We start from the raw sequence: 60,948 nt of genomic DNA on the forward strand, positions 1-60,948 counted from the left end.
GTTTAAAGAACTTTGCCAGAACGTTGACCAAAGTTCTGAAATTGTTGCCTGTTAGCAGTTAACAGCATATACTCATGTAAACATAAATAATGAACTCATTAATGCAATGGCTACATGATGCGATTATAATGATTATAAAATAATTAAACTTTTGTTGTTTTTATGTTGATTCAGAGTAGGTGTCATCTGATAATAACTGAACTGATCCATCAGTGCTGAAATTCAGTCAGGCCTATAAAATGTAGCTGTTTTAGCAATTAATGACTAATTTGTTCATCAAACCTCAAGAATTGCACTAATTGTCTAGGCTTAGATTGACATTTCCAATGACAGCTCCAACAATACATCATTCTTTGCTGGATTGGAATGCTAGAAGAATTCACTTTGGCTTTTAGGTGTCACATGATACCTATAAATACCCCACTATGTGGGTCAAACCCTTTGACTTAATTGAGGACCACAATCTCTGACCATAATTCACCTTTAGTTCACGCATCTTTAAAGACAAAACCTCTTAGCAGAATAAGCAGGTATGTCTTCTTCCCTCAGGTCTGAGATTAGATTAGAGCTAATCCCGCCTCTTTCTTCAGATCTTCATTCAGTCAGCTAGGTCAGAGGTAACTATCCAGTAAACCTTTCACATAACGTCAATCCAAAACTCTTTCTTGGAACCATTTTCCACTGGTTTCCAAACGTTGCTACGTAATCACAGTGCGTAAATACAAGGATATATGAGTTCTCAGGTCCTAAAAGAGTGTTTTTAATTAAACTAGCCTACGTTTGTAAATGAAACCATGGAGCCCCTAAAACTGAAGACCCTTTGACAGAACACCAGAGAGCGGTTGCTGTGGCTACTTCTGTATCAAACAGTAATAAAGTACCTTTCCATGGAAAAGCGCACCCGGCCTGTCTGCATGTGAATGAGTGCTTGTTAATTGCTCCCAGCCGTCACCACATTCAGAATCCTGGATTAGCTGACAGGCTCAGCTGGATGTGTAAATTGAAAGCTCAGCAACAGGTCGGATTGCATGTTCTGGTATTTACATACCTTTGGGACTGACAACAAACCTGTTCCTTAAAACTAGTTGTGGACTTCGGACTCTAAAACTTGAATACTGCAGTAAAGATATGCCAGTTGAATGCACTATATTGTATTTAGGCAATCCATCAGGCCTTATCTTCATCCTTCCTCTTGCTTTTCATTCAATCATGGACCCATTGTAGGTTCAGCCTAGAGAGTTTGAATCAAGCTGTTGTTTATAGAGGTCAGGTCCATCTCAGTCCAATGTTTATGTTTAGATAAAACTATTTTAACTAAAGTAGATGCTTTCCTGGGGGTTAGACTGCCGAATTCAAAAGATAACATAGACATTTATGCCTCTATGTAATGTACAAACCAGGCTGACATACAAAGAGTCTTTAAAACTTCAAGTGACCTTTTGAGTCCCACCACAAGACAAGATGAAACCTGTCCCAGAGTTAAACCGTGAACTGTGGGCCTCCTTTGTGTGGATTCTGGTACCAAATTACATTCTATTTAGTCTTTCTTTACTGTCTGGATATGTGAGGTTTGGCTGGAAGAAAGACTATGATTTCCATCTAGGGCTAGCGTACATGGATTGTTTGTGCAGAAAGCCCTGATCTCGGGCTTGGATCTTGCTTGCGTTTAGACTGAGAAGCTGAGGTCACTGTCTGTTTCAGCTTCTTTCAGATCTTTGTCTTTTGAGTTCACCTCTCGTATCTTGATCGTCTCAAAATAATAACTACTGGAGTATGAGCAAAATACTTCCTTTGGATGTCATGTGCCTGTTGTCATGCACTGTAGAGCTTTATAGTGCTTTACAGTGTTAGTTAATGACTTGGTAAAAATCGAGCGCCAAAGGATAAAGATATTTACAATATCACTTGTGCATGTGCATGAAGTAATACTAAAACTGAATAACTACAATCATCTTTGCAAAGTAGTTTTCAAAGTTACCTTGATTCATTGGTCTCTGGAAAGTATAATTAAAGAGCAAACGCTATACATGTAGCAATTTGTCATCACAGGTTTAGCCTTTTAATTTAGGACAATTACAGGACTGAAACTACTTTACGCTCTGACCTCCCAAACCACACCCTCCCAGTTGAGATCAGACATTAATGAGTGTAGTAAGGTGTGCACTTCCTGAGGTCATCCACATATACACAGAAAACCCTTTGTGTTTATGTATAAGAAATGGTTGAAAGTTGATTTACGAGACATTCCACACGCCCTCATGTAAATGCCGGCACATAAACGGAGCCTGTGTGCTGGGAACATGAGCCACGGCCCGAAGCAAAGGAATGTGGGTAATGTATAATGAAGACTACGACCCACAGCCGGAAAAACTACAGGTTGCAGTCACAGGTCATCTCTGTGTCCCTCCTGCCAAACCCTATTGTTCTGTAGCAGAGCAAAGTGGGCTTGGGAATGAGACATTTTCACACGCTTCTTGGAAACTGAATTATGGAAGTTACTTCCACTTTAGTTTATTAAGCATTTCAAGAAGTTTGTGTTGCATCAGCAATTAAAACATGTTTTTAAACTAATGTTAATTCAAACTGTTCTAATGAGAAAATATAAAAAATTTCTACATCTACAAACAATCATGCAATTTAAGGCCTGTTCACAACAACCACATTTGGAATTGTATGAAAATGAATAATTTTATTGAAAAAAGGCATGTACACTAGCAGTCAAACTACAGCAAAAACAGTACATTTTTTGAAATATTTTTACTATTGAAAATAACTGTTTTCTATTTTAATATATTTAAAATGTAATTTATCAATGTGATTTCAAAGCTGAATTTTAAGCATCATTACTACAGTCACATGATCCTTCAGAAATCATTCTAATATTTTGATTTGCTGCTCAAAAAAAACATTTATTATTATTATTATGTTGAAAACAGTAGAATTTGTTCAGGTTTCTTTGATTAATAGAAAGTTCAGAGGAACAACATTTATCTGAAATAGAAATCTTTTGTAACATTATAAATGTCTTTATCATCACTTTTGATCAATTTAAAGCATCCTTGCTAAATAAAAGTATAATTTTTTGTAATTTCTTTCCTAAAAAGAAAAAGTTTTTGACTGGTATTGTGTATAATGTTACAAAAGGTTTTTAGATAAATGCTGATCTTTGGATCTTTCTATTCATTAATGAATCCTTAAAAAAGTATCACAGGTTCCAAAAAACTATTTGAAGTATTAATATATAAGGTATATTATAATGCTTTCTGAAGGATCATGTGACACTGAAGACTGGAGTAATGATGCTGAAAATGTAGCTTTGATTACAGGAATAAATTAGATTTTAAAATATATTAAAATGAAAAAAATGTTATTTTAAGTAGTAAAAATATTTCTAAATGTTACTGTTTTTTTGGATCAAATAATTGCAAGCTTGATGAGCAGCAGATACTTATTTAAAAAGCATTAAAAATCTTACTGTTCAAAAACTTGATGCTCCACCCCTAAAACTAACCTTTGTAAACAGATCACAACGTTTAGTGTCCAGATCAACAGCCAATAATGTTCCATTTATTATAAGCATATCCAACGTTTTGACATCTGCTGTTTTAAATGCACAAGCTCTTTAATGCTCAGTAGATTCTGATTGGTTGACCTTCCTGAGTGATTCCAACAATATTGTTCTTCTATGTCATTACTGTTTTAGTTGTTGTGTGCAATTTCCTATTCTTATAGAATTAGAATGATTATTAAAACTTTATAGCCACCAATTTGCCAAAAGGTATAAAAGTTAAGAATTGCAATGAGATTTTGTTGGTTAATTTGACATAGAACTGACCTACCACTGATGCCTTTGGTTTGCACGATTTGGCCGGTCCTTTTCTGACAGGGTATTTTTAGGCCTTCTCCATGTTCTTGGGTTTAAATTAAGCACTGCCCTTCCACAAACTTCTTGAAAGCTGCAGTTTTGTGGGGCGTGGTTACCCCGTCCTTGATCTACTGCAGATGTTGCTTGGATTTCACTCTCCGGAGTCAGACGTTTTTCTCTTGACTGGGTGGGCTGTTATCGTATGTGATGCACTGTAAAATACCAAATATACATGTATAAAGTGGAAAATTGTTTGGAAACATAATACATTAAAACCTCAAAGCAGCTGTTAACACAGTAAAGATTGGAGTTCTTAGAAGCTGATATAAAACTGTTTGGCGCTAGTCACAGTAATGAATTTTGAGCAAATAATATGAGCCAAAGCTGAGGATCTGTCATGGGTTTACTGGAAAACTTCCTTAGGATATATCATAAATGCTGCGCCCTTCTTTATATATAACAGTGCTACAACATGTGTAGGCTTATTTTAGGCAACTTTCTAATTCTCCAGATATTTGTGATCTAGAGAAAAGTGGGACCCACCATCTTTGGATAAATTACAAAGAGTGCCTAACCTCAAAAATGATGGGTTTGCTTGTGGAGTACAGCCAAAACCAGACCTTAAGTCTAAAACAAAGTCATAAAAATGAGGCTTGTAATTTGTCATTGGTTAGTTGGATTAAATTTTCATTTTTCAACAATACTGGTTAACAGCTTCCACATGGAAGTTTGCACTTCATGACAGAATAATCAGATAACTTTAATCTTGATCACATAACCTGAAATGTGAGAAGTTGTAAAAGTGATTGGCAGCCCATTTCATCTGTGACCATGGTCACAGTTTCTTGTCCAAACATGTTAATTACATTCACATAGTTTAAATTGTCATTCTCACACTTGCCTAGGTTACCGAACCGAGTTGTAACGTTACCTTGCTATGATACTCGCATACAGAAGTCTATCATCAAGCTGTCTTCCACTTTTACTCAGTTGGTCCTCATGTTTGCATTGGTCCAAAGCTACACCCTTTCATATGGGCGTACTGCCTTGTATTAAATGCCCCAAACCTATATTTTTAGCTCAGATGGTAGGCCTGCACCAACTTGGAAAGTAGTCCATGCTATGTTTCAAAGAAGGAAAATAAGAAAGCTTGCTTCTGTATGTTGCATACTTATAGAGGTAAGTGAATTTACATTTTTTTAAGATTTCCAGTAGCAAGCAGATAAAATGATATTATTAAAGCAGACTATTATTATAAACTGAATGAGACCGAGACGCACTCGAAGCCGTTATAAAATTGCCGCCGCACTTAATTTGAATTCTGTATTAATACGTCATGCCTCTGCTGTAACGTTATTTTGAGTGGCAACGACGTGTACAGTTAGATTAATGAACTATTTTATTCGGCGGAAGAATTTTTTGTCCTTATTATTAATACTAATAAATTAAGATTTATCCATGAGCATTGGTTTATTTTATCAGATCATCTCTGCCGTTTATAAAAAAAAAAAATATATTGAAAATAACACAAATCAGGTACGCAGGTAGGGGACGCAACGCCAGCGGAGCCAGTGGATGAGGAACTTCTTCTCACTGTATGTGTGTGTATGTGTGTTTGTGGGTGTGTTCTTTCCAGCGAGCCGCTCCGATTTAGTCAGTTGAACTCAGTTTAGTTTGAAAAGTGTTTGGAAAGGTCTCTACCGGGCGCGTTTCCGTGGCGTTTTAAGTATTTAAAGCGTTTCCACGCTTCATATGTGTATTACTTATAGATATTACGTATTTAACCAGAAACGGAAAAGTATTCTTGGATTTTGCCGACTTTTTCGTCTTTTAAAGAGAAAGTAAAGCTAATGGTTACCGAGCGTCAGTGACTCGCGTTCACGTTTCGCAGCGTTGGTTCACTAACCCGTTTGACCTTATAATACAGTACTTTTTTGCGCGCATTAAAGACCTGTTTTTGGATGTGTCAGAGTTTCTCTTCAAATGTCGTGGACGAGCACCATGAGTAGTGGATACAGTAGTTTGGAAGAGGATTCAGAGGAATATTTTTTCACTGCCAGAACTTCCCTGTTCAAAAAGCCTTCGGTTAAACCCACGAACCTCAAGGTGAATATATTTACATAATATATTTATTTATTTACATTTGTTTGTTTATTATTTTGTTTGTTTGTTATGAAAGCCTTCGTGCCATATTTCTACAATGGCGCAAACGTTAACTGTATAGTATGGGTGTCCAGGTAGGATCAGCTGTTTTAATAAAACTTTTAGAGGTCATGATTCATAGTGTTTAAAACAATCATTAACAGAGTTTAATCATATGCATGAAATACTGTATATCTCATTGTTACTTAACTTAGCAGCTATCCCATCAGGCACGTCCTTGATATTTATGACCTTAAGATAATGCCTCTTTTGTGTCAAGACTTCATTAAGGAAACACTGAATGGACTGATTCTACACTTAAATTTGCTTAATTAGTCTGGTCACATTATTATCTTTTATATGCTGTGGGATGGATTTAGCACAGTATTGCTCACTCAACACTAGTTTGTTTTGTTTTGTTATGCTCATTATGGTGTTATTTGATTGTATGTGACTTCTGGTTTGTTTAAAAGCATTACGTCATGCCATCATGGCTTGGAAGTTGCATTGAAGTAGGCCATTCTCAGCTCATGAAAGCTGTTTTGTTCAGTAACTTTTTCAAGCTTCTGAACTGGCTGACATCAGCATGCCCATATCAAAGACAACTGCTCATAATTTCACAGTTTTATTGCCTGTCTCAGTCACTGGTAAAACTAACCAGTGTGACTGACCACATGTACTTTGAATATGGCCTCTACTCAGTCATGTGCGACAGTAAGGGGGGCTCAAAAAGAAAAGATTCACAGTACGACTGCCACATTTCTGTCAATTACCCGATTGTGAGAAAAATGTCAGCGGAGAGAAGTTTTCACAAAGTTAATGTTGTCGTGTGACTTCCATTTTCCAGAGGGAACTGTTGTGGATTGTTTTATTGGGTTTCAAGGCTCTGTTCCAAAATCTAGTGAGCTGCCTACATAGGCAATCCCAGGATGCACTGCTGCAAGCTCAGTCAGAGCATTCAAATTCAGTCCTTTCAAATTTTATTCTACTTCTATTTTAGAATGCCAAACTTCAGTAGAAAGCAAGGGAGCTCACTAGATGTTCTGAGTTTGTAGTCATGATGTATCAAATTCCAGACTTTTAGAATGTGCACGCTACACATGCCGCGTGTAATGACCATCCATTGTGTAAAGTAGCAGCTGTAGAAAGAGTTGCTCAAAAAGGAATGAGTCAGTTCCTTAAACCACCCAGCACATTGCTATAGCTCACTTCCTGTTACTTCATTCTGACAAAGAAGACCCCCATTCCAAACTATTTCATCATTGGCAAAGCTAACCCAAAATCTGTCTTTTCTTAGATGGGCACTTAAAAGTATGCTAAAGATACAAATAGAAACTTAGTATCTACAGAATATGTATGCAACATTTCAGCAGGGGAGATGTGCCCTGTACTTCATCTGTTTTGTCACCTCTAGCATGCCACAAATGCACTGACCCTGGGAAACAGCTGCTGGGGCAGGCATGCAAAACAGGATCATGGGAGTTTGTGTGGGACACGGCACTCAGAGAAACTTTGAGATATAATGGCTCAGTTTACTGAGTGAAAATCATTACCATTTATTTATTTTAACTTCAGTACAGGTTGCAGTTTAAACTTTTAGGCCTCACTAGGCTTTACTCACAGGTTTGGAACAACTTGAGGGTGAGTAAATTATGACAGAATTTTCATTTTGGGTAAACAATCCTTTTAAGCAGCTGTTTATCTTGATACTGGAAGAGAGAGTGTGAATTGTGTTGCTGAAACAGCTTTCCTGGCTTTCCAAGAGATTTGCTTTTCAGGACAGTACTGAAGAAAGACTAACGTTATCTACAGCCCGCAGGCTGTTTTTGTAACTCAGAACTTGATTGAGCGGAAATTAAATTAGCAATTGTATGCTCACTGACAAAATGGGGTGAATACAGAGAGCCAGACACTACTGTACCAGCAGATCATTGCAGTTGTGAGTGTTTTGTGGCAGCGTTGCACCATTTGGCGGCGAATGGTTTGTGCCTGACGTCATTGGCCTTGAATATTCACATGCTTTGCCAACGCTAGCACTGAATGCACAAAGAAACTTAGCTCTGAACTCTTGTGAAAGTTTCTCATCCATTGTTTAGCGATTTTCCAGGTTTATCCCGAGATTTCCGCTTGGCTTGTTTCAGCTGTCAGATACTGATCATAGAGTCTTTACGTCAATTCGTCATTAGGGATCAAGTGATTGGTCAAATTATGTGGATCGTTAATCACGTTGATGATGTGAATTTTGTCTGGTTGCTGCAGGAGTTCATGCACTCGCTGAGCATTAGATGAAGATTTTCATTTCAGCCACACTCAGAAAGATTAATCTAAATCTCGATGTTAACGCAAACCTTTGCTGACTCCAGTCTGCGTTTACACGATTCCTGCGTAGACGCCAGCTTGCTGTAAATCCAAACAGCAGCCAAGAGACGAATATGTGTGCCGGAGGCAATAATATTCATAGAACTGAAGCTAAATGTTTATTTCACATTACCCATATCTCTTCAAACTAACTAGAATGGACGTTTATAGACTGGTAAAACGTTTTCCACAGTTATGTAAATTTCTGGAACGGACCACCAAAAGCTTTAGCATTTAAAAGAAGGATTAATAGGCCACATTGCAAAGGTCTTGTGGGCAAAGAATGAGTGTTTATAATAAATCATCTTACCATTTATAGCAGATATTTAGATGTAACCAGATTTGGGTCTCATAAAACCTGTTAAAAACATGCCATTTTATTCCAAAATTAATTTAGGAAAATTATACTGTGCTGCAAAACAAGTAAATAAATACAATTTTGAATAATAATATTATTATTCATGTTATTGATAATAAAGGGCCATTATTTCATAACAATTAAGCACATTTTCTACTCAAAACAGAGAATACATCATTGTAGTATTTGTTGTACTGCCTTTGTGTTAAACTCAAAACAAATTACTCTAATAAGAATGATCATACTTTAGAGAATTAAAAAACTTAGTGTATGATGAGTAATCTTATAATAGTAATATAGTAAATAAAGTAATCTAGTAATGATAATTTGGCAGTAATTTGCTTAAATAATATTACAATGTAAATCATCTTTTTGGTCCTGTAAGTAGTTTAGTCTATTTATGCGAAATATATTTTTAATATTAGTATAATGTTATTTTAAGATTTTTCTCTTTTGATTATGGGGTGAAATCTGAGGCTAGTGGTGTCAGACCTTCACATGACGGAAATTGTTTAAAGAAGGTGCTGTTAAGTGTACATGCTGTTTATACTGCGACTGCAGAGCGAAAAACACAATTTTCTCCAGACGTAGCACGTTGAGCCACACGTTGCTCTGTTCATACCGTGCAAACACTTTTTGTGCTTCTGTTTTGTCTCATGAGTTCATGTTTTTGTGTTGTGCCCTTGTATCACAGAATGGAAAAAAATCCACTGTTGTTTATCTGGCATGGCTGAATAAATCACTGGAACAGGTTTCAGATACTGCACAAAACCGAAATTATTAAGAAATCAAAACTGTCTCACAAAGGTCTGAAGCAGTATTTTTGACCGTTTAGGGAAGCATCAGATTACAAGGCTGGGCTGCAGTAGGCAACTGTGTTTGTTTTCATCAGGCATCAAGCACACCTAACGAGAGCATTGCCACTTAATCTGATTAGTCCACAAAGTAGCATTGTGCGTCATGGAGCAGTATTTGATTATCATCCAGGTGTGTGTCTCCGGTCGCCTATTACAAGCTGCCTTTGATGAAAGAAACTTCCAAACAGCACCTACCTGAAGTCTACACCTAAATAGTTGCATGCTGTGTCACTGCATGAATTACCAACAATTAACCCTCAAGTCTAGTCAATCTGATTACCTTTTCCTTGAGCTTTGAATATGGGTCAGAAGTTAAGATTTACAGACATGCACATCCCACTCTCTCCCTTTGATTGTTCATGGTCACGGCTCTGTTAGACTCATGTGGATCCACATGCAGAGCATCTGGTTACAGTTTCTGAGAGAACTGTAATTATAGTAAAGAGGAAGATAAAACCAGATGAAGGTGGTTGTTTCGCTCGCAATGTTACGATCCATCGGCTGAATGTCACGCAAAACCTCAGCCTAGTCAGCAATTGACGTTGGGAGCACATGTCACGGTTTGGGAATTAATTGTTGAAGGTTGGAATCTATGCAAAAGTAAACGACAAATAAATGTGTTCTGTTTGACATTTGCCATTGAATTGGTCCCTCTGCTACAGTCTTTGTATTAACACAACATGTTGTGTGGTATTAAAATTATAATGGTTACTTATTTTCTTAAGATTTTTGTCCCATCTGCAGTTGTGCTAACAAAGTAGGTCATTTTTAATTTTAGAGAAACTCTGTGCTGTTCAAGATCTTCGTTTTTCCTTTTTAGTTAGAGATACGGATCCATCAGGAAATGCACTCAGACTCCAGAGCTTTCCTCGAGTGTTATCGCTTCCTGGATTTCATTAGATCTAACCATTGGCAGTTTTATTCAGGCACCTTAATCTGGTTAAATATTTGTTGCGGCTTCCATTATCTCTATCATTTCAAAACCTAACTGGCCTTTCATCTCTGTTGACATCAGTTTGTATATATAACTTTCATGTTAGTCCAGTTGTTTGAATGAAATCATTCGCTAGAAAAAAACATCTCTACCCACATCGCACACCCAAGCTGAGATAAGACGCAAAGTTTGGTGAATGTGAGTTTGAAACCGGATAAGTTCTCCCAAGTGCACAGGTCACATGGCCGCACCTGGCGTGTGTCATGTCTGATCTCAGCTGCTTTCATTCTACGTCTTTCTTTGAAATCATTCCTAAGCCATCACTTCTCTGGAATGACATCATCGCTGAGCACTCCGGCAAATGTATCCTATATCACTGGTAACAAAGATCCTTTTTATTCTTCTTATCCTCTTAGCTATATCAGGATCTTTTAGTGTAAGATTAACTGTTTTGTTTTGTTTTTTGTTGCTAGGTTGTGATAAGACGACTGTGCCAGATCTTGTACACTCTTAGTTGAAACCCTCCATACTGGGTTAATTTTTATCACAAGAAATCGTGTGCAGAGAGGACATCCTGTTAATCATAAATTTGAAGGACTGTGTTGTTTGCGCTCCAATTGCAAGTTAGCTGGACATGGCTCTGAAGGCCTAACAGAGGCATATTTGACATCATATGCCTCCCCCTTTGGCATATATTTATCTTGATATTTTCTGGTTCGTAATATCATATTTCAGCTTTGTGTGGCAGCTCATCAATCAAAAGCAACAGATGAGCACTAACCATGAAGTTCGAAAAGCTTTTTCCTCTTTCTTTCTCACAGTTCCCCACTGCCGTGGTGAGTGGGCAGATTTCGTAAGAATTATGACCTGCGACATCATACAGTGAGGTTATATTTCATTGGTCTTTGAGCTCAGTGAAGGCACTGTACTCCCATCTGGCCTGACAGGTTTGTTATGATCAGTAGGGCCGCCGCGGTGAGTCAGACAGCTCCACTTCCTCTCCTTGTGAATCAACCCCAGATCATATTCAACTTGGTACTGTGCAGGAATGACGAGTCCTTTTGGTTTGTGAAGGGCTCAAGTTCCTCACTTTCTTAAGAAGTCTTTTTTTTCTGAGAAAAGCAACAGAGTTTTTTTTTACAGTATAGAGTTGTCTTCAGTTGCAAGCAAAACAAACCACACCCTGTTTTTATGGTTCAGCTCCTATCTTGTGTTATCAGTAATCTTTGAAGCTTTCCTATAAATCCTAAGTCAGAGGCACCTTCTTAGAAATATTGGGAGTACCTACACATATTATGGTCTAGGATGACCTTTTTTTGCTGTCAGTCACCAGTTACGATCCCAGCAGAGCTTTATGACGTCAGGATGGATATTGCTAGAAGGCGTCGGTCAAGATTTCCAATGAAAGCAGCTTGTAAAGAGTCCTTGAGGGGCTCTTGTGTTATTGTTGGCCTGTCTGAAGGGGACGGCAACACTGGAGATGAAAGAACTTTTCCATGTTTCTCACACACCTAATGCTGTTTAAGCATGCCTGGCTTGCATAAGATACCTTACTTTTTGTTGTTTCCTTGGTGTTCCTAGCAGACATAAACAGTGTTATGAAACTCTAATTTGTAGGAAGTTTAGGAGAGCATTGAGGGTTAAGGACAATGTATGATGGGCGTATCTAGGCTTATGCGTGCATTCCCTTGTGAGGTGATGTTATAGTGCTCATAATGAAAGATCCCATGAGTCATAGAATAGCATAGATAGATAACCTCATAAATTATGCTGGTTGCGAAAGTACCAAAATACTGCCTGTGAGCTTCTCAACAGGCTATTTTCAGTTCCAGTGTACAACATGGATGCCATTGTGGTGGAGTTGTCAAAAAGTACCAGATTCAGTACTTTCGGTACTGAAATTTTAAAAACTTCCATTTCCCGCTCACATTTTCTAAACACCACTGATTGGCTACAGTTTTTACATGCTCAACAGTAGGGCTGTCGCGATAACCGCAATATCGCAATACCGCGCTATTGACGTGCATAACCGCAGAGGAATGCAACAACCGCAGCAACCGCGATATTTGCCTGTTTTCTTTTTTCCTAAGGATTTGCCCTTCTCACTTAATGCCTGTGTGCTGAATATTAAATTAGTAATAAGTTAGTAATGATAACATAATGTGTTTATTATGAGGCTCAGTAGATATGCACTTAACATGCCTAAATAGACAGCGAATGAGAGAGAGAGATCGACTGAGCATGTGCGAGTACCTGCGTCTGTCTTTCAGATCGAGTCGGGTATGTATGTGAAACTAGCTTGTCATGTCCAAGGAAAGTGAAATCTCTGTCTTAACATCGATGCTCTGCTGGTCAGCTGAGCCTTTAAAAGTGGCGATTAAAGTTAAAATGATTTCAACATCGTGTTTCATTACGTCTCTCTTTGAATAAATAAGCGTTTTTGAACGTGCAGTTGAATGAACGGATTAAAGACTTACTCAAAGATAGTCTCTTGCCTCCATCTTGTGGCGTAACAATGAAACTGCACCGACTGACAGCTCGTCTAGAACACGCAGGTGAAATACTGACAGAAAGTCTCTTGTCCAGTCAGACTCGAGGGTGCGCGCTAACTGTTATATATACAAAGATTTCAGATGCAAAGCCTCTAAGTATGTCTGACAATTTTCTTTAAAATTTGCATTTCTTTCTGGCTAGGTTTCTATGCAAGTACTGTTTACTTCACTTCATGTTTCAACGCGATTTGGTTTCGGTTTATTGATTTCTGAATATGACCTTACATTGTAACAGCCTATACACAATTATATATACATATATATTATATTATATGGCGGTAATACCGCGTACCGCGCTACTGAGCCACTCAAAATTACCGCAAGGGAAATTCCTTAACCGCGACAGCCCTACTCAACAGATACGACTTTGATTGCTACAATGATCAGTGCTTCAGGCTCCTCACTGAGTGCTCACACATAAGCACAATGGGAGCTTTTAAAAGCTGCGTCTGTTGTGCATGTGAACACTATGGCCAAACAGCGACATTTAAAAATAGGCTCAACAGTGCTGAAATGTGAGCGGGAAATGGACATTTTTAAAATTTCAGTACTGAAAGTACCGAACTCAGTACTTTTTGACAACTACATTGTGGGTCATTTTCTTGTGATTGGCAGAGATTTGCAGAAGCAAAATGTGGATGCAGTTTAGCAAAGTTTTTATCATCAGAAGTAGGGCTGCACGATTAATCGTTTTTAAACCGAAATCGCGATTTGAAAGGGTGCGATTTTCAAATCGCAAGAGCTGCGATTATTTCGATTTATTATCAAATGTGGTAACAAGCATTTAAGTCGTTTCTGACAGGTCGCTTCATGTGCACATTACGTCTTCATGCTTATATTACGTTTGATGCAGAGTTTAACCAATAGGGGGCATTTTAACACTGCATGTAGAGACATGCACAGGACGTATTTTTCAGTCCCGCGTCCGCAGAAATATGTTTATCTCGTTCAGTTCCCGCCTCGACATTCATGTTTTGTCCCGCTCCTGCCCGCATAAAAGTAACCTATATAGTTTTTCTCAGTACATCAATTGAATTTACATGAAACAGTTTTGTAACCTCTCGTAATTTCACAAAACCCCAGCATAAACGCTCCTGATAAAATATTTGTTATATAGGCTAAGCATCAACATTCACAAACCACTGTTATTCTTAACAGAAGAGCAAGCATGAGCTACTGTGTGTATCCATAGCAGAATGCAAGTAGACAAAGCTAAAGTTGACATCTCAGTTCAAATGCGATCTCATAAAGCTCTAACACAATGAATATTATGCACAATGAATCTTTCACAATGTCTACAATTCGTGTGTTTTAATTCGCGAGCACGCAATATTCAGCACTGTGCAAGAATGTTTGAGCAGTGAGTGGATTCTAACCTCTGATGACTGCCTATCCTTGTGCTTACTAGCTGTAAGTTATATACTAGTTGTTCTTGCTGCTTTTGTGCAATAGATTAATAACAATATTTGCTTTTTAGATAGCTTATTTCTATTTTGCGGGGGTCCCGCGAATCATTTTATTTTCCCGCGTCCCGAACAGCCGCACTCGCCCATCAAGTTTTGTCCCGCGCCGCAGTCGGTTGCCTCGGGTCCCGCTATACTCCAGTAGGAGTGCAGGTCTCGTCTCTACTGCAGGTACTGAGCAAATAACGTTAACGCCATTTGGAAAAGATGAGCGGGAGCAGCGGCTCAACTTCCCAACAAAGTGTCTCTTAATGTAGGTTATCATTAGTGTTTTACTGATGTAAAATTGTTCACAGTGTGTTTGGATTCCTAAAAGTTTAAGATTTTAATAATATTTTATTATAAAATTTTATATATATATATATATATATATATATATATATATATATATATATATATATATATATATTATAAAAGATTTTAATAATATTTTATTATAGCATTTTAATTGTTAATTTTATTTAAGATTCTGTAGTTATTTTCTTAATATGTCATGATAACTGACAACTTTATTTTAAAAAAGGCAACAATGTTGGTTTTAAAATAGGTTTAAAGAGGTTTTAAATAAACAGTAGAACAGTGTAGCATACTTTGTGATTATGCTTGGTCTTTCTTTGGTGCTGTTAAAACCACCATATCAAACCTGTAGCTCTTTTATGAAATAGTAGTAAATCGCATTTTAAATCGCAAATCGCAATTTTGATCAGAAAAATCGCAATTAGATTTTTTCTCCAAATCGTGCAGCCCTAATCAGAAGTGTCTGCCAAACATCCGTGCGCATCCCAGTTTTTTTGATGGTGGACAGTCCACGTACAACAGGGCAGCTGCAAGGTGAATGCTGAGATGGAACTAGTCAAGTAGTTGGTACTGCGCATTAGGGGTGGAACGGTACATGTATTCGTTTCGAACCGAATCGGTACGGGGGTCACGGTTCGGTGCATGAATTTAAACGGAGAATACACGGTATGAAAATAAAAAAAAAAACTTGCCTGCAAAATAATTAATGTAATGCGGAACTACTGTTAGATACGCAGGTTCTTTAGGGACAGCTAATATTTAGCCCCGCTTTAGCTCTGAAGCTCTGATTGGTGTAGATGCAGCCGAGCTCCACCTATGTATGCGGTCTATCAGAGCCCGTCTACATTCTCTGGCACTCTGCAATTTTTTGTCAGCTCGACGGTCCATCATTGTGGTCCAGGGATTTCCTGAACTTTATGATTTGTCAAGCCCCCATTATTTTGACGCTAATAGAAGAAACAATGCATGGAGACGCATAGGCTTGGAGCTAGAGCGCAGCTGATGGTTGCTTAGAAACGGCAGACGCTTCCGGAGCGCAAGCGCCCGAGCGCTTTGTTGATCAGGAAGAAAGCGGCGCGCCTAGCGTTTTTCACGCGTTTTTAGGCGCGACATGTGAAGGGCCCCTTAGATCGCAAGTTTGGGAAAACTTCGCTTTTCCAGTCAGTTACAGTAGTACAGGCGAGAGAGTGGTGGAAAAGACGAGGACTGTGTGTTGCCGTTGTTCAGCGGTTGTTGGGTATGTGAGTGGAAATACATTTAATTGCCTTCTGCATTTTTGTTTTGCTTTTCCCTCCACTGTACCGAAATCATACCGAACCGTGACGTCTGAACCGAGGTACGAACCGAACCGTGACTTCTGTGAACCGTTCCACCCCTACTGCGCATGTATCAAGCTTGTCCATCCGCAGTTAAGTACAAGCTGTGTGAGACAGAATGTGGAAAGTGAAGTATACCCTGACCTTGAGTAATCCAAAAGTTATCAGCTTTCACTACACAACATCAATCGGCCATATTGGCGGCACTGAACGTAAACAAATCTACTGAACCGAACGAACCTCCCATATTTTGCTGATTATTGCTGCTGAAAATGGTCAGTTATTGTCATGTTTTGGGCTGTACTAATCGGTCAGAGCGGGAAGAACATTTGGAGTCATATAGACTGCCAAAAGTTATCACAAATCAAGGAGAAGAGTGCAAAAAACAAGAACAAAAGGCATTTGTAGTTGGCCAAACTGAACCAGGATTTCCAGGGCAAGAATCTTGACAACATTCTTGTTTGTTTTTATTTCCGATCAGGTAGGTGAAATATTAGGCTGATATCTTTCTTAATACTGCTCATATGTATCTTTACCAACTATTAACTTTAGTTTGTCAAAATATTGCACCCGTACTAAGTCCTTAATATGATTTAGCAGCTTCCACACGTGGTACACGTAGTACATTAACCGTGCAATCCATGCTGTTGTTTACATCTGAGTATCTCTAATATGGCTGCGCATCCGGGTAACTGACCAAATCGTGACGTGAGTGCAAACCCTTTATATGACAATGTTTTTGTTTTACGACACGAAGGAAGTGTTTAATAATGTCACCAGTTGATGAGCTTTGGCGTGAGTCAAGTTCCTTGGTGGTTTTCATTCTCTATTCTTGTTAGCCATGATTTCCTTTGGTCTGTAAACCTCCCTGCAGTTCTGACTATTCTAGAATCACATCATGCTGTTTAGTCTGCCCACTGCCCTGCTGAGTAGGAAGCCACACAGAATGGTCATTTTTATGCCTTTGGTTGTCAGACAATCGCCCAGTCACTGGTGTCCAGCGTTTGGTTTGCAAAAGGATATTGACCATTTCTCCTGCTCCATTAGCTGAGGAATGTGTTGGGGAGGAAAGGTGTGGTGGCCAGGGACTTCCTGTGGGGTAGGGGGAATGAGAAGGGGATGTTTTATTGCAGTGTGTAGATCAGTGCACATTGGCAAGCGCAATGTGTTGTGGTCATTATAGGTGTGTCCAGAAATCCCCTGCAAAAGCTCGGCTAAAAATAAAAAGCAGATTGCCTTTTCGCTTGTCTTGTCTATTGAGTCTTTTGGTGTTTGTCTGACTGTCACGCTTGTCTAACTCCTCTTTCAGTAGCGTAGATGATATCAAGTGCTCTATCCGCAGAAATCAAGAGATTGTCAGATAGGATTGCCCCTGAAAAACCAGTCTGGTTGCACCTCATGCTTTAGTATGTCCTAACCACAAAGTGTGACAGAACTCTGCTAGCACATGACTCAAAACGAGGAACAAAAACCCTGACATTACCACACGCCACACCCTCCGGTCTTGCTTATCAGTTCACCAAGGACACTGTGGGGCTTACAGAAGTGTAGTTTACTTTCTCCCTCGAGTAATTTTCCTTTGAAATGCACTTGATTTATCTCTCAACAAGTAGAGAGGGTCTAGTTGGACCTCAAGGATACCTTATTCTCTGTCATTTTTCAAAGTGTTGCTCCACTTGAGAGCGAGGACACACTATCCCTCACAGAAAGGGAGGTAGAGCTGCTTTTTCTGTCGCATTACCTCATCGGGCTAGTGTTTATTTTGCCTTTGTCACGCTCCTCTGTGCAGAGGCATCCGTGTTAACCCTGTCCTTCCTGGTTTGGTTCTTTACATGTTGCTCATGGTGTCTGCTTTCCCAAGCATTACATCAGTTGTACCTTGACAAAGACAAATAAATGTCAACTCTGGGCCTCAAGTCTCACTATTTGTGGGCACCAGTCAAAGTTTACATGACCAACATGCATGGTTCAGCTTGGCTAATGAACAACTCAGAGAGCTCTCAAAGACCACATCACTGAACCCATAGGTGGTACAAGCTGATGTGGTGAGCTGCAATTCCTCAAGAGCTCAACGGGCCCCTCTCGGCCCCTCGTTTACAAAGCTTTTACTAGCTTTTATTGTGGTGAACAGGGATTTAATGGCATCTCTGCTTGTAGTTGTGACTTCATCAAAGAGTGCTTGGTTGAGTTAATTGGTCTGATCTGAACAAATCCTTTAATAGGAAAGTCTGGTAAGTATTGTTTTCCATTTGCATTCGTGCTTGTTAGGATGGTGAAGTGATTCAGCTAATGACCCTGTTGGTGTGACAGTTGGCACGTCCGAAGTTGGAAAGACTAAGCTCTTTCATTGAAGATTTGTCTTATCGTCAGGTCTCATGTATAAAGTTGGTTGTGAGAACAATATTGACATAGATTTATTTGTGATCCTGGACCATTAAAATTAAAATTTATACATCATCAATAAATAAGCTTTCCATTGATGTATGGTTTGTTAGGATATTTGGCCGAGATACAACTATTTGAAAATCTGGAATCTGAAGGTGCAAAAAAATCTAAATATTGAGAAAATCGCCTTTTAAAGTTGTCCAAATTAAGTTCTTAGCAATGCATATTATTAATCAAAATAAGTTTTGATATATTTATGATAGGAAATTAAGTAAATGTCTTCATGGAACATGATCTTTACTTAATATCCTATTGTTTTGTGGCATAAAAGACCCGTACAATGTATTTTTTGCTATTGCTACAAATATACCTGTGCCAATTTTGTGGTCCAGGGTCACATTTATTTACTTAAATTTACTCCAATATCATGAGCCACCTGTCCAAGCAGTCTTGTTCAGAAGATATCTCATTGATGCACTAGTTAAGCAGTTGTCACTGGGTAGGCATGGGCCGGTATAAGATTCTGACGGTATGATAACCTTGGATAAAAATATCACGGTTTCACGGTATCACGGTATTGTAATTACTGCTATACAATGTTATATTTAAATGTCTGGGTAAAAAAAAGATTTTTTTTTTTTTTTTTTTTTTTTTGCTGAACACAGTATATTTTATTTTAGGAAACATTTAGAACATTTTGTAACATGGAACATCAGGCAAAATAATTAAAATAAATAATTATATCTTCTTAATTAAATTAAATTTCAGTCACTTGTGTGAGCCTAAGGCTGCAGCTCAACAATAATCAACAAAATAAAATGTTCAAAAACAAATCCTTCTAAATGGAAAAAATGCAATAACTAATCAAAGCAAAAATATGATCATTAGTGACAGTTACAGAAATAACCAAATACTCAAAGACACGTGAGAGCCATCAAGGTTTTTTTTTTTTTTTTTTTTTTTTTTATGCCATGATTTTGAAAAGATGTTAAAGGTGCACTGTGTAATAATTAAGATGATTTCTAGACAGAGGTGCAATAACTATGTTTTCAGGGGTGCTTAAAGACCTTAATGAACCATTATGTCTTTATTAACTTAGAATTATCAGCTTGTAAAAAAAAAAAGACTGACACAATGATGAACAGGTAACAGTAATATATTCACAATAACATAGTTTCGTTGAATGATTAAGTAAATATAATTCCGTAAATTACATTTTAAAAGAAATCTCACTATTCGTTGCTGTCAAAAAAGGTGAGATTTTAATTCTGTATGGGCTTCCGTAGTTCTGTAAAGGGAGGGGTGAGCGGTGGACTGTTGCATTCACAACCTCGCCACTAGATGCCGCAAAAACCTACACACTGCACCTTTAACGTGCCTGAAGGATTAAAAGCAAAGACGTGATTTCACTTTAACTTAATTGTTTTACTTATGTTCAATCACAGAAACGTAAGGTTAGTACATATAGTCTGCTATTCCCCACTCTGTGTTGTGTGGGTTCACCTCCTTCGTCCATCCTGAACTTATATATCACTGCTGAGTCTCACTGAGACGCTGCATTGTTTTCGCTGCAGGTACGCACACACACAACCTAGTAGCGAGTCCTGCGCTTTCACTTTGACGACACAGAAAAGGCACATATCGTAGGAACGGTATAAATTTTTTTGTTTGTGGTTTTGAAACCGTGACTTTTTCAAACCGCGGTAAACCTTGAAACCGGTTATCATCCCATGCCTATCACTGGGTTAATCTGTTTAGCATTCCCCCATTCAGAGCTATGAGGGTGCTAAGGTCAGGTTAAAGACATAACAAATCCTTGCTAGAGCAAAGTAGCACATGAATGGGTTTATGAGCAAATGGACAGTACTTCTGTACTAACTTAAGATGGTTCAGGATAGTTTATTTCTTTTTCATATTAGACTTTGTTGGCATTGCTTTAATGATCAGTTCATTGACACAATGTCTCGAAGATGGCTTTAGCATGCTTTGCTTTAGCATGCTAATGTTCAGCAAGGGAAAAACCCTCTCTGAGAATTAAATTCTAAACTTAAATATGGTTTTATAGTTTTTCGTTTACAGGTTTTCAGTTATTCTGCAAGGCTGCGCTTGGTGAAGAAAGAATAATACAAGAATTACATAGTCAATTAAAAAAATGTGTAGTAGTTTTGCACATTCCTAATACTACAGCAGCAGCAAAGTAACTGAAACATGTGTATTCTCAGAGCTTTAGGGCTTTATTATAAGCGTAGGAATTCACAAAGGTGTTTAGCCTTTAAGTAGATGTTTTCTGGGTATGAAAACGGTGTGAGTCATGCACTGTAATGTTCATTAACAGTGCACGCAACACAAAACCACCTGTTATTGCAAACACTGCAGGCAGGCAGTCTTGGCCTGGGCAGGAGGGGAATTACGACTGTCTTTTACAGTTCGCAATATTCAGCCTCTGGACTCTGTTAGCCGAGACGGGCCTTGTCCGTCAACGTGTTGTCACTTCAGCCCTGGACTGTTCCCTTATAAGGGGCTCTATGCTTTTGTTTTGAGCTTGGAGCGCTCATGAAAGCGGATCAGCTTTGTGATATGACCATGTAAGACCAGAGTGCACTGCACACGTTTCATACAATATTCTGCTGTAGGGCTGTATTGTTCCTGGAAAGTGCACTATTATAATCACTTTAAAGGGATAGTTCACTCAATGTTTATCTGCTTACCCCCAGAGCATCCAAGATGTAGGAGACTTTGTTTCTTTAGTAGAACACAAATGAAGATTTTTAGCTTAAACCGTTGCAGTCTGTCAGTCATATAATGGCAGTCAATGGGACCCACGGCTTTGAGAGTCAAAAAAACATACACAGACAAAACCAAATTAAATCCTGCGGCTCATGATGATACTTTGAAGTCCTAACACACAAAACAGTCTGTCTGTGCAAGAAACTGAACAGTATTCGTATCATTTTTTTACCTCTGATGCACCGCAATGTCCAACTGTCCTAAATGTGTTCACAACAGCCGGCACAAACTGTTCCTTTAAGGGTTCATGTCTTTAAGGAACAAGCATGCATTAAATTACAGTTACAAATAAAAACATTAAAATGCAGTATTTTGTTTACCTGCTGTGGTTTACTGCAGGATATCCTGTTTGCTTCACGTGGAAGTCACTAGTTTGGAGGCTGTATGTGGGTGTTTTAGGCTCATGACAAAGAAGCCTTTGATTTGAATAGCTTCATTATTCAGCAGTACTGGTGGAGTTGTACCTCTTCTGCTGTCACACTGAGCTGCGAGGTTGACCTGTGCTGACCTTTCTGCTTGTTAAATGCTTGTATTCACTGTCTGTGTTGCTGTGTTTCAGGATGTGGAGAAAGAGAAAGAACTGCGCACTCATCTCACTTGCGAGGAGATCAGACAGAAGGTCGAGCAGTACAACACAGAGTCACGTGACCACTTTAAAATGACACTGGTGAGTTAATGGTGAACCTCCATCGTCCACAAATAAACCAATAAATCGAATCACTCATAAACCTAATCGCTAATAATTTTCAGAATTCAAAAGTCCATCCACATTGTTTTTGAATATGAGTGTTTGTCAACACTTGAGTTCCTCCAGAAATAAAATTCTGGATTTTTACTGTATATATAATGGATCAAAAATGTTTTAGAATGTAAATATTTTGACGTGATGGAAAAAAAAAAGTTAAAAATATGAAATCATATTGTTATATTACAGACCCCACAACCCCCTTATGAACCCAAAACTAGTTCAGGTTGTCAAATGCATTAACTTAAAATATAAAAATATTAACTTTTTTATTCATTTATTTATTAAAGAGTTTATTTTGGGTTATTTTGATTAAGTGAAAATTACTAAAAATACAGCTAACTAACACAATAAAACCATGATAACATTAAAAAACATGATTTTTGACAATTTAAAAAAGTTATCTGTTTTTGCAAATAAGCTCTATATTTATTTATTAAACAGTTTATTTTGGGTCATTTTGATTAAGTGAAAATGATACAGCTAACTAACAGTAAAACACAATAAAAACATAATAAAGAAACATGATTTTTGCAAATAAACTCATCATATAAACTCTTCAAATATATAATCTTAAGTAATATTTTATTACTTTTTGCTCAATAGTTACACCTATTGATGTTTTTAGAGTTATTAATTTAACATTTTTTTTTTTAAAGTGGTACAAATATATTTAAAAAACATACCTAACCAACAATACATATTGCATATCTGAGAAATGTATTTTTATACTTTTTTTCTCTTTTTCAAAGTCGTAGAATTATTTATGAGTGTCCCTTTAATAGAAACTTTATTGTCATCAAATGGTAAAGACACTTGCACAAATGAATGCAAACTGCATTTCTAAGAACTCTAAGATTGTATTTTAAATATAGATTTTTATCTTTTTTCTTTTTCATAGTCTCAGCGTTTATTATCAGTTTCTTTAATAAAAGCTTTATCATCGTGTCTGTCGTAATCTGTTTATCGTGGCTTATCATGTATCATGTGACAGCCATAAGGCTGACTGTGGTTTTACCACTGTACCTTTGTCCAGAGCCCAGCTGCTTATCACGAAACTGTTTCTGTCTGGATAATAATAGCTCTTTAACAAATCCTGATCTCCAACACAACATATTTTAAGAGAGATGTGTTGTCTGGACTTAACTGAGCCATTGTGGCACAAACACTTTGTATTAGTATATGTGAGCTTTTACTCATTAAGCGTCCACAGTGTCTTGGATCATTAAGTTTGTGGCCTGTATTCCAGCAGGGTTGTGTGTCGGTGTGGTGGAGTTTCAGAGGAGGTTTGTGAGCTGTAATTACACCCCCCGTGTCTCGCCTGTAGCCTGCAGTCACGGCTGCCATTCGAACTAATGAGCTTACAGACAGAAGAAGCTCAAATCTGAGCTCCATCTGGACACAGTCAGATACCAAAGCAAGACGTGCTCACCAGGGTTGAGGAAGCTGCTTTGAAACCAAAGCTTGTGAAGCTACAAGCTACACATCGTATTAAACAGTTTAACGATGACTTAAGTTGAGTTAACTTAAGTTGCACTTAAATAAAATAAGTAAAAAAAGCAGCAACACTACAAAGTTCCTAGAAAACACCTGAAAACAGTTATTTAAGTATTATATTTATAAATCAAGTATTTAATATTACCATAGTGCTTTTTTTTTTTTACCACAAAAAAGTAGGAAAATCATTTAATAATACTCACCTAATAATAATAATGATGATAATAACAACAATTATAATAATAATTATTATTATTTTAATAATAATATAATAATATTAAATTAGTATTAAACAATTAAAGGATTTATTTATTTATAAATAATATTTGGGTTCACTTCATAACTAATTCACTTTGTAACATCGACTAAACTGAATCAACACTGAACTAAATTGAGTTGAATAATGGCAATATTGTCTTTTTAAAGCTTGAATCAAAAACATTTATTTTGAAGTGTTTTTCTATTTTTTTTTTAAAGTGCACTGGCAACTGAATAAATAAATCGAAATGAACTGCCTGAAAGAAAACGATTTGCTCAAATGAATCATCAGACTTTCTGAAAGTTACTTTAAAGCAGACATCTTCAAAAAAAACTTTTCATAATTGTCCAAAAATGCATCCTATAAAGAGAAATGTAGCATTTTCTCAAACTGAACTGTTGCTCACTTGAGAAAAACACTTATTTAGCTACAGTCAAACCAAAATTTATTCAAACACCTTCAAAATTTTTCACATTATCAGTTTATTCGCTGTAGTTTTGAAAATGGTTATAAAGTATGACAAGAACTCAAGAGTTAAACTGTGTGAGAACAAATTCATCTTGATAATGTCGGATAAATTTGATAGAAAGGTATGCTAAAAACATGATCAGGTCTAAGTGTCAAAAAAAAATTTTGGTCCTTAATTTGTATCAATTTTACTGGTTGTCCACTGTATGAAATTTTTTGGGGTATATTATGTCACAGTTTACTTTAATTTGCTATCCTCACTTGCATAAATTAACTATAGTGTCTGGACTCACTAGTAAAAATGATATCTGGCGTCTGAATAATTTTTGGTTTAACTAATTGATCACGTCTTTGCTGTTCTAATCATAATATCTGTCTTTGTTTCTCCTCTGTCTCTCTCCTTCAGAATACTAACGGCATGTACACAGGCTTCATCAAGGTGCAGCTGGACCTGCGGAGGCCCATCACGGTGAAAGGAGGCGGCGCAGGAGGGGTCAAAGGTCAGGAGGCGTTTTACCTTCCTCGCGGCTCCATAAACACCCTGCATATCAGCAGCACCAACACGGTGCGACAGGTGATCGAAGCCCTGCTGAGGAAGTTCACCGTGGCCGACAACCCCGCCAAGTTCGCCCTGTTTAAACGCTTCAGCAGAGAAGACCAAGGTGAGACGGAGAACACGAATGTGGAAAATGCATCAGTGTGTGTGTACAGTAATGACTCAGGTCCCCCTAGTGTATACAGTATGTGTTTTGGCAGGAACGGATGCATTCCTGAAATAGGTCAATCTGAGGAACGCATGTGTATTTATGGATGCACTCACACATTCAGGACATGCCTGTTAGTCTATGTGCACGTATGCACCAAGAATACACCATGCCAGCGTAGTAAACACATATACACAACAGCTGATGTCTGTGGCGACCTGTTGGTTACTCTTTGGCAGATACTAACTAGCCTCGTTCCCCACATTTCATTGCCATACAGGGGTATTCTGAGCTGGGGATGGGTCGGGATGGCCGTCAACTGAGTTTACTAGTTGATGTTGAACAATTTCTTGGCTTCATACATCAAACGGTGGATTCCTGAGAAGCGCAGCATTGGTTTTGCTCTAAAAATGTCAGTGTTTCTAATCCATCTCACTGCTTTGACGGACCCCAGCCACTGTCTGAGCCCCCGTTGACGTCACACACAGCAGGAAGCCAGACACACATATGGCTCAGTGGTTTTAAGTACCTGCTTTCGTAATCTATGCTCTGGGCTGGAATGTGCTCTGGTTTATGTGAAGGAAGTGAATCATTTAAAGAGCCGACTCATAAGAGACATTCATTCATGAATCGGACTACGCCGATCTGCATATTTGAAATCGATAGAAAGACGTTTTGTCTTTGTATTATTTTTCTTTGTGCAGTATTTTATTATCAGACCACAAATCTAAAACAGAATGGCTTAAATATCAGGCATTATAATGGGAAAGAAGTCTGGACATTACTTTATTAATAAAAAGTTAATTAAATAAAAAAGTAAAGTAAATTCCACAATTACCAATTTTACCCAATTCATCCATGTTTTTATTTATTATTATTCAGTATTTTATAATATTTTTTTCAAGATTGCTCTATATAAAATATAATATGTAGTAATATTATTCTAACAAAAACAAATCTGAATATTACCGTATAAATACCGTTAATTTATAAAATGATTCTTAATAAATACCACAATTTATCCATGCTTTTATTTATGTTTAGTATTTTATAATTATTGTTTTCATTGCTTTATATAAGTAAGATGTAATATTATTTTAACATGCTGCATTTCAAAATAAAATAAAATACTGCAAAGTCAGATTTTCACTCCTGCTTGATTTATTGCTCCATCCAGTCTTTTTTCTTATCTTATTCAATTCAGACAGCAAAAATGGCAAGATGTAAAAATGGCATTGAAAAATATCTAAATATTACCTTTATTAAAAAAGTAGTTAATTTTATACAATTATTCTAAATAAATCCCACAATAACCTATTTAGCCATGCTTTTATTTTATTTATTTATTTATGTATAATGTACATAAATTGTATTTATTTTATGTATAGTGTTTTATTATTATTTTTGAGTATATTCTCTGGACTACTGTCTAATGTACTTGTTTTAAAGTACTGCATTTAGTTACTGTTCCAAATACAAAAATAAGACTGCGAACTCTTCTGCTTGATTTATTGGATGAACTGAGCATCGTAGTACTTTGGGGAGCAATAATGCTCATCTTCAATTATTTTGTAGGAGTGTGTGTAGGAGCCAGTAAGTGCTGCTGCCAATGGGAGAATATTTGCTGAGGAGGCTGTCTGGGACAGTTACGTTTTTTTTTTTCTCCACCATGCGAGACAGGTTTTCATGAGTTCTCACCACCGTGACAGATAGATATGCGGCACTTTGTGTTCGGGTTGCGTTTTACAGCTGGTTTTAATGTGTGTAACAGAGCCGTCCAGCTCTTAAACAGCCTGTCTAGACGACTTCGAGAAATGCTAGAGTTTAGATGCTGATAAACTGCCACCTCAGAGCACATCAACAAACAAAAACGGATTCACCAGACCCTCATGTATGATATCACAGCAGTACAGCGTATAAAAGACCATGAATCAACCGCATTAGTGTAGACATAATAACAGCCCTGCTTGTTCTGATTAACCACTGCCGGAGGCAGAAGGAAGCCCCCATTAAACAGGAAGTGAGATGAGAGATTCCTTAAGAATGAAGAAATGCAGGTCTGCACCCTTTTGCACATTCTAGGTGGAATAAAATCTTCTTTAATGCTAGAGTATATGCAGTACTTCTAGAGAATTACCTTTTTTTCCCGTTATGAGGTGGTGCGCTTCCTTTTTCGTGCTTAAAGTTTGTTTTTGCTGTGAATTTTGGCCTTATATCAACATTCAGTGGGGATGTTGTTTGGCGTGTCTTCCTCTTTGTGGTGTGTCACGCCTTTATTGAAAAGCACCTGATGCAGGGCTGAATTAAAGTTTAGCTGCCTTAATTGACCTGAAGTTTCTCCGTTACTGTTATTGTGCTGAAACCCTCTCTGATAAGTTTTGTTGCTAAATTCATCCCCTTTTAATGGTCTAAGCCATAAAATAGTCATATTAAAACATCAGTTTACATTCATGGTGCATCTTACATGCAATTGTAAGAAAACTGTCATTGGAATGTAGACTTAACTCTTCTCATAGAATTATAAGAATTAATAAAACTATTAGATATTCTTATAGTTATCTTTAGTGTGAACTGGTCTTTAAACTTGCCTGATAATATATATATTTTTTGTCTTCTTGCTATGTGAATGAAATGTCTGTGATGGTAATAGCATGTGTTGTGTCTATGTATGCAGTGTACACCTGTAAGCTCGCAGAGGAAGAACACCCTCTCTTCCTGCGTCTAGTGGCGGGTCCCAGTATAGACACGCTCAGCTTCGTCCTGAAGGAGCAGCAAACCGGTGAAGTTATGGTAAGCATTCGATTTAGGTTTCTATCTGAATCGTTTTATATTAATAAAAACAAGCAATCATAACACACATCTTCCTCGTGTTCATCAGTGGGACGCCTTTTCCATCCCCGAGCTGCAGAACTTCCTCCGCATCTTGGATAAAGAGGAACAGGACCAGGTTGGCTCGATAACCAGACGCTACAATGCCTACAGAGAGAAACTGGAGGAGGCCATGAGAGCGACGGGCGGCCTGGGATAAATCCAGCACGTTACAATATGGAACTGTAGCACTGCTGCCTCTAGTGGTCACTGTGTGGAAGGAACACTTATTAGGTGTCACCGTGCCAAGCGGACACCCAGTCTCAGAAACTCAGAGGAGAGCACTGAGCTCCCAGAATGCACCTCAGGTGCCATATTTACCCATCCACCCTCTTCACACTTTTAGTTGTTTCTCATGTTCTTTTACCTCTTGTGAACGATGCAAACGTGAAAATCACATCTGGTTTTTATTTAAATTGTTGGATGCTGTGGTTTGTACATATTTCTGTTTGTTGTTTTAATTTATGTGGGTGAATTTTATTTTGTTTATTTTACTAAAAGAGTCTTATTTTATCTTAAATATGCTTATCGACCAGAAACCGATGGGGACTGGGGATTTATTTTATTTTTTTATTTTATTTTATATTAAATACCAAATGATTCATAATGTGCCCTACCAAAGATAGTGTTGATGTGCTGTTGACAAAATGATGACCCGACATGAGACCAAACAGACAGGAAGCGCATGTTTGTGATGGAAAAGATTGAATGTGGTGATGTAGGGACAGGAAATGTGGACTAAAGCCATAATCGTTAGTCTCTTAAAAACGTTTTTGAATCAGAGAATAAGTAAGCATTCTTAGGTGATGTGCTGGAATTGGAACCAAACGGATTCAGGAAGTTGGCGAAGGAGCTTGGAGGATGTTGGAAAGTATGCGGGAAGTGTCATGCAGCTGTTCGGGGTCAGACGGTCTTTTTCAGTGAATTATTGACCTCTAGTTTAAGCAGATAATCAGTCAACAGGGCAGTTGTTCACCTCTCATCATTAACCCTGGAAAAGGACGTCTTCAAGATAAACAACTGAATATGAAAGTAATGAAAATGGTTTGTTTTGAAGCTACAGCAAAAATAGTAGATTTAAGCTAGTTTGGTGAATATATGTGTATAATCACACTGATCTGATATGATTTACTGTACCCAGAGTTAATTTTACATGCATTTCTGCATTGCATAGAGAGATGTAACTGAAACTGTTACTGTTGTGAGGTACAGTAAAATAAAGTCAATGCAGACAGTGCTGTAACAGCACACAAGGTGGACATTAATGGTGGTCAATAGTTGATTTAATATGTGTACACATTTGTTTTTCTGTATGCTAGTGCTGCATGACGGTTTTTCTGATTGGTACTGCAAACATTTTTGTCTATTTTGACACATGCATAGCAAGGTAGCGGCACCTTGTGGTCAACTGCTGTAACTACATCTTTGCGGTCTTATATCTCACCTGTGTCAGTTCACACAGATTGTGTGCTTTTTTTAAATAAAGATGTATTTCTTTATTATTAACGGTTTTATAACCTCTAACCAAAGATCTAGATAAAATGCCTAGTTTAATTTAAGTTTGATGCAAATTGCCTGGTGCAATCGGTTTGTACGCCTCAATAAACTGAGGTTAAATTACAGTATCTGTCTTGTCTGATGGTTTTACCATGGCGAGTTTAATTGTAAACACTGGGATGAATATAAATTAGTGAAATTAGAGTAATTGTTGTGTGAATATAACATCACGACAGTCTCGATATATGCAAGCGAAGAGGATTTAAGACCAGTAATCTTATAAATGCTTTTTGGGCACTTTATGTTTTAATTCAGGGAATTATTTTTATTTTTTGTTTTATTAGTCTTCATCAGATGCCTATCGTCTTCCACTTTTAAAACAGTGGAAAGTTTGGTTATGTTTATGGAAGTGTTTTTCTTTCTTTTCTTTTTTTTTTTAATTAAAGCTGTTTCAGTACTTGATTTTTTTAATTTTAATTTTTTTTGTTCATCAACAAGCTTTTGTTTGTGGAGTAAGACTGTGAATGAATGTCAAACTGTATTCAAGTGTAGTAAAGGGGTGTGAATGTGAGTGAACTGCTTTTGTGCATGTGTTATATTAATTCATGCATATCTTATGCCTGTTTTAGGACATCACAGGCTCACGAAACACACTCTGCGTTTGCCAAAATAAATTCTCATTTTGTTCCACAGTAAGTTACATGCATATTTTGTGGATGTTTGATTGATGTAAGTTTCATACATCAAGAAGAGGCCAGAAGTGGCATGCATGGATGGTTTGGACTAAATATGCATTGTTAGAATCCAGATGTCATTTATTTTTGACAATGACGGAGGTTTTTTGAGGGTTTGTATTGTTACCGATTGTGGCCTTTCTCGGTAAAGACCTGGTTTCTTCAAATAAAGATGAAACGTTTATCAATTCACTGCATTCCTGATCATTTTGTGTGTGTGTGTGTGTGTGTGTGTGTGTGTGTGTGTGTGTGTGTGTGTGTGTGTGTGTGTGTGTGTGTGAGAAGAAGCTCAGTGTCTGCTTGAATCATGCTGTAAAAATCTACCAATAAAAACCTGATCTCACTTTTGACAACTAGAAATACCAGAATTTTGAGTTTATGCCATTAAACAACACACATTTCTTCAAATTGCAGAGACTTGCAGTCACACTGCAACCTTGCAGCCCATTTACTAGCTCTCAACATCACGCTAAACTGTAAAGGTTTTAAGTGAGGCCATGATTTACATATGAATGTTGTGCCCTCTGCATGAACCCGTGTTAAATATCCTCATCGCTGAGCTCATCGATGACTCACCGAACACTTCTGTCTTCTTTCATGGCGTCCGGGAACACTGCCTGAACTTTATACAACTATCAGAAAGACGACGCAAACATGTAAGTTTACACAATTGAATAAGGACCGAATATCGTTTGTGAAAGAACTTGGGCGTAATGCCAAGACGAACGTTAACTTTGGATAAAGAAACGAGGTGTTTTTGATTGCTGTTCAATCTAAGTTAGTTTACTTCACATTCTCTTCACGGTTGAAAAACGAAAAACGGTCAGCTGTCGCGAATAACGAGGATTATTTGCGTTAATTTGTAAGAAAAGCGCGTTTCTTTTGTGCTTTTGGGTCTTTTGAGTTAATTAAGCATTGTTTAACAATCTCTGGTGTAGTTTTTATTATGTGATGTTTCTGTTACACAATATTGAAAGATAACGCGCGGGAGTGGACTGCTTTAAACCAACGTTATTTTTAATATAATTTTATTGAATATGTTTACACATGTCGTGTTTTGTTTGGCTAAAACCGGCTAAATGCCTCATTATAATATTTAGTTGAATATATTTATGTTTACAGTTTATATAAATAAACACCATGTTATTATATCAATATATGATAGAATGAATACAAATGTTACATTTAATTAGATTAATATCAATACTGTTATTATTTTATTATCGGGATTCGTTTTTAATGATCGTTATATGTAGTTGAATACATTATATTATATTTTTAGTTATTTTAGGCAGTTTTTGTGATTATTGTATTTCATTAAATAGTATAATTATTTATTTAAAAAATATTTTAATTAATATTATTTTGATATTCATTTGTGATTTCTGATCTTTTTTACATTAATATAATATAAAATAACTTGTAAATAAATATAATTATATAAATAAATATTTTTATTAAATATATAATTGAATTAATACAAATATTACATTTAATTTGATTATTATTAGTAATAATGCTATTTTTGCTATTATTTTATTGTTATTTTTAATGATTATATGTAGTTGAATACATTATATTAATTTTTATTTATTTTTAGTCAGTTTTTATGATCATTGTATTTCATTGAGTAGTTTAAATAAATATGCTATTATAAATATAATATTAAATTAATACAAATGTTATTTACATTTTTTATTTTTTGTGCATTAATATAATATAAAAGAACTTAAAGAATATAATTCTATAAATAAATATTGTTATTATAAATATAACATTTAATAAAAATATTACATTCAATTTGAGTATTATTAGTAGTAATGTATATATTTGTAAGTTTTTAATGATCATTATATTTCATTGAATGGTATAAATAAATATGCTGTTATATTTATATATTAATATATTATATAATATATTTATATATTAAATTAATAAAAAAATACTTTTAATTCATATTTCTGTCAATTAAATTTTCCTAAACCTTTACATTTTTTAACATCAATAAAATATAATATACTGAGCAAACTGCCATACATTTGGTATTACAGAAAATCCTGAAATTCAATTTCTGTGATTCCTGAATGCCAGCATTATTTTTTATGATAATTATATTTATTAATATATATTATTTTTATGATGAATATAACGTTTAATTAATAAAAATGTTACTTTTTATATTTTGTTATTAATTTGAGATTTCTGTCATTTATTTTCTTACATCTTTTACATTTTTTTACATTAACATAACATAATATAATATAATATTATAATCATTATATTTAGTTGAATATAATAGTTATATAAATTTAAATAAACATTTAAATAGTAAAAATATCACATTTAGTTTGATTATTATTATTGTTAATACGATTTTTGCTATTGTAATTTTCTGTAGTTTTTTTATATATCTTTTAAATTTTAAACATGATGACATAATACATTTGGTGTTACAGAAAATCCTGAAATTCCATTTTTTACTAATCATTATAGTTAAACATAATAATTACATGAAAAAATATTGTTATGATATTAATATAACATTTAATTAATACAAATATCATTTGTTATTATTATTTTTTTTAATTTTCTGTCATTTAATTCTGTAATTTAATTTTCTTATATGTGACCCTGGTGACCACAAAACCAGTCATAAGGTTAAATTTGACAAAACTGAGATCTATACATCATATGAAACTCAATAAATAAGCTTTCTATTGATGTATGGTTTGTTAGGATAGGACAATATTTGACTGAGATACATCTATTTGAAATCAGAAATCTGAGGATGCAAAAAAATCAAAAAGACTGAGAAAATCACCTTTAAAGTTGTCCAAATTAGGTTCTAAACAATGCATATTACAAACCAAAAATTACATTTTGATATGTTTACAGTAGGAATTTTACAAAAAATCTTCATGGAACATGAACTTTACTTAATTTCTTAATGATTTTTGGCATAAAAGAAAAATCAAAAATTTTGACCCATGCAATGTATTTTTGGCTATTGCTACAAATATACCCCAGCGACTTAAGACTGGTTTTGTGGTCCAGGGTCACATATATATTTTACAATTTTCAGCATTCTAATAATATAATATAATATATTGGTGTTAAAAAAATCCCTTTTTAAAGGGATGGTTCGGAGTAGAATTGACTTCATTGCTATGCACTCCGAATCCCATCTAAATACCCCATCCGGAGTTTTTTTTACCTTAGTCGAACATTTATGGAGATATTAGAGTTTTTCGAATTGCATGTTACAGGAGTGAATGGTACATGTGATGTATCTCGTAAATTGCACCACTAAACGTGCAAGTAATCTTACCAAACTTGTACAGTAGTGTAAATAGGTTATGTACTCACAAAACGCTGCATCAGAACATTTGTAAGTCCACCATGAGTGTTTTAAAAACACGTTTTACCCGAGAACTACTAGTCTCAGAAACTACAAGTCGACGTCACTTCCCTGGTTTGAAAAAAGCACGTAAAAGTCCTCCTACTACATCTGTGTGCATGTCAACTTGTAGGAGGACTTTTACGTTTATTTTTATTATATCACATTTTTTTTTACTGTGTCTGAATGTACTTTATCTATTTCCACAGGTTAGGGCCGAATTCTGTCAAGGTTTTATTCCTGGCGGTTGCAGTTGGTGTGTATCTCATTCCCTCCCCAATCGATCCCAAGCCGTACACGTGAGTCTGTCTTGCTTATTCACTGCAGATCTTGTAGTGAACTGATCTCAAAAGAGATTTCAATGACGTTTGTTGTCACACTGATGTATGTTCTCCAGATTCGTAGGCCCCCCGCCTGCTCTAGACGGCCCTCTAGCAGTAAACACAAGGCTACAGAAAGGTCGACGGCTGTTTTCTGGTCAACTCAAAGGCCCGGAGTCTTTCACAGCTGACCAGAACGGTGAGCCTGGTCTTGTGCTTTTATCAGTTGGTTTTGAAACAGTCAGGTTTTATCTCTTCCCTGTGTCTCTGAAGGAAACATCTACACAGGCACTGTGGACGGAAGGCTGTGGAGAATCAGCAATGAATCCCTCACTTTCATCACTCAGATGGGCCGTGACATCCCTGAATGTGGTAAATCTGCAAACTGCTTGTGCAATTCTAGCGGCTATATTGTGTAAGGGCTGGATGAATATGTATCGGCTGTCACGGAGGCGTTCGCTGGCTCCACACGTGTGGAAAAACCCAACGGCCCCCGTGTCCCTCTGCCATAACACATTAGACATGCTGAAGTGATTCACAAAGACTCAAGTGTTGTGTTATCAAAGCCTTGGCTGTACAAAAGTCTTGAATGCAGATGTCTTCATTAGAGCCGAAACTATGATCCTTACATTGCGGTTCATAAACATTTGATGCCTCTTTCTTATTGTACTGTATGTGAAATAATCTTGTGGGCGAAGGTGTTCTTTAGTGAGGATGCAAAATGTGTCTGTCAGTTAGTAGATATCTTTGTTTTCCTGGTACAGCCGATTGTTATCGTGCTGTGTTTGCATGTTGTCTTTTTGTTGTTCATATAGGCACGAGTATGGACTATGAGCCAGTATGCGGTCGTCCACATGGTCTGCGACTGGACCGTGACGGGCAGCTTATCGTGGCCGACTCTTACCAGGGTCTGTTTAAGGTTGACCCGTGGACTGGAGAGAAGACGCTGCTGCATTCCAGCAAAGAGGGTTTGTAAACCTATGAGTCTCAAAACAGGAGCTTTGCACAACATTTTGGTTGCTGTGGTCAGTGTCATAATCAACTTGACATTTTTATTTTGTTTTCTGTAGAGGTGATTCTTTCTGTATATTTGCTTATTTATTTTGTTGGGTTACAAACTCCTGACAAACAAAGTTTTGATGTTTGATACATTCATACATATTGTACATACATACATATATAATTCGAATATTTTATGAATATATATTAGAAATAATTACATATTATTGTATTATTCTATAGTGTATTATAATAATATAGCTGTAATAATATATTATTCTATATTTTATTTTACATAATTACAATGTTTAGTATGTAATTAGTATGTAGTATTTAGTATATTTAGTATGTATTACATTTAATATTATTTATATATTATATATGTAAGGAATAATTGACGACGGGCCGTAGAATTCTTAGAAAATAATTAGTGATGGGAAGTTCGGATCATTTTACCGACTCGGATCTTTATATATATATATATATATATATATTTATAAGTGTTTCACTTAAAAATATTTGTATACATAGAAATATCTGTACATCTATATGTTATATACATCTATTTTTGTCATAATATTCTTTATTTTATATATATATAACATAACATAATATTGTATGATAATAATTGCTGTCATGACCATTTTAAAAAATACTTTCCAGTTAAATAATATATAAACGATAATATTATATTTTTGTATATTATATACATTTACAAAATTACAATATTTAGTAATTAAATATTAAATCATGTAAAATTACAATATTGTTACAATACTTTCTAATTAAATAATATATGAACTATTATATTAAATTATTGTTATAATACTATAGTTTATACATTATTTAATTATTGAAAATAGTATATGCATTCTTTTACTGTTATATTTCAAATATTTACAATATTTAGTAAGTAAAAAGGAAATGTTATTTATATATATAATTAAATATAATAATTTTTAAATAATTAATTTTAATTAAAATGATATTTAATTCAATATACACTATATACATATATTCAATATACATACATAGATTTTAAATTAACATAATGTAGAATTATAAGAATATAGATCATATAGAATTAAATATGGATTATTTTTATATTATTCTACATTATATATATATATATATTGTTATAATTATTTTATTAAAATATTTAATGCTACAATATACAATATAATATAATATAATATACTCATGTTCCTCCAACAAGGAGCTGATGGGATTCCCTTTGGCTTTCTAAACGGTCTGGAGATTTCTAAAAACGGTACTGTGTTTTTCACGGATTCCAGCAGTAAATGGGGAAGACGTCACGTCCGTTATGAGGTGTGCGAGTGACAACAGAACATATCGTACTTCATTTATTTAAGCAAAAGCATTAAAACACAATGCACTAAATGCCGCCTCTCTCTGCAGGTGTTGGAGACAAACCGACTGGGTCGCCTTCTCTCATACAACCCTGAGACTGGCCGAGTTCGGACGCTGTTGGATTCTCTCTACATGCCGAATGGCTTTGCCTTCTCACCTGATGAGGACTTCCTGCTCCTGGCTGAGACCAGTATCGCACATATTATTAAGTAAGAGTTCAGCTTTTCATTTGGTAATATACCAGGATGTTACAGTATCATGAGAAAGTCTTTCTCCCTGCTTCTCAGGTTCTGGTTGAAAGGGCCTAAAGCAGGCACTAAGGAGGTCATCCTGAACAACATGATCGGTTACCCTGATAACATCCGCCTCAGTGACCGCGGCACATTTTTGGTGGGCATAACCACTGTTAGATTCAGCGGACGACTTTTCCCACCATTCTTGGATCTGATTGGTCCGTATCCTGCTCTTAAACGCTTCATAGTGAAGGTGGGTAAATCTCAAATATACGGGCTTTGGAGTTATTTTAGTGTCACTGAGATATGTGACCCCAGACCACAAAACCAGTCATTAGGGTCATTTTTTTTTAAATTGAGATTTATACATCATCTGAAAGCTTAATAAATAAGCTTTCCATTGATGTATCGTTTGTTACAATATTTAATATTTGGCCAAGATACAACTATTTGAAAATCGGAGAAAATTGCCTTTAAAGTTGTCTAAATGAAGCTCTTAACAATGCATAGTACTAATCAAAAATTCAGTTTTGATTCATTTAAAATAGGAAATTTACAAAATAAGTTCATGGAACATGATCTTTACTTAATATCCTAATGCTTTTTGGCATAAAAGAAAAATTTATAATTTTGACTCATACAATGTATTTTTGACTATTGCTAGAAATATACCCGTGCTACTTATAACTGGTTTTGTGGTCCAGGGGCACATATTATTCTAGTTTTGATTAATATTTTGAATTAGTTTTTAGTTACAGTTTTCCCATTTTAATTTTAATTTTAAAGCTTTAGTAATTTTTTTTTTTACAATTATTTTTATCTCAGTTTTACTATTTTAGTACATCAACTTTTACTAAATTAAAATATAAATAATGCTGTTCCGGCACTATATTTTATTAATTTTTTATATATATATGTATTTATATATTTTTTATAAATTAATTTTTCGATTTTATTTATCTTCAATTAACATTATTTATTTATTTATTTATTTATATTTGTATTCATTTATTTATTTTAACCTTTTTATAATAATCCAGGTGGTTTTTAAATGTCTCTTTTTCTCAATTTAATTTTAGTTTAGTCATTTTGTTTTTCAATTTTTCTGTGTGTGTGTGTGTTTAGTTTAGTTTATAATAATATATATTTCAGTTCTTGTTTGCATTATTTTAGTACTTCAAGTTGAACTATACAAAAAATATATCCTTGGCAACTAGCTGAACTAGAATATATAATAAAATAAAATAATAGTTCTTAATATTTAATTTGATTTAAATAAGCCTTTATTGATTTTCGGGTAAAAAAAAATATGATTTTAATACCTCTGGTGAGTTTTAGATTTACAATTTTCATTGTAATTTTAAGTGGAATATTTAGTCATTTTATTGTGTTTTTTATGTTTGTTTATGTCTATTAGGTCTATTTAGTTTATAATACTTTTCATTTTAGTTTAGTTATTTTTAGTACATAAAGTTAACTAAATAAAAGTTAAAAAGATAAAACATAAAAATGTACTTTTTTTGTCTTTTAAAATGGTTTTATTCTCGATCATGAACTCTTTTTCAGCTCGTTCCTCTCAGCTGGTACAATGTTCTTCTACCCAAGTATGGGTTGATTCTGGAGCTGGGGCCTGACGGAGAGGTGATCGACAGCCTCCATGACCCCTCGGGCAGCCTGACATCGGCCGTCAGCGATGTCTTCCAGCAGGGGACGCACTACTATCTGGGCAGCACTGACTTGCCCTTCCTGCCTGTGCTGGACGAGTGGAGCTGACCATCTGAGACGCTTACAGGTGGACTCACACATGGGAAAAGTGGGACTTTTGATAACCTTTCATAAATAATGTAAAACAATTTCATTTTAACAATGCACTGCAGCCTGTGAGGAAACTACATGTGGTCGTAACTGTGAATTCTGACTTTAAGTCTAGTTTGAGCCATTATTATTTGTTCTAACACAGATGTTTTAACTATATTAGTGCCACATTGTGTTTTGTTTTGTTTTTCTGCACTGCAAAATGCACTGGTCGTTACTTGCTCTAGAAACGCACAATATAATAATTTTGAACCATAGCTGTTCCTAATAAAAACTGTTTCTTTTGCTAATGTCATGCAAAACACAGAAATGTTGCACTATTTGAGGGCAGTGAATTTTGATGCAGCAAACCAAATATAACATTTAAAAATGCATGCATTAAATTAATACACAGATGTTGATTTGTTTTAAAAAACAGCATTGCAATTCAAGGTTACAATTTATTTTAAGGTGTCCTTGTTACAGTGTAATTATACATATAAGTACTGAGTGATATTAATTAACTACATGTACTTACTATACGGTTAGGGTTGGAATGAGGGTTTGGTTTAGGGTTAGTTGCATGTAATTATGCAATTATGAAATTGTTTATTGTTATTATAATAGTAAGTACTTGTAACGTGTAACAAGGACACCGTAAAATAAAGTGTCACCCAATTAGATTATTTAATATGAAATATGAACAAAAGAATTCAAATATATATTGTAAAAATATCTATTTAATAACATCTATTTAGTATTTTATTTTAGTATTTCAAGTTGAACTAAATATGTAGCTGAAAAAAAAAACAGAATAAATTTAAATAGGGAATTTTTAAATATTTTATTTAAATTAGCAATTTCTTTTATTTCAGGTAATTTTTTTATGATTTTAATTTTAGTTAACATTCCCAATGTTAATATATAATAAAAAGACACTTAATATTTTATATATATATATATATATATATATATATATATATATATATATATAATAAAGTTATTTAATATAATTATATTTAATGTATTTACATACAATAATCAGACAATTGTATACCATGTCTCTTATATAATATAAATCATAAAAAAAAAAAAAAATAATAATAATTTAGCCAAGAAATTCAGCGACAAAATTTCAGAATGCTTTTATCAATCAAACACGCAAGACAAAAGTCCACACCAACCATAGCAATGCTACTAACAAATATAATGAAAGAATTATGTGCAAAACATCTTTAAACATGTCAGACATGTTTATCACAGACTGGAAAGTGCTTCACTGAACGGATATATTGAAGTATTGTGAGAAAGATCTGCTTATGCCTTTCACCTCTCAGATCATTTTGGGTGATTTGAGATACTGCCAGTCCCAGCAGAAGATTGATGAAGGTTAGGTAGTAGTCTGAAAGTAAAACAGTCCCTTAATGCCTCAAGTTTGGGTTGCCGTAAGTGAGAGCAAAGCAACAGCAACCTGACGCAGGATTTCCCTCATAGAACCAAAAATATATATTTGTTTTACCTTTAGCTCATTCACAACTGACATCCGTCAAACACAAAACTCAGAAAACATTTAAAAAGACAATAATGAAATGCTAAATACAATATTTGCACTTTAGTAAGTGAATCATTTAGTTTGGTATAACTCAAGTGAAATGTCTTTCCAAACACAGATCGAGTGCTGCCATATGCATGTGAAAGGAAACAAAAAATGAGAGGATATTTTTATATAAGTAGGTATATTGTGCAATGAAAAATATTGTATGCAAGCCCATTTCTGCTGGGATAAAATAACAAAAATGGTCTCACAATTTGGACTTTAAACTTACAATTCTGAGAATAAAAACGTAGAATGGTGAGTGTAGAACTTGCTTTATTATATAAAATTGTGAGCTAAAAACACAAGTACTGTGATTACAAATTACTTCTTATTTTCTTATCCGGTGATCAAGAAATGATACAAAAATCAGAATTCGAAAGTCTCAGAATAAATTTTTTTTCTAAGAATTGATTGATTTATTTTTCTTAATTAAATATATCTCACAATTAAGAGTAAAAAAGTCCAAATTGTGAGATAAAAAGTTGCCGTTTTTTATTTTTATCCTGTAGCCAAAAACAAGCTTCCATAGGTGTTTATCATAAAAGGCAGATTTAGTGAGTGCAATCTTTTTTATAACCGAATATGTGGAGTGAAATGTTTCAGACACGTAATCCAACAATTTTCGAGTGCATAACAGAGTTTGAGCTTAAGTTGGTGTCTGTGTTTAAAGCCAAAGTAAAACTAAATCCTTAAACAAAGACAATATTCTGCATTATTGTTAAAGAAGCAAAACTGAACATTAACTGAGAATAAAGAGGAATACGATGTGGATGCTCTCACAGATGTGTGTCAGCTGGCAGTTTGTGAGGATCTGACGTGAATGAGAGCTGAAGGGGATGAAGGTCATCCTGTCTGAAAGTGTCTGTGGTGTGTTTGGTACCCTGGGCACACCCTGATGACCTCATCAGAGGAGAGACTGGGTGTCTTTGGGGAAACATCAGGATATAAAGGCAACAACAGGGCTTGTTTTTTTTTTAGTGCCCTTTATTCTTTTCCCTCCATTTGTCTTCTTCCTGTAAACCTCTCCACGCTCTACTTCAGCGTCTGTCGTCGTTTGTTTCTGTGAGGCACGAGGCTGCTGAACAACAACCGAGGATCAAACCTAAACCTGGTGGAGGCAAGTGAGATGTAAGTTTGAAAACACTTCCTATCATGTAAAAAATAAGTAACTAAATAATAAAGCTATTCCCAGTGAAATGTTAAGGAAGCACTCACTGTGAGTCGTAAACGCCTGGCGTTCTGCAGGACTGTCCTGAGCAGGACTGCAGCATCATTAGACGGTGGTTCATCTTCTCCAGGACTTCCTGATCGATGCTCTTGGCGATGTTACTCAGCTGAAACGGGTCTGCTGTCAGGTTATAGACCTCAACAAACACCTGCAAGCAAAAACAGTAAGTTATTATTACAGTATGTATATTTTATTCAATATTATGTGTTTTTATATGTATATACACTACCAGTCAAAAGTATTTGAACAGTATGATTTATAAAGATTTTTTTTAAGAAAAAGCCTGTATTTATTTGATCCAACATACAGCAAAACAGTAACGTTTTTAAATATTTTTACTATTTAAAATACCCGTTTGCTATTTGAATATATTTTAAAATGTAATTTATTTCTGTGATTTCAAAGCTGAATTTTTAGCATCATTACTCCAGTATTCCAATACTCTAATATTCTGATTTGCTGCTCAAAAAACATTTATTATTATGTTGAAAACAGCTGAGTAGAATTTTTTTAGGTATCTTTGATGAGTTCAGAAGAACAGCATTTATCGGAAACGGAAAGCTTTTGTAACATTATAATTGTCTTTATCATCACTTTTGATCAATGTAAAGCATCCTTGCTAATAAAGTATTGATTTCTATAATTTGCTGATCTTTGGATCTTTCTATTCATCAAAGAAGTCTGAAAAAATGTACTCAACTGTTTTAATTATTGATGATGATAATAATAAATGTTTCTTGAGCAGCAAATCAGAAAATTACAAAGATTTCTGAAGGATCGTGTGACACTGAAGACTGAAGTAATAATGCTGAAAATGTAGATTTGATCACAGTTTTTAATATATTCAGAAAGCAGTTATTTTAAATAGTAAAAAAATATTTAAAAATTTTACTGCTCTTGCTATATTTTGGATCAAATAAATGTAGACTTGGTGAGCAGACTGAAAACATTAAAAATCAAACTTTTGACTAGTAGTGTATAAATACTTTTTACACAATACATTATACATAAAATGATATTAAAAAATATATTATAATAAAATATATAATATTTTACCTCATTGTCATCAAATTCACAGTACTGTAAGTTGGCGGCCTGTGATACCGTGCGAACACAGGCATACGTGTTATTGTACGAGTCTTCGCATACACAGTCGGGGAAACACTCCTACAGAGAAAACGGCAGTGATAGAGCACTCGTTTTTTAAGATTAGTGCAATGGTAATTTATTTGTGGCACATGGCCCCTCACCGTGACCCCAGGGCCTAGTAGAGGGCAAGCTGGGTCAGAAATGTTGCTTCCTTCTCCCTCATATTCCACCAGTACATCAGATCTCCACGTGCTGCTGTTCCCCTTACCAGTCTGATCAATCAAACACAACCCCTTAACTTAATACTGAACATGTAGCAACACTACAAATACATATGACAATACTTGCATGCATTTTTTTTACATTAATTAAAATTAAAGTTAATAAGTTCAAACAGGATTTACCATGATAGGAAAAAATGACATCCCGTCCATCTGAGTTTCATTGACGTTGTATCCTGCGATATCCAGAATTGTTGGACCCAAATCCACATTTGCTATAAGTAACTGTTAAAACAGATAAATCATTAATGACACATAATAAAAAAAATATATATATATATTATATAAAATCCTTTCCTGGTAATGTAAATATTACATATATACATGCAATTATTATAGCGCACACACATCTGGTTTAGAATATATATATATATATATATATATATATATATATATATATATATATATATATACACACACACACAAATGTCCAAATTTGTTTAAAAAATAACAAATAAAAAATTCAATATGAAAATATTCATAAATGTGAAAAAGTTCAAATTAAACAATTCAAAAATAAATAAAAATCAGAAATAAATTTATTTAAAGAAATAAAAATAAAAATGAAGAAATAAATTCCACGTAAAAACTTTTTATATTACCGGGCTTGTCTGGTTGGGTTTGATATTAGGTCCTCGCACCAGCAGAGGAACTCTGATATCAAATTCATAGAGCTGCCTCTTATCCATCGGAAGAGAAAACTGGCCTGAGAGAAAGAAACAGGCACATGACAACATAAAAGCTAGGTAAAATTAAATAAAAACCACTTCTTTACTATGTAACTCATTGTGCACCTGTGTGGTATCCGTTGTCAGAGGTGAAAATTACGTAGGTGTTGCTCAGCTCTCCTCTGACCTCCAACTTTCTCAGCACCTTCTCCACCAGGTCATCTACTGATAGTAAAGTACGCCACCTAGTGGAACAGACCATTAGTTGAACATTTAGTGTCATGTATAGTATTAGAGATATAAAAACCTCTTTATACCTTTTTCTGTAGGCGTTATCTAGGAACTCCACTGAAGAGTTTGTCATGGGTGTTTTTGCTTGTCTGATGAGCCAGTGCTTGTCCTGTAAAGCATGTGTAAATGCTGTCAGATACTCAAAGTCATCCATTCAGAATATCTAAAACACGTCAGGCCTGTACCTTGCCATGTATGTTAAAGTTAGGGTCTCTTGGTGCTTTGATATTGGAAAAACTGCTCTCGTATTGAGGAGCGGCCGTCCAGGGCGAGTGCGGGGCCGGTGTGGACACCATCATGAAGAAAGGTCTGCGGTTAGACTTGTTTTCAAGGAAATCGATGGAAATATTGGCCTGGATTGAATCAGAGGCCATTTAAAGACAGTTGCATGAGGTTTAGATGTAGTTTAGTGAACACAGGTGAGATCTGCTCTTACCAGAACATCTGTAAGGTAATCCTCGCTGTAGTTCTGTCCATGCCGCTGCGCCCTGCCGTTCACAGACAGCGTGTAGTTGTAGTATTTGGAGTTTCTCTCCTGTAGGAATGTGTTAATATGTTATCACAGAAATTTCACTCTAAACAAAACTTATTTTGCAAAAAAAAAAAAAGAAAATCAAAAAATAAATAAAAATAAAAGAATTTAAATAAAGAAACAAAATTGAATTCTTAAAAATTATTTCCAATTAAATAGAAAAAAACAATTCAAATAATTCAATAAAAAAAAGAAAAGAAAAATGAATGTCAACAATTTAAAAATTAAAATAAATAAACAAACAAATATAAACATACACATACATTTCACTGCTCGTTTAAAATTTGTTTTATCTGTTTGGCTCCCATGATCCATGTAGTTCAATATGCTACAATATGCTACAATATGCTTTCAACAACGCTGTGAGCTATGAATCATGGGAGCTGATAATAAGAAAATAAGCTCCAGGCTCCAGACAACATAATTTTTCTCTTCTGGATTTATTTCTTGCATGAGTCCTTGCACCAGCTTCACAATCATGCTATATTTTAGGCTACAAACTGTTTTCCTAACCTTCCAACTAAAATTAAATTATTGCAGCACTGATGGGAAAGGTTAAAGGGCTTGTCAATGTGTAAAGCTCGTAATTTCTCTACTGTGATTTAGTAGAGTAGCTGGAACACACTGACAAGCCATTTAATATGTTTATTTCTTTTCTTTTTTTGTCTTATTTTTATGTTGTCTTCTATTCATAATTCCCAAAGTTAAGCCACAAGGCCTCACATTATTTTATTTTATTTATATACCATTATAAAAAATTTTTTTTTTTGCTTTCAGTTTTCATTCTAATTTTACTTTATTTGCTTTTTTAAAAAATATATTGTTTTTAGTTTTTTTTAAATATATTTCTTAATTATTTTTCTATTTCATTCTATTTCAGTTAATAATTTTAGTACTTATTTTAGTTAGTTACACATTTTTTTAATAGATATACATTATTAGATTTCAGCTTTATTTTACCTAACATTTTATGTATAGTTTTAGATAACAATAACATCACTGCTATAGATAAACAGTCAAAAAATCATTTACAGCTAAATTATTAAAGGATACAGGTACTGACAAAAGCACAATCTTCTGTCTTTTTCTTACCAAGGCGAACCAGTGATCCCAGCCTGGAGGAACGTGCTCCACTCCTCCTGCTTTTTTATTCCCATACTGAAGCAGAGAAACAGAAATGGATGATTCAAGGTGATGTACTGTCTGCTGACTCACATCTGCTCTATCAGTATAATTACAGGTATAGACTAAAAAATGCTTTCCACCCTAAAGAGGGGGTTTCATCATTTTGAAAGCTCCCAGTATGCATATTTACCTCATTCAGATACTTTCCAGCAAAGAAGGTCTGATAGGTGCCATGTTTCTGAAGGAAGGCAGGGAAAGTCTCAGGCTCTTGGGTCTTCTGCCATGCAGTGCTGCTGCAGTTGCCCTCCAGCGTGTTGTTGACCACATGATGGTTATGAGGATATTTGCCAGTCAGGATACTCGCCCGGCTGGGACAGCAAAGGGGACTGGCAACAAACTGGACGAGAGAAGAAGTGACAAGAAGAGTTGGGAGATGCTGTGCAAAATGACATATGCAATAGCAAACATAATGCATTTAGTTGATATAACAAAGCTATAAATATTCTCTTGTAGAACAATATAAGGACTTTTTAAGCTTGCATGCCTTGTATGCAACAAGAAATAGATCCAGCACATTTATACTTACAGTGTTTGTAAAGGTTATCCCAGCATCACCTATCAGCTTTTTAGTCTTCACTAAAGGGATCTGTACAATGAAAGATGGCAAGATGATGATGATACAGCTCGTACAACGATAAAAAAGTAAAATGCATGGAGGAAATCACGACCACGGAGAATGACAACAAAAAAACTATTTTCGTATCAAATATACTCACCATTCCGCCGATGGAGACATCCAGATCATCAGTCAGGATTAAAACAATATTCGGTCTGGGATTCATTGTAGCCTCGGCCAGATTGTTACAATGCAAAGTGACGCAGATGAGAATAAAAAATAATACTACTAACGGAGACGAAACCATCTTTGACGCCGAATTAAAAACACATGAAGCCATGAGCTAAACAAAGACCTATTCTTGCGATAAAAGCATGAAATACTGTTAAGGAAAGCGCTGCTTTAAAAGAGCAGCTAGCTTGCCTTGTCTAGTGTGCGAAATTACGAATCATACTATGGCGACGTTTGGTGCCTCATGAATATTAATTAGACGTTATGACGTTGCTTGGTTACTTCTTGTGGCGTCTAGTCACGTAGCCTAATTTATATTCATAAGCCAAGACTACAGCAGAGTAGGATTCGCTAATTGGCCAGCAAACTAAAGCCCACCTACAAATATTTGCCGTACAGCCAATCAGATTCCAGGCAATCACTTTGCGTCATTAATATTCATGATCATACACGTCGCCATAGTAGGATTAATAAAACTGCTGTTTTAGTCATGTGGAGAGACGGAAGCCCTGGTCAGCTGATGTTTACGCTCATAGGCATGATGTCATTCATAAAATTAATGTTTTATGGCTTGTATGATCTCTTTTTTTAATCTCTACTACTTATCTCTACCTCATAAAATTTGTATATTTTAATAGTAGATAATACAATAATAATGCTGTTTCTCACTTTAATTTAGACACACGTGCAATTTGACGCTCATACGTATTTTTAATAAGAATATTAACATAATTTTTACGATGAATTAACGATTATCAAATGGAGTAACTTATTTACCTACAAATTAAATCCTGATTAAATTGACGTGCATGTAATTTATTTTTATGTAATTAAAATACTTTATATATATATATATATATATATATGTGTGTGTGTGTGTGTGTGTGTGTGTGTGTGTGTGTGTGTGTGTGTGTGTGTGTGTGTGTGTGTGTGTGTGTGTGTGTGATGTTATATATGTGGTTTTTGTTTTTGTCAGATTCTTAACTATTTATTTATTTACACGTTCATTTACAAACAATCGATGTGTATTTATTTTATTTTATTTTTAAAAGATTTTTGTTGTGAAATAAGCCAATGCTTATATATTACTCATTCACCTTGTTTACAAACTTTGTTTAAAAAGTTTCGGAGGTGGGTTGAACTATTCCTGCTGCAGGGGCGTGCAATCAGGATTTAGACCGTTCAGGAAGGAAACTGGAGCCTGGGAAAGGCGCTGCCAACCCCGCTCAAGGAATGGAACACACCCGGAACTTGAGTTCCTTATTGATTCATCAAAAACACACTTTGGTTTGTACTTGTGCGCAGCATTTGTGCACGGATGTGTAATGTTGAACTTTAAAGAGGGCTAAAACATGTCTGGTGTGGAAGTGGCTAAAGAAGAACTTAAGGAGATAGACATATGTGACATCTGCTCGGAGGAGGAGAGCGGAGTTTTCGTTAACTCAGGTGCGTCGTACCTTGACGGCTTCTCAGCGTTGCACAAATGGGTTTCAAAGGGACGTTCAGTTTCGGATGAAAGCTGTGAGTGCGCCAAAACAGCTTCGGTCTCACTATGCAAGTGCGCAAAAGTCCCTCATGGTGCACCAGCTGGAGAGATCCGTATGGAGAGAGGAGGAGGGGTGCTCCATGAAGCAGGTGTGTATTCGGATGATGAAGAGGATCTGAGAGCGTCCCGGGCATCATCTATAGTGGACTGCCTGTTAGTGGAGCTCTATGACACGTACAGTAATAGTTTTAGAGGGGTGGACAGCTCAACCGAAGCCTCTAGCTCTGATGCCTTCCTGGGAAGGTGTAACACTGCCTCTAACTTTCTCCAAGAACTTCAGGAGAAGCACACGAGGCGCCGTCAGATGAAATACTTGGCTCAAAAAGGTGAGCACTACTTCCTTTTTCAAATAAAGTTAATTAAATTCGATTCGAACTGTCGGTTTATTCTTAAGTTTGGAATAAAAGATAATGTTTTTAAAAGAAGTATCTTCACCAAGTCTGCATTTTTTTTTAAATATAGTAAAATCTGGTACATTGTGAAATATTACAATTTAAAATGTTTTCTATTTGACTCTATTTTAATATGAAATTTATTGCTGTGATCAAAGCTGAATTTTCAGCATCTTTACTCCAGTCTTCACTGTCATATATACATTAATATATATGAGGCTTCTTTCAAGAGCATAAAGAGTTTAATATTTCCAAATCGTTTGATTGGTAGTGCCTTATGAAGTTCTATGAAATAATCTATTTTAATAATTGACATTTTTCCTTTTTTGAAAACCCACATTTTTTATAGTCTTTTTATGATTATTTTTGGTTTGCTGTGCATTTGCACATTACTCTTAAGCCATATTAAAAGTAATATGCTCTCAAAATGGTTAGGTTGTTTAAAATGATTTTAGATGAGTTATAGGTTGCCACATTGCTGATACCACCCAGATACTTTATGAGAATTGACCCAATTATAATAATGCCACTCTGGGAGCCAATTAAATCTTAACCCTTTGTTTGCTTAAGTAATTTAATTGTTGTCTCAGGCCCTCAGGTTCTTTGAAGGCCATAATGAACATTTACATACAGAGGTCTTTTGTACACATGAATACAGTGCCAATAAGAATGATAATCCGTCTATATTAGTACTATGTTTTTCATTCATTCATTTGATTTTTGTATGCTTTTTTATTTTCTATTGAATTAATGCATGTCATTTAGATTTAAACAACTTTTTTTTGTCCTCAGGTCCAGAAGAGCTAAAATGGATCATTCAGGAAGTGAAGTATCGTATCAGTGTGCAGTCGGCCAAACTGGTGCGTCAAGTCAAGAGGAAGGACAGACTCCGGCAGAAGTTTCAGAAGAACTGTGATATAGTTACCGCCTGCCTGCAAGCCGTCTCTCAGAAAAGACGTAATTACAAATCTAATTTCACTCCTCTTGCAGTCATTATTACTTAGAGCAGTGTCATATTACTCAAGGCCTTCTTTGCTATTTGAAAAGTTAATGTATTCTAGATCGAAAGCTTTCACTGACGCTTGATGTCTGTTATCTGTTACCCTTTTATCAGAACAGATTTGGAGAAATGTACACTGTAAAAAATTTGCTGTAGTTCTGCAGCTGGTTGCCAGTAACTTACTGTAGATTTTTAATTTATGTTATTTACTGGCAACAGTTTGTTCAAAGTTAAATGAACATTAAACATTAACAAGTCTTTGTCTTTACAGAATAAAACTATAAAATAACAACCTACTGCAAAGCATTCTGGGAACCAGAAACCTTCATCAACCTTTTTCTGTTTTTTTCCTTCAGATTTTGGTTCCCAGAATGCTTTGCATGAGGCTGTTATTTTAGTTTTATTCTGTAAAGATAAAGACTTGTTAATGTTTAATGTTCAATTAACTTTGAACAAACTGTTGCCAGTAAATAGCATAAATTAAAATCTACAGTAAGTTACTGGCAACCAGCTGCCAGTAATACTGTAATTTCTACAGATTTTGTTTACAGTGTAGCATTACATCTTGTCACCAATGGTGGATCCTGTGCAATGAATGGGTGCCATCAGAATGAGAGCCCAAACAGCTGATAAAAACATCACAATAATCCACACCACTCCAGTCCATCAAGTAACATTTTGTGAAGTGAAAAGATGTGTGTTTGTAAGAAACAAATCCATTGTTAAGGCGTTTTTAACTACAAACTGTTGCTTCCAGATTTACAGGGTATTGCTTTACAAAGGTTATCTTGTATGTTTACAAAACAAAACAGTTCTAAACAAATATGTCACAAGTCATTAATTGGTGGACTGGAGTGGTGTTGATTACTTGTGATGTTTTTATCAGCTGTTTAGACTCATTCTGATGGCACCCATTCACTGCAGGGAATCCATTGGTGAGCAAGTGATGTAATGCTAAATTTCTCCAAATCTTCTCTGACTGAGGTGTGTGTAATATAGTTTACAGGAGTAGCAGTTGCCTAAAGGCTCAGGCTCACACACTGTATATCAAATGCATTGTTGTTTCACCTTATCTCTTGATATTTTAGAAGACAGTGTCCTCAAAAATCTCACTACTACTACAGGATTGACTCCTCCTCACCCTTACAGCTGAATTGTTTGCATTAGATTCAAACACAGACTTTGTTCAATATCACTGAATTTCAATCCATTTGCTTTCAGAGGGGACTGATTCTTGACACTAACATGCAAATTTTAATATTGTTGAATTATTAAACTCAAATTTGTATTTGCGTTTTGCTCGCAGTAATTCCCTTACACATTTGGATGCAGTGGGTGCTTTTTTTTTCTTGATTTTGGTTCAGGCACGTGCATGTCCAACAAATATAGTGGCCTTGCATCTTTTAATGTCTTTTCCCTCCATTTTATCTACATGCAGCGTGACAAGCACTGTCAAACAGGTACAGTATGAAATCACATTAAAACCATAGCTCTGCATGGTTGCCATTCGTCCGTTAATGTAATGCAAGAGGTGTCACTTTGTAGTTGTGAATGGTTATGGTTCAGTTTTTTTATTTGTTGACATGTTTAATTTTGAAAACATGATTTATCACTAAAATGCATGTCAGAAAATATGCCAGAAGGCTTATCATCCACTGGAAAAATATACATTTTCCATATCAGGGCTATTATTTATTTATTTAGCCTAAAATTTTTAAACAATTGCTTTGTCTCTTTCTAGTTATAGTCACATTAAGGGTGTTCCTCTTCATTCAGGTTAATGATCAAGTTTATCTGATTTTACACTATTGTCTGAATAGTTACTTGAATTTGTAATAATTTGATACACTGACATTTAGTGTAAAGTGATTAGGGCTGGAGCTAAACTCTGCAGGAAAATGGACCTCGAGGGCCAGAGTTGAGAACTCCTGTTCTATGGCATCTCTGCCAAACCCTGCTTTTAGAAACTAATTTTTTAGGAGTGTATATAGTATTTCCTTATTCCTTGTTAAAGATTAAGGCTGAAGTTGGCAGCATGGCACTAGTGATTCATGCACAGGCCATTGTTTTCTTCAGCCGTTTCTGGTCTGTAGCCCATCCTCCAGAGCTCCAGCGGTCCCTCCTCCCTCTCAACCCGAAATGTGACGCTCATATGTGGGTGTAGACAGGCGCATCACCGCGATATTCCGCCTCTCCCATCCTCCGCGTTCATTTCGATCACCTTTGATGTTTTTAATCCTTTTAGCCTCTAATTCACATTCTTCGGGTGCAAACATGCATCTTCACGTATGAGGATAAAGGATGCTCGAATGTGTTGTTTTCTTCTGATTTATTGATCAGATCGATCATAGCGGGTAGGATATTTTTTTAGATGATATGATTCTCGGGATGAGATCGTTGTAAATGCGCGGTCAAACGAACCTCTCAGGTTTTTCTCCAGATGAAGCAGGAAAGGTTTGTTTCCTCTAAGAGGTCGAGGGTTTGTGTGAAACGGCAGAATGCAGCTGGAGGAGTCGGTAATATTATCAGTAATGTGCTGAAGAAACGCAACGGCATCTCTAGAAGAGCGCCGCGCCTGCTGTGCACCCTAGAGCCAGGTGAATAGGCAACAGCATGTTTTACTATCATTATTTTTATACATTATTAATCTTTGCCATGTCAATATTAGATAGAACTGTTCCTAGGATTTCCACCGCCCATGTATTTGCACTGGTGCTGAATGTGGAATGGTATTTTTGTGATCATTAAGTGACCTAAAGGGCCTTCCCATTTTATGTCGTATTCAATATATTTATTTAGCTATATTAATATAATTATGTATTTTAAGCTATATTTATATATGCTACTGTATTTATAAGTAGTATATATATGTTAATATATATTTTTTTAAATTGAAAAGATATTATGGTTTTGTATTTGAAGTTATTTTAGGATTATTTCAGTTTCTTAAGAAATATTTTATTTAATAAATATTAGGCTTCGCTCACTTTTAAATATTATTTATTTATTAATTGATTGTTTTAAAAGTTTTAGATCCAAAATGTCCTTTTTTGTATAAAAGGTGCATTACACCTCACATGCCCACTGCTTTTCATTCAGACAGTTTTTTTTGTCGTGTCGTGTAATGGAACATGAGTGCAGTAGGAGGGCTGGAGAGATGACTGTAATCATGTAACGTTAGGTTAATCCGGAACAGCCCGGTTGACGAGTGAAACAGATGCAGAAATGGTGCCATTCTACTACTTTTTTTGTTATTAATAGCATGAAACTGTGACAGAGATGGATCCAGGTTTGTATTTATTTATTCTTATCCACCAAAAGTGTGTAGAAGAAACAACCGCTTTATTTTCACAGTTTTTGTGAGGATGTTTACATACGCGATTGACAGGATTTAGCATTTGTAGCCAAGGCTAACGTTACTGTGAAAGTTACAGCACTGTAAGGAATTCATCATGTTCATATAGCTTTTTATAGCTCATTATGACGCTTTAACAGTGGGGAAAAAAGTTTATTTCGTCGTGATACAGGATGGTGTCGTGTATCCGGAAGAAACAGCAGGCGGAAGTGAGATTCAGCACCGCTCTGCAACGGACAGCGACATTTATAATTATTCGATATCCTGCGTTTGGTTTCTCGTGGTCGATAATACACTTGTTGTTTCCAGTAATTTCTGTAGGTTTTATTATTTATTACTGTTAGACAAAGAAGAGACTTAACTTGCGTTAGGTAACCTGCCTGAGCCTGTCATAAATAATGAGCCATGAAAACAAACCTTGTTTATTATTAATGGGTGACTTTTTTGTTGTTGTTGTGAGTGGTGATTACACAACATCCTTTCATTTATTTGTTAATGAGACACCTGCAGCTCAGGAGGAGATGTCTTTATATAGTCATCGTTGTCTCACTCATCGTTGTCTGCTGTTTTGTCTTCTTTCAGGGGTGGACACCAGGTTGAAGTTCACTATCGAACCTTCTTTAGGCAAGAACGGCTTTCAACAAGTATGTATTAGATGCCCACTGTCGAAGATGTGTGTCCAATGTTTTTGGTTTGCATGTTGATTGATTGTGTTTGTTTGTGTTTGTTAGTGGTACGACGCACTGAAAGCAGTGGCCAGACTCCCAGTAGGGATTCCCAAAGAGTGGAGGAAAAGGGTCAGTTGAAATTTCTCTATTTATACACTAGCAGTGTTTACATATCTATGACATTTTATGCACTATATAATGTTTGGGTTTTTGGTATAGGTATGGCTGACCCTGGCTGACCAGTACCTCCATAGCATCTCCATAGACTGGGAGAAAACCATGAGATTCGCCTTCAATGACCGCAGCAATCCAGATGATGACACTTTGGGAATCCAAATCGTGAAGGTATGTATTTGAAGTTATATGTAGTAGTTTTTTATTTGAAGACCTGTTTTTTAACGGTTATTTATGATAAATGTATTATTGTTTTTTTATATGTATTTATTTTTTCCAGTTTTTTTGAGGAGGTAGGAGACCATTTTATGATTCTATTTATTTATTTATTTATTTTTTTTTTTAACCAGAATTGCTACTTATTTATCTAACATGCATATAACGTGTGTATGTGCTTACATATATAATTTGTGTATAATTTATATTTTTTTATTACATTTTATTAATTACATTTATTGAATATTTTGATGTAATTTTTCCTTTTTTCTATTTTTTTTTTACATTTACTGACATTTTTAATCATTTTATTTTTCAATTTAAAATGTAATAATTTATTTCATGCATTATATTTTTTGTTTTATATTTTAAATATATTTATGGAAGCTTGTTTATGCCATAGGATAAAATCATAAAATAGTTTGTGACTTTTTTTCTCTCATAATCTGGACATTTTTCTCACAAATCTAAGACAAAAAATGAGAATTGTAAGATGTAAACTCGCAATTGCAAGAAAAAAAATGATAATAAATCCCTTCATTTTTTTTTCATGTTGAAAAAACTGAATTGCGAGAAGAATTGTGACTAAAAAGGTCCCAAATGTGAGACTTAATCTATGAATTGCAAGGAAAAAAAGTCAATTGTGAGATGTAAACTCACAAAACGTCAGAAATGTTAGATATAAAGTCACAAACCATTTGATTTTGTGAAGTTATAACCACTAAATCAGCAATACAAGCTTTATAATCATTATAAGGCATCAGAGATATTTAATGTAGTAAGTCAGATAAAAGGTTACATGGTGCAGCAGGATATTTGCTCATCGTAGTACGTCAGTAAGTGGTTAATGTAACAGGATTTGTGTTTGTGTAGCTCTGAATGAGAGAGAACAGTGATCTGTCATGCAGCTGTGCACAGGTGAGCAAAGTTCAGTGTGCTTATTTACATAAGATGGTCACACTCTGTTTCCCCGCCTCATTCAGGACCTGCACAGGACCGGCTGCAGTTCGTACTGTGGCCAGGAGGCGGAGCAGGACCGTGTGGTGCTAAAGCGGGTGCTGCTGGCATATGCCCGCTGGAACAAGACTGTGGGATACTGTCAAGGCTTCAATGTTCTGGCCGCCCTCATCCTGGAGGTCACAGAGGGAAATGAAGGAGATGCATTGAAGGTGTGCCTAGATACTTATAAGCTCTGTGACTTTATTTATTTTAAATAATGAATTTACTTATTAATTTTTATTTTATTTTTATATTTTATTTGTAAATATTTATGACATTTTTCATTTAGTTTATTTTTCAAGTTTATTCATTTAATTGTGTATATATATATTTTAAATTCTTTTTCAAGCATGATTTAATTTTATGTTTGTTTCCATTTTCTTTTTCATCTCAACTGAAAATGCAGTAACATTTTATGATTTTATTTTTCAATGTATTAATTACGTTTAATAAATTTATTTGCATTTAGTATTTTATTTCATGCATTTTTTTTATTCTTTTTTTCTAATGCATCTAAAAATATATTTTATACATTTAATTTTTAAAAATGTTTTAAATATATTTATTCATGTTATATTTAATAATTATTTCATGCACTGATATTATGATATGCTAAAATTCATTATCTTTTATTATTGTTTTTTTGAAAGGTGATGATCTATTTGATCGATAAAGTGCTTCCCGATAGTTACTTCGCCAATAACCTGCGTGCCCTCTCAGTGGACATGGCCGTGTTCAGAGATCTTCTGCGACTGAAGCTTCCAGAACTTTCTCAGCATCTCCACCATCTCCAGAAAGTAGCCAATCGGGAAGGAGGAGGTGTGTAGCAACCCTGTACATATACAGTAAATATAAATGCAAAATAACAATGTCTATTCCAGGTCAGCTGCATTGTGTCGCCATTGTGTTTCAGGCAGCTACGAGCCTCCGCTCACCAACGTCTTCACCATGCAGTGGTTTCTGACCATGTTTGCCACTTGTTTGCCCCATCACACCGTGCTGAAGATCTGGGACTCTGTCTTCTTTGAAGGCTCTGAAATGCTGCTGCGTGTAGCTCTGGCTATCTGGGCCAAACTCGGAGAGTAAGTTCATCAATCATCTGTCCATGACAGAGAGTTGTAGAATAGGCTAGATTCCAAAGAGAAATGTGAACATAAATTAAATATGAGATAATTTCTCAGCTAGCGTCAAGCATTCTGCATCTGTCTTTCTCTCAGGAGAATTGAGGAGTGCCAGACTGCTGATGAATTTTATAGTACCATGGGCTGCCTGACGCAGGAAATGCTGGAGCACAGCCTTATCGACTCCAATGAACTCATGCAGGTAAAACAGAGCATATAAAGATCATGAATAATGTCATTAATTATAAATAACCCTTATCATATATATAAATCAACTGCAATGGCTTTAATGTTGCAAAGTGTTTGCTTTTGAGGCTGAAAGTAAAATATGTATTTTCATCCTGACAGACGGTCTACTCCATGGCCCCGTTCCCGTTCCCCCAGCTGGCTGAGCTAAGAGAGAAATACACCTACAACATCACCCCGTTCCCGACCCCTGTCAGAGCGAACAGCAGGTATGAGAGCTGAAGACACTGAACGCCCACAGCACAGATGGCATCCGTGAGAGTTTAGTAGTCATAACACGTGAACATGGCTGCAGGGTGTTGCTTTATGGCACATGTGTGTATATTGGCATGCAAATATCAAATGCAAATGTTATGCTTTATCTTCACAAGCGTTATAGTCCATTTACACGTAATTTTGGACTTTTAAGAAGAGATGTAGGCAAGCAACAATGCAATAATAAAACATGTACATTTTTATTTGATTTATCTAAGAACCTTATTTTGAATCAGTTTGTTCTTAAATTGTTTAACTCATTTTTTCATATTTAGAAAATTATTTATTGTTTTAATTTATTAGTTTATTGTGAATTTCTTTTCCATTTTATTTTAAAATGTTGCATTTTGAGTGTTTTATTTAATTATTTTGTGCTATATACATTTTATAATTGTATATTTTATTTTGTGCATTTCATCTTTTATTTTTGCATTCTTTTAAATTTAAAATATTTAATAACTTTTAACAATTATTTAATTCAAGCTTATTAATTAATTTTATATTTTCATACTTAATTTTAATGAATGTATTAAGTTTTATTACTGTATTTTAGTTTCGATTTTTACCATTTAAAAATAATTTTGTTAATAAATACAAATAATTTTACATAATTTAATCTGCATATTTTTGTTTCTGTTTTAAAAATATTACAATTATTTTATTAATAAGTACATTTAAAATATTTTTTACATAATTTAATCTGCATAATTTAATGTAATTATTTAATTACATTTTTAATTTTTTTTTATAAATATATCACTTTTTATATTATAATATATAACATTTTATTTTATGCATGATGATGTTGTATTTTCCTACGTATAGTCTGGCACTCCATGGATGGGAGAGTGATGATGATGCTGACATGGATGATGAAGACTCTATTGTCACCGCTCTGGGCTGCCTGGGGCCTCTTGGAGGACTTCTGGCACCTGAGATCCAAAGATACCAAAAGCACCTTAAAGGTCTGTGTCTAATTACATTTCATCAGCCAAAAACTAAAGGGAAGTACATTTAATAGTGCAGTCTATGAGGTTACAAATGTCACTCCTGCTCCATGATTTTATATCCTGCTGACAACACAGCAATGTATCAAATGCACAAGGTGTTTGATCTAATGTTCAACATTTTATGAGTCACTAAAACTATATTGGCTGTGTCAAAGAAAGGTGATCTCACAGAGTAATGCAAATATGAGCTCATTGTTGCTCACTCTGCCAACTTAACCCTGGCAAATCCTTCACAATCCTGTTTGAATTTGCCCTCAAATGGATTTAATTCTCAATGCATTGTCAGTTCTTGTTGTATCTGAGGTGGTTCGACTCATTCCAGCTGCCCTCAATTACAGCCTTTAGTTCCACTGCAACTAAACAAATGAAAGGTTTGGAAAGGAACCAATGCAGCCGTTACTCAAGTTACCCAGTAAAATGTATCACAGATATTCTTGTGTTTTCATTTTGGATGTTTTCTTTGTGTTCTGCAGATCAGAGAGCGGAGCAGAGCTCTCATGGCAGTAACATGGCCGAGCTCAGTCCAGGGGCGGTGGGTGCGGGACGGGCCGAGCACCAGGCGGCCATCAACAGCATGATGCTGGAGCGCATGAGCACCGACATCAGCGCGCTGAAGAAACAGTACTCGCGCATCAAACAAAAACAACAGCAGCAGGCCGGGCTCCTGTACATCCACACAGGTAGCAGGATCTTCATTTTGAGCATTTTGCAATTGTGGATGAGTTCAGGAAGTGACAGAAACGATAGTATGTAGTGTTGGTCAGTGTGTTGTGACATTTTTCCCAGGACCTCGAGTGGAAGCCGAAACTATTGAACCTCATCAAGCCAGTAAACAGCAGAAGCACCACACTGGTACTGATGTTTATGGGTCAACTATGGATTCATTATAGATGCAGTAGAGCTGTTTTGATTGGTGTCAGGTCTGCTGGTGTATAATGCAATAAATCACACAATCATTTGGCATTTTGGTGACGGTTGAATTGATTAATGAAGGTTTTCCAAATCATGATTTTTGGTGGAATTGGTGCAGTCTAAAGCTTTAATTTGAAATATTATTGCAATACATAATAATACTGCAAAAGCATCTCTACAGGACATAATGGAGAACTAAAATCATCATGAAATCATAAAAAAAGTTTACATTTTTGTAATAATTTAATGTAAATCATTTAATTTTATTTATTTTATATTAAATAGAATGTATTATTTTATTAGGATTCTGGGATGAATAGAAACTTCAAATCTTTACTGCCATTTTTTGATTGAATTAAAAGATTAAAAACATTAATTTATATTCAAATTAATTCCCTATTTTTTATGACACATTATAGAATATTTAAAATTATGAAATTTTATAATTATTTATATGTAGAACTTATTTATATTTATATTGTTTCTATAGTAAATAATAATAAATAATTATTTCAATGTGTATATATATATATATATATATATATATATATATATATATATGCGTGTGTGTGTATATAAATATAAATTATTTTTTAAACTAAACCTTTGAACAGTTAAAACAGTTTGAAAGCATCACAAAGCCTAATCCTACATTTTTTTTAACCTCAAATGTGACCCTGGACCACAAAACCAGCCATAAGGGTCAATTTATTTTTTCAAAATTGAGATTTATACATCATCTGAAAGCTGAATAAATAAGCTTTCCATTGATGTATGGTCTGTTAGGATGGCGAGCTACAAATATTTGAAAATCTAGAATCTGAGGGTGCAACAAAATCTAAATTTTGAGAAAATCGCCTTTAAATTAGTCTAAATGGAGTTCTTAGCAATGCATACTACGAATCAAAAATTAACTTTTGATATATTTACAATAGAAAATTTACAAAATATCTTCATGGAACATGATCTTTACCTAATATCCTAATGATTTTTAGCCTGAAAGAAAAATCGATCATTTTACAATTACTGGTGTTTTCTTACTCGCTGTTATTGATTCTTCACAGATAAGTGTCCAGCCACCAGTATCCTTCCCTCCCAAATCGGCCCCTCCCCTGTGGTCAACCATCTTCTCCTGGGCAGAAGGCCCAGACCCGGTCAGCGATCCTCACAGAACGGTATCATCCATAATGGAGGAGGTCCTCAAGCCCACTCCACACCCTGCCAGGACCAGATGATCCGGGCCAGGCATCATTCACCCTGGCGCACACATGTGCGCGCGCACCGGAGGAACATCGCCAGGGCACGTGCGCAACTTGGATTGGATGATTCTCTAGAGATAGAAGATGAACAAACTGATGTGAGCAAAACAGAAGAAGCATCTGAAGAGGGACGACGTGAGGATGAAGAGCAAGAGAATGTGGAGACCATAAGTTCAGAGGTCTCTCAGCAAGACCACAGCTCTGGAGAAGGAGAAGATCTCCAGGAGATCGACAAGCAGTTGTCTTCTTTGGAACTGGAACCAGAACTTTCACCAGAAGCAGCTTCTGATCCAGCTACACCATCTCCACAACCAGAAGAAGCTTCTGATCCAACTACACCATCTTCTGAAGCAGCTTCTGATCCAGCTACACCATCTCCACAATCAGAATCAGCTTCTAATCCAAATACACCATCTCCACCACCAGAACCACAGCCAGAGCCCAAACCCACTGCCTCAGCTTCACCCTCATCCACTCGCCGTCCAGGTTCAGACTCCTCCAGCTCAGAAAGTGGCGGAGGTTCCCTCAAAAAAAGCCCTTCAATGTTAGCAGGAGAACCTTCGAAACCACAGCAGATCTTCTCTCCGTTCCCTTGCGTCAAAACCCCTCGCAAGTCAGCCACTGCAAGAAACTTGGGCCTCTACGGTCCAAACGCCAGGACTCCGAATGTGCACTTTCCCCAGATGAGCAGAAGCGTGAATCATGTTGGAAGCACCACAAAGCGTCGATGATGAATTGTCGACTACAAACAAGCACTTATTTGAATCTTAATATCGATACAAACTCCAACCACGAAAGCACATCTCTGGTATGCTTCCAAATACTCCAAAACATCTACATTTAGGAATTATGTTGGATAATTTAAAGCTTCCATGAAGTTTATAACATGAATTTATGAAGGATGTTTCTTGTTTATTTTCTTTTTAGAACATCTGGGAATAATATCCAACAAACACGATCGGTTGAAGCTTTTGTGAAAGTATCTCTTATTGCATGTTCAGATCAGCAGTATTCGCTATGATGCACTGTGTATGTTTACCTACGCTTTAAAGCTAAGAAAATCACGATCACAAATATGAAAAATACTCATGCTAAAAGACTGGGAAATGCTGCAGTTGTGCACCACACAGGCCAAAATGATTTTTTAGCACCCAGATACACTATTTAATCCTATGAAGTCAACAAATTTTTTTTGTGCATTTTTGTTTGTTTCTGTTGTTGTTGACGACACTGTGTGTTAATCAATCATGTCAAGCCATTTTCTCTTGATCTTTCCTTAGTAAATTATTCATTTGCCATCTGGATGACACAAGTTGTCATTATGTTCTTCTCTTTTTGTCTTATTCTAAACGCTCCTGCAATTGAACATCCCTTTGAATGTTTCTCTTCTCTCTATTAATCTTTGGTGCTTATGAGTAGTGGAGGATCACAAACGCCCCACAGAGAATAAAAGACGTGCAAGTATGGAAAAAAAAAACTCTTCAGTTTCTACTTATTTTTTGTTGTTTCCACTCCAATAAGTAATATGTGTTTGCAACCACAGTTTTTAATGGCCTCATGAGCAAATGAAACATAAAATTCATTCAGCCTGAAGAGGTTTTACATTTAACTATTTTAAAAACCTTCCAAAACTAGACAATTAAGAGTTTATTATCTGTTAAAGTTTTGTTAAAACCATGTAACTCACTGACACCGATTTAGATTTTGAGAATATAACAGGCATAATATTTGCTTTGTAGAATGTTTCTATACTTCTTCCATACTGTAAAGAATTGTTAGTATCACATGATATCTAAAATGTCAAATCATGGCCTCTACGCTTCTTTAAGTTGCCTAAATCTCACTGTAATATAACCAGGGTGTTGGAGTTAATACTGCTCTCCCGTGTCTGCTGTGTTGCATCAGTTTGTTATGAGACTTCAGAATGTACAGCAAGT

At 35.5% G+C, this 60,948-nt stretch overlaps 4 protein-coding genes across 8 annotated transcripts; 3 read left to right on the forward strand and 1 right to left on the reverse strand.

The window, feature by feature from the left end:
• Window positions 1-5,554: 5,554 nt before the first annotated feature.
• Window positions 5,555-30,274, forward strand: rassf3 (Ras association domain family member 3). Its single transcript, XM_073838185.1, has 5 exons — window positions 5,555-5,971; window positions 21,874-21,981; window positions 24,690-24,945; window positions 27,662-27,777; window positions 27,866-30,274. Exons 1-5 carry the CDS (start codon window positions 5,849-5,851, stop codon window positions 28,013-28,015), a joined length of 753 nt encoding a protein of 250 aa, XP_073694286.1. The 5' UTR covers window positions 5,555-5,848; the 3' UTR covers window positions 28,016-30,274.
• A 392-nt stretch (window positions 30,275-30,666) lies between these two features.
• On the forward strand, window positions 30,667-38,518 carry LOC141333939 (adipocyte plasma membrane-associated protein). Its single transcript, XM_073839090.1, has 9 exons — window positions 30,667-30,742; window positions 33,693-33,782; window positions 33,881-34,002; window positions 34,077-34,175; window positions 34,619-34,771; window positions 36,019-36,131; window positions 36,222-36,382; window positions 36,461-36,659; window positions 37,973-38,518. Coding segments are annotated over exons 1-9 (1,146 nt in total). The 5' UTR covers window positions 30,667-30,740; the 3' UTR covers window positions 38,180-38,518.
• An 812-nt stretch (window positions 38,519-39,330) lies between these two features.
• gnsa (glucosamine (N-acetyl)-6-sulfatase a) lies at window positions 39,331-46,061 on the reverse strand. Its single transcript, XM_073838149.1, has 14 exons — window positions 45,788-46,061; window positions 45,598-45,657; window positions 45,202-45,408; window positions 44,979-45,044; window positions 43,791-43,889; window positions 43,540-43,707; window positions 43,381-43,463; window positions 43,190-43,308; window positions 42,998-43,101; window positions 42,519-42,620; window positions 42,276-42,386; window positions 42,082-42,192; window positions 41,013-41,173; window positions 39,331-40,905 (listed from the first exon to the last, which is right to left on the reverse strand). Exons 1-14 carry the CDS (start codon window positions 45,965-45,967, stop codon window positions 40,830-40,832), a joined length of 1,647 nt encoding a protein of 548 aa, XP_073694250.1. The 5' UTR covers window positions 45,968-46,061; the 3' UTR covers window positions 39,331-40,829.
• A 1,012-nt stretch (window positions 46,062-47,073) lies between these two features.
• On the forward strand, window positions 47,074-60,471 carry tbc1d30 (TBC1 domain family, member 30). Of its 5 annotated transcripts, XM_073838099.1 has the most exons (14): window positions 47,074-47,730; window positions 48,589-48,753; window positions 52,734-52,795; window positions 52,883-52,948; window positions 53,039-53,164; window positions 54,193-54,378; window positions 54,859-55,027; window positions 55,122-55,290; window positions 55,426-55,531; window positions 55,678-55,784; window positions 56,656-56,795; window positions 57,314-57,520; window positions 57,627-57,692; window positions 58,817-60,471. In XM_073838099.1, the coding sequence occupies exons 1-14, from the start codon at window positions 47,211-47,213 to the stop codon at window positions 59,740-59,742; spliced, it is 3,015 nt and encodes a 1,004-aa protein (XP_073694200.1). In that variant the 5' UTR covers window positions 47,074-47,210; the 3' UTR covers window positions 59,743-60,471. The 5 variants fall into 5 exon arrangements, with proteins under 5 accessions (XP_073694200.1, XP_073694201.1, XP_073694202.1 ...); XM_073838100.1 differs by lacking the exon at window positions 57,627-57,692; XM_073838101.1 differs by lacking the exons at window positions 47,074-47,730; window positions 48,589-48,753 and adding an exon at window positions 50,968-51,393.
• The last annotated feature ends 477 nt before the right edge of the window (window positions 60,472-60,948 follow it).

This window comes from Garra rufa, chromosome 4 (genome assembly GCF_049309525.1).
Source record: "Garra rufa chromosome 4, GarRuf1.0, whole genome shotgun sequence".
NCBI classification, from domain to species: Eukaryota; Metazoa; Chordata; class Actinopteri; order Cypriniformes; family Cyprinidae; genus Garra; species Garra rufa.

What these genes read in the sequence shown, in the direction of transcription:
- gnsa (XM_073838149.1), bottom strand. Translation starts at nt 45,967, where the DNA reads ATGGCTTCATGTGTTTTTAATTCGGCGTCAAAGATGGTTTCGTCTCCG. An exon ending in CTGGAAAGTATCTGAATGAG is followed by an intron (nt 45,045 to 45,201) that starts GTAAATATGCAT and finishes TCTCTGCTTCAG; the next exon opens with TATGGGAATAAAAAAGCAGG. An exon ending in CCAGGCGTTTACGACTCACA is followed by an intron (nt 40,906 to 41,012) that starts GTGAGTGCTTCC and finishes TGCCTCCACCAG; the next exon opens with GTTTAGGTTTGATCCTCGGT.
- tbc1d30 (XM_073838099.1), top strand. Translation starts at nt 47,211, where the DNA reads ATGTCTGGTGTGGAAGTGGCTAAAGAAGAACTTAAGGAGATAGACATA. An exon ending in AGCCAATCGGGAAGGAGGAG is followed by an intron (nt 55,028 to 55,121) that starts GTGTGTAGCAAC and finishes ATTGTGTTTCAG; the next exon opens with GCAGCTACGAGCCTCCGCTC. An exon ending in ATCTGGGCCAAACTCGGAGA is followed by an intron (nt 55,291 to 55,425) that starts GTAAGTTCATCA and finishes TCTTTCTCTCAG; the next exon opens with GAGAATTGAGGAGTGCCAGA.
- LOC141333939 (XM_073839090.1), top strand. An exon ending in ATCGATCCCAAGCCGTACAC is followed by an intron (nt 33,783 to 33,880) that starts GTGAGTCTGTCT and finishes TATGTTCTCCAG; the next exon opens with ATTCGTAGGCCCCCCGCCTG. An exon ending in AGTATCGCACATATTATTAA is followed by an intron (nt 36,383 to 36,460) that starts GTAAGAGTTCAG and finishes CCTGCTTCTCAG; the next exon opens with GTTCTGGTTGAAAGGGCCTA.
- rassf3 (XM_073838185.1), top strand. Translation starts at nt 5,849, where the DNA reads ATGTCGTGGACGAGCACCATGAGTAGTGGATACAGTAGTTTGGAAGAG. An exon ending in ACCACTTTAAAATGACACTG is followed by an intron (nt 21,982 to 24,689) that starts GTGAGTTAATGG and finishes TCTCTCCTTCAG; the next exon opens with AATACTAACGGCATGTACAC. An exon ending in AGCAAACCGGTGAAGTTATG is followed by an intron (nt 27,778 to 27,865) that starts GTAAGCATTCGA and finishes CGTGTTCATCAG; the next exon opens with TGGGACGCCTTTTCCATCCC.